Below are 71135 nucleotides of genomic sequence, written 5' to 3' on the forward strand. Positions count from 1 at the left end.
ATTATTCTACACTATCATGCTCCTATTTATAAAACTCAGTGGCTCTGTGAAAGGTAAGGATGACTACTGCGTTTGTGGTGCAATCAGAACATTGCGTGTGTTGAAGTTGTTTTAACGCAAACCAAAGATGCCTTTTAAAAAACAAGTTTACATCATATTCTTATGCATGCCGGTGCTGTGTGTGAGGTAATTTAAGGTGGTTCTGACAAGTGTCGTCGGCATCTTCATATCCGGTCACATGGGCAGAAAAGCCACTCCCACAAAGGAGGCCACAGCCACAGAGTAGGTTCGAACAATTTTTGAAACCCACCACTGATGGAGACACTCTCTTTTTTAAACTTTCATCCAGCGTGGAGGGCACCCATGCACAGATCTGCCTGTCTTTTTCAAGATAATCCAGGTCGCCCACTCAAGTCAACCATGCTGTTTTCAGCGCAAGGCACGAAGCCAACAGCTGAGCCTGCGCGCTGCTTCTGCATGGCGGAATTGGGAGGGTACCTTCACATGAGGATTGCACAGTTGGGAAGGATCTGCAGAGGACTGCACATACCTTTGCCAGCTGCCCTCAATCTCCCCCATGCTGGTTGCAGCAGCAGCAGCAACGGAGGCAAGATACAAGCGGTGAAACGAGACATTCTCAGCCATAGTTGAAGTTAGGAGAAATAGCTGGTCTCTTCCCTTTCGCAAACCTAAATGGCATTTCAAAATGAAAAGGGAATTCAGCCAATTGACCTTGAACTCAGGGCTTGAATTGAGCATATTGACGTTGGCTAGGCTGTAAAGCATCAGTTTTCAAGGTAATGTAAGGTCATCCATTGTGCAAAATACACACCCTTGGCTTAAAGCAAAGTCATCTTTCACCATCCACATAGAAGAATAGAATAGCAATAGCAATAGCAGTTAGACTTATATACCGCTTCATAGGGCTTTCAGCCCTCTCTAAGCGGTTTACATAGTCAGCATATTGCCCCCAACAACAATCCGGGTCCTCATTTTACCCACCTCGGAAGGATGGAAGGCTGAGTCAACCCTGAGCCAGTGAGATTTGAACAGCCGAACTGCAGAACTGCAGTCAGCTGAAGTAGCCTGCAGTGCTGCATTTAACCACTGCGCCACCTCGGCTCTTAATAGAATCAGGAATGGAAAAGAATCAGAAATAGAATAGAATAGAATATGGAATAGAATAGAATAGAATTCTTTATTGGCCAAGTGTGATTGGACACACAAGGAATTTTGTCTTCGGTGCATAGGCTCTCAGTGTACATAAGGAGGATAAAAATACATTCATCAAGAATAAAAAGGTTCAACACTTAGTGATAGTCAAGATTACTAGAAAGCTATGAAATAGTACTAGGAAACAAATAAGTATTTAATAAATTTATAGGCCGCCCAATCCCGAAGAACAATATAAATTGAAAGATGCAAGCAGCAGTGGGGAGAGATAGATACTAGGAAGGAAGAGAAGAATAATAGTAATAGAGTCTTAGTAAATAGTTTTGACAGTGTTGTGGGGAGTAGTTGTTTAGCAGAGGGATGGCATTCAGGAAAAAGCTGTCCTTGTGTCTAGTTCTTCTGGTGTGCAGTGCTCTATAATGTCATTTTGAGGGTAAAAGTTGAAACAATTTATGTCCAGGATGTGAAGGGTTAATATGTCTGCTCCCTTAAATGATGACCTGGCAATTCCATGCATGGCTCTTTGTTTTTTTTCTCATGGCAATTCTTCTTTGAAATATGATTTTTTTAATGAATCAATAAAAAGTGATTTATCTATGAAAATAAGCATTCATAAAATGAATATTTTATAAATAATTCATAAACTCGAATGAATTTATTTAGTCGTGACTATTCATAAAAGAGTGATTTATTTATGAATATTTTTATCAATGGAGAGCCATTTGTCTCCGGTTTGACCAGGGGGTTAGACTAGAAGACCTCCAAGGTCCCTTCCAACTCTACGCTGTTTGGTTGACCTCCAAGCAGGAAATCTCGGCTGCCCTTGTGAGAATCTGCCTGCTCGCCAACTCTTCGTTCTCCTTCGGGTGCAACGCCCACAGCGCCCACTGGACTTGCGGCGAGGGCGCATCCTCGGAGCAGCGCCCGTTAAACCTTAGGCGGCTTTATGATATGCGCGGACTTCAACTCCCAGAATTCCCTGCACGTCGTTATGCAGAGGACACCCCCCCCGCACACTCTTGAGGCATCTGCGCAGGCGTAGTACGTGAGGCTACGGGCCGCCCCGCGCGCCATTGCCCGCAAGTTGAGTTCATCTCTCTGCGCGGGCGTTGCGGTTACGTCACCATCGGCTGCGCCGGGGAAAAGATGGCGCTGGCCTGGCAGAGGTGCTTGGTGCTCTGGCGGCGGCGGCGACCGAGCTCGGCCGGATACGCGAGCTTGGGAGGTAGGCCCAAAAGAAAGACAGGGGCTGGTTTCCCTCCCGGCGTGGCGAAGAAGGAAGCCCAGTCGCCATATATCGTCCGTTTGTCTTTCAGGCGCTGCGCAGCCGCAGAGGAGAGGCACCCTGAAAGAGACCCTGGCTGAACGCAGAGCCCAGAAGGAGCTGATCTACGTAAGCCCCTTGCGCCCTATCGGAAGGGGGGGGAGGGTGCCCTGCGTGGCTGATACTTACGTCGCAAAGGGGCGGAGCTGGCTGTTCTCATCACTCACCCCCCCCCCCGCTGGATTTAAAAACCGTTTGAAAAAACCGTTAAATGCAGAAAAATGGACTGGATTGAGTTTTGCAGGATCAATGGGGATTCTCAGCCATCCAAGTCATGGTTGTCCCAAAGGAGGCAGCTGGACTTTCTTGTTTTTTTCTTTGAAGATGTTTCACTTCTCATCCAAGAAGCTTCATCAGCTCTGACTGGATGGTGGGGAATGGAAGGATTTATTATTCCTTGCAGACAGCTGGACAGTCCCTCAGGAATAGGGCGGCATACGAGTGTAATAAACATTGAACATTTGCATCCTTTTAGAGGGTCGTTGAAGCACTTGGAGGTTTTTATCTGTGTCCTCAGGGTCACCTGAGTGGCGCTTCTGGTTTCTCTAGTCTGCATTTTTTTCCCTCTGGGAATCCATTCCTTCTCCCACACCATTCCAAGGGTCTTAATCCCAAATTATATAGCTAAAAGTCTGTAGAGATTCTCCGTCCTCCAGGTTATGGTTGTCCCAAAGATGCTTTTTCAGGAGGCAACTGGGCTTTCTTGTTTTTTCTTTTGAAGACATTCCACTTCTCATCCAAGAAGCTTCTTCAGTTCTGACTGGATGGTGGGGAAGGAAAGGATTTATATTCCTTGCAGACAGCTGGTCTTTTGCATCCTTTTAGAGGGTCCTTGAAGCACTTGGAGGTTTATCTGTGTCCTTAAGGTCACCTGAGTGGTGCAAATGGTTCCTGTAGTTTGCATTTTTTCCCTCTGGGAATCCATTCCTTTTCCCCCACCATTCCAAGGGTCTTCATCCCAAATTGTATAGCTAAAAGGTCTGTAGAGATTCTCCATCCTCCAGGTCATGGTTGTCCCAAAGGTGCTTTTTCAGGAGGCAGCTGGACTTTCTTGTTTTTTTTTCTTTTGAAGACGTTTTGCTTCTCATCCAAGAAGCTTCCTTAGCTCTGACAGGATAGTGGGGAATGGAAGGATTTATTATTCCTGGCAGATAGGCTGGTCACGCATGCATCCTTTTACAGGGTGGTTGAAGCACTTGGAGGTTTATCTGTGTCCTCAGGGTCATCTGAGTAGCGCTCCTGGTTCCTGTAGTCTGCAATTATTATGGACTATTTCTTTTTTGGGTGTGGGGGGGGGAGAAATCCATTCTTCCTCCCACACCGTTCAAAGGATGCTCATCCCAAATTGCACAGCTAAATGTCTGTAGAGATTCTCAGTCATCCAGGTCAGGGCTGCCCCAAAGGTGCTTTTTTAGGAGGCCACTGGACTTTCTTGTTTTTTTTTTCTTTTGAAGACGTTTTGCTTCTCATCCAAGAAGCTTCTTTGGCTCTGACAGGATAGTGGGGAATAGAAGGATTTATATTCCTTGCAGGCAGCTGGTCATTTGCATTCTTTTGGGGGGTTGTTGAGGCCACCTGAAGGTTTATCTGTGTCCTCGGGGTCACCTGAGTGGTGCAAATTGGAATGGCTGAAAGGACTGTACAGTAGGCTGGAGATGGATGATATTCCCTCCTTCCCTCTCTGGTTGAGAAAGGGCAGTCCAGTTTTGACATAGATTGCCTCTTTGACCCCCCCCCCCTTTCAAACCTTAGCTCAGTGGCTAAGATGCTGAGCTTCTCAATCAAAAAGGTCAGTGGTTCGAATCCCTAGCGTAATGGAGTGAGCTCCAGTTACTTGTCCCAGCTTCTGCCCACCTAGCAGTTCAAAAGTACCATGTTTTCCCGAAAATAAGACATGCCCTGCTAATAAGCCCAATCGGGCTTTTCAGAGCATGCGCCATAATGTGCCCCCTCCTGAAAATAAGCCGCCCCCAACTATTTAAGCGCATGCGCAACCAGTCCCCGCCATTACCACTGTACCACCTACTGGTACAGCTTGCAGGTCAAAAAGGGCTCACCGCAAAAACAGCAGCAGGCGAAGCAAAGTGCTTCCACCACCCACCCACCCCCGCCCTTTCCTCCCGCATAAAAAGAGCCCGTCGCGAAAAGAGTGGCAGGCCAGCAATGCGATCACCCCCTCCCGCCTGTTCCTTCTCGCGCATGGAGTAGGTTTAAAAAAAAAAAACCTCTGGAAAAGAGAAAATAGTATTCAAAGTGCAGCTGAAAATCATGGTTAATACCTATGCAGATAGGTGAGGCAATTACTTGAATCGATGTCTTACTGAGATTTTTGTTCTGCAATGTCCGCTAGGGCAATACTCAGAGATCTGACAAGATGGAACCTGATCAGGACTGGACCAGTGTCTATCCAACTGCAGCTTCTTTTAAACCTTCTGCCGTGCCACTTCCCATTCGGATGGGCTACCCGGTCAAAGGAGGTGCACCTCTTGCGAAAGAAGGCAACTTGGAACTTTTGAAGGTGAGATTGAGGGATGACTACCTCAACATCCATATCCATATCCTGGGTCTTTTAGGAAGCATTCTGGGACCTTGGCAGAACAAGTCCTTAGAACCAAGTATTATAATTACATGAGAAATATACCCTGCTCTTAAGATCACTGCAGCGTGCTCTACATGGGGCAGCCCTTGAAGAGCATTCGGAGACTTCAGCTTGTCCAGAATGCAGCCGCGCGAGCGATCGTGGGTGCACCTCGGTTCACCCACGTAACACCTATCCTCCGCGAGCTGCACTGGCTGCCTATTAGTCTCCGGATACGCTTCAAGGCGCTAGTCGTCACTTATAAAGCCCTTCATGGTTTTGGACCTGGGTACTTGAGAGACCGCCTGCTGCCAATTACCTCCACTAGACCGATCAGATCCCACAGATTAGGCCTCCTCCGAATTCCATCTGCCGGCCAATGCCGACTGGCGACTACCCGGAGGAGAGCCTTCTCTGTGGCTGCTCCGACCCTCTGGAACGAGCTCCCCGTGGGGATTCGAACCCTCACCACCCTCCAAGCCTTCCGCAAAGCCCTTAAAACCTGGCTGTTCCGACAGGCCTGGGGCTATAGAGTTTTTGCCCCCCTTCTCGAATGGTATGGTTGTTGTGTGTTTTTAAATTTTGTATTGTTATGGCTCGTCTTTTTATTCCCCTGTCTGTACCCCTTTCCCTGATTGAATTGTGAGCCGCCCTGAGTCCCCTTCGGGGAAAAGGGCGGCATATAAATGTAATCAATCCAATCCAATCCAATCCAATCCAGATTTATTGTAAGTATTAGCACTGATTTAGGAACCAACCATTCTGGGCCCTAATCTGGAATACTGGGTAGTTCTGCTTGCGTGAGGAAAGCTGGAAACTTGTTCCTTTACATTGTTTGGAGGGTTTGTGACAGGAGCGTGTTCTACTTCAGGGCTGTAACTCGTGGGCCGGATGCATCATGCGCTGGCCACGCCCACACCCCGTTTAGCGAAAGGGGGCAAAAGTTCCAATACATCATGCGGTGCCACTGTGACAAGGCAGGTTTGACACCCTGTTCTACTTGAATTGCCATGGGAAAAAAAGCTTAATATCACATGAATTTAATCTGAAGACCCAGATTAAAGTAAATCTGAGTTACTTTGAGCCAGATTTACTCAATCAACTTCATCTCTGTTGTGATGATCAGAGTGGCAGCCAGCTACCTTACTCCTAAGAGTCCTAGTAGGAGAAATGGATCCAACACATAATAATCCTTAAAAAAAATAAAAGCTTCCACTGAGGGCATGACTGGCTGAAGACGTCTGTGAACTACAGGCATGACATTGAAGCGTTAATTGACAGCCAGAGGTTAGATCCGCACCCTGAGCAAAGGGAGTTGTCCTCAGATCGAGGGGAAATCTGGAGATTGCCCATTTGATTCTGCAAGGTGGCGCCTCAGGATGTTCGGGGGATCCAAAGGGATCCTGCTGCAAAATCTTTCAAGTCCCAAAGAAGCGTAACGTGTAGTTTCTGTGCTACAAAAGGAGATTGCTAGTCGCTAGGAAAGGAAGCTCCCGCACATTAAATGGGCTGAGAAAAATGGCTCTAGCTGAAACCAGAGTGTGAACTTGAGCCATTCAGTTTTATAAACAGAGTAGGAGGTGGGAAGGAAGAAGTTAATGGCGCAGTCAGAGTCTCATGGACAACTGTAGGTGTTGCGTTTGCAGCCTGAAGGAGGCACGGATTGAACCCCACTCTCCCTGTACACCTTTGATGGCGAGCTCATTGGCTGATTTTAATGAGACATACTTGTTTCAGATCCCCAATTTCTTGCATCTGACACCAGTTGCCATCAAGAAGCATTGTGCTGCTCTAAAAGGTCAGTCTTAAACATTTTTTTCCCAAAAAAATGAAGCTTAGCAGAGACACCAGGAAACAGGTAGCTGTTTCAGATCTGTCTTACGTTAAATAAAATGCCGTACTTCTAGGGCTATAATAGGTTTTATTATACAAAGGATGTGAAGAAAAAACAAATCCTTAATAAATCACTTCTATTTATATGAGTGACTTTTGGGATAGAAATATGAAGTGCTCTTTGTCAGAACAGAGATCATGCATAGCTCAGGATTGAGATATGTACCACGTGGTTATGATGGATGGATGGATGGATGGATGGATGGATGGATGGATGGATGGATGGATGGATAGATAGATAGATAGATAGATAGATAGATAGATAGATAGATAGATAGATAGATAGATGATAGATAGATAGACAGAAAGAAAGACAGACAGACAGACACACATATATACAAACATAGATACATATATAAATAGATGACAGGTAGACGGAAAGAGATAGATAGATGGAGATAGATAGATAGATAGATAGATAGATAGATAGATAGATAGATAGATAGATAGATGATAGACAAATGAACATAGATAGATAGATATGATTAGATGATAGATAGATAGATAGATAGATAGATAGATGATAGACAAATGAACATAGATAGATAGATATGATTAGATGATAGATAGATAGATAGATAGATAGATAGATAGATAGATAGATAGATAGATAGATAGATAGAGATAGATAGATAGATAGATAGATGACATATAGACAGACGGACAGAGATATAGATGATAGACAAATGGACATAGATAGATAGATATGATTAGATAATAGATAGATAGATAGATAGATAGATAGATAGATAGATAGATAGAGATAGATAGATAGATAGATAGATAGATAGATAGATAGATGACATATAGACAGACGGACAGAGATATAGATGATAGACAAATGGACATAGATAGACATAGACAGACAGACAAATATACCAATTGACAAAGAGCCTCTTTGAACAAGACCTAAAACAAGATGGATGGACACACACACGGACACACACACACACCCCAGAGCTGATATTCAGCCGGTTCTTATTGGTTTGCGTGAACCGGTCACAGCGGCTACCAGAGGCTCCGCCCACCCACCCCGACATATTGCACAACCTTCTGTGCATGCGCAGAAGGCAGTGCGCATGAGAAGAAAGTGGTATGCGCGAGCAAAGCGAGTGCACACACTTGTGCATTCACATTTGCGAACCGGTAGCAAAGGTAAATTAATCCCACCACTGATACACACACACACACACACACACACACACACGTTTTAGAGTAAAAGAAGACACCTTGGAAGTGTGTGTATATTTGTGTGTATATTTGACCTAGAGGATGTCCTTTGGACATTTGTTTTCAGTTTTTTTATAAACCCTTGAACAAGTTGTAATGTTGCCTTAGGGTTTATTGGGAATGACATTAGCCCTCGGTGAGTGCAGATTGTGGTTCTGTGTAATGATGACCATGGCTAAAACTATGTCTGTGCTTTCCCTTCCATCACGGGCACTTCAGACTTCTGCACAGAGTGGCCCTCTGCCTTGGATAGCGACGAGAAATCTTTGCAGCACTTCCCCCTTGAAATCGGCACAAGTGACTACGTTTCCGCAGGGCCGTCTCTTCGTAACCCAAAAGCCAGAGTGGTGACCCTGACAGTAAGTGAGTTTAGGTTTCCTAAAATGGGTTCAACTGTTTTGATTGCAAGACACATAAAACGTGATAGTGTTAATCATGATTAAGGTGCGTCTTATACTCTGAAAAATACGGTAACTGCAGCAGATAAATACATCTTCTTGCTGATTCAAATGAGGTACAGAATAAATATTTTGGGAGGACAGAAAATGTGCTGGAAAAAAGGACACACCTCTTGCTGCTACTCAGCCATTTGTCCCTGTTTCCCCCTCCGCCCCCTTACGTTGCTTATAAACAATTTTTTTAAAAATGTTTTTAAAAGCCTGTACACTGCCAAGCTACCAGAATCTCTCTCTTACTCCCTATAAGATGCTTGCAGTTGCAACGGAGTTGGGGGGCCACTGGTGTGCTGGTGCCACAGCCATGAGGCAAGGCAGGGGTTGGGGTGTGGATGACCTCGCTGTGGGGGCCCTGATGTAAGCCAGTGCAGGTCGCCTGGGGCAGCTCCATCCCCCTGCCTTGCCACATGGCCACGGCACCGGCATGTTGCTTGGCTTCCTGCCCCGCCGCGAGCATGCGCGGACCTCCCGTATATGGGAAAAAAGTAAGACACCCTCCAAAAATAAACCGTTTTCTTCCTCTATTCACTGCGTCCTTATCTTGTTTTTTTTTTCCTTCATTACTGGTAGACCTGAACTTAATGACTACAGTTGAGCCAAAAGTTTCTGTTGCTAAGTGAGATGGTTGTTAAGTGAATCATTGCCCCATTTTACATCATTTTTTGCCACAGTTATCAATCACTGCAGTTAAGTTAGCAACACAATTCTTAAATGATTCTGCCTTCCTCATTGTCTTTGCTGGCCAGAAGATTGCAAATGTGTTTTTGTCTTTGGGGGACCATCTAGCACTGTGATGGCGAACCAATGGCACGCGTAGCTCTTTTTAAGGCACATGAGGCGTTGCCCTGTCAGCTGCAGTGCGCATGCGCACACTGGCCAGCTGACTTCGGCCTTCATTTTCAGCCGTTTTTCGCCCTCCGGAGGCTTCAGTTTTTGGGAGGGCAAAAAACGGCCCTATGGGTAAACTGTAAGTCCGTTCCCAAACTTCCGGGTTGCTCATAGGGTCATTTTTCGTCCTCCGGAGGGCCTCCAGGGGGGGCGGGGGAGGCTGTTTTCGCCCTTCCCAGGTTCCTAGAAAGCCTCTGGAGACCGGGGAGGGCAAAAAACGGGTCTATTGCGTGCCAAAAGCGGGGTTGGGGTGGGGGACACGTGCCTAGAATTATGGTTGGGCACGCCCTGCACTCCCCCTGCTTTTGGCACACGATGGAAAAAAGGTTAGCCATCACAGATCTAGCCCCTCCCATTTGTAAATAGATACGTTGTGTGTTTCAGTGCAGTTAGCCCAGATTCGTTTGGACACGTTTGCCGTATGGACAATAGCCGATTACCTTACCGATCGATTAACTCGCTGCGACCGGATGGGTGGAAAATCGCACGAAATGCCCCAAAGAAAACGTGGATATCCCAAGTAGCTCACGATCTTCAACCACTCCATTTTTCGATAACCGATGCCCAACAAGCCGCCCTAAATCGGGATCAATGGCGTGCTGTAATCCGTGGCGTCCTGCCCCTGGCCTTCACAATGCAGCGGTCACTGCCTTATGGACGTTGACATTTACAAAGATTAAGTCCAAGTTAAGTCCAGTTGCAGTTACTCTTTTGACATTCAGAGTTGCTCATAGCTCGATTTCCCCCTCCCAGGTTAAACTGTCAAATCTCAACTTGGACGACCATGCAAAGAAGAAGTTCATCAAACTTGTAGGCGAGCGATACTGTGGGAAGACAGATTCCGTTACTATCACAACAGACAGGTAACGCAATGGCAGAACTTTCTGTTGGCCCAAACCAGCAATATTCAACATAACTGCCCAGCTAAACTCTTTTCCTGGGGTTTAAAAACTGCGCCATCAAATTCTAAGATTTCAAATTATTTTTTGTGGTTGGTAATCCAGTCGAGCCTGTTGTGGGTGCAAAATGTGACTTCAGTTCACCATTTTCAGATTCTATTTTATTTTAAGACTGGCAAACAGACTTAGCGTGTTATTCATATGCTATAACATGGGGTTGCTCATTTTGGCGCCTTCCAGTTGCTGGTTGGGAATGCTGGAATTTGGTATAGTTTTCTTCTTTTCGAGCCGTAGTGGTGCAGTGGTTAGAATGCAGTATTTGCGGGCTACTTCACTGCCCACTGATAGCAGTTCGATCCTGACCAGCACAAGGCTGACTCAGCCTTCCATCCTTCCGAGGTTGGTAAAATGAGGAGCCAGATTGTTGGGGGCAACAGGCTGACTCTAAACCGCTTAGAGAGGGCTGTAAAGCACTGTGATATAATAAGTGGTATTGCTACTGCTATATTTTTCTTGTTTTTCAGATGTCCTCTAAGAAAGCAAAACTATGATTACGCAATGTACCTTCTAACGGTTTTATTCCATGAATCGTGGGTAAGAATATTTGCTTATTGATTATGTATTGTTTGAGTATTCAACAGATCCCACATATTGACAAGGAAAAAGTCACAACAATCCCATTCTTATAAGTTTCCTTCCTGGCCAGATAGAACATAGTAAATGATATAGTAAAATGGGCTTTAATCTTTCTAAAATGCCCAGACCGGAAATCACAGGCATTATCTACATTCTGAGAGAGCGGAATGATTCATTAGCATGCGTGATAAGTACACAACCTTTTCTTTTAGAAAGTTACATCTTTCCAAAGCATGCAAATAATAGGCCCGTCAATTAAATAAGCAAAGTACCTAATAAATGTGAATGTAAGGTAGTCCTCGCCTTTAGGCCACAATTGAGACCAGAATTTCAAGGTGGTTGTTAAGTGAGCCATGCTCAATTTTACCACCTTTTTGATAAGGTTAAGCAAATTGCTCTAGTGTAGACCAAAATCACATGGTCGTTAAGCAAATCTGACTTCTCCCGTTAAGTCAGATTGTGTGTGTGTGTGTGTGTGTATAACAGTGGTAAATGTGAGAATGCAAGAACCAGTCATAAGTTAAAGATTGCTTGTATCCATTTGTACGTCTGCATCCTGTGTCTTTTCTGCATGAGAGCCAAGGGGAGGTGCTTGCAAGTGCTTCGACAGCCCCAATGTAGAATTGGGGCGATGCAGAGAATGGATATGTAACCCATTTATTCCTAGTCTCCACTTAATTTCCACTCTATCTACCTTTTCCTATCTTACTCAATCTTAACATGTGACATTTAACATTTTAATATCTCATCTTTCTTACTGTCTTCTCCTAATGGCAGCGTATGATTTATCAATTGTTTGTAACTTAATGATTAATTATTGTAACTATGATCTATGATCTATCCTCGCTGTTTATATCTACATTGAGAGCTTATGTACTAGAGACAAATTCCTTGTGGTTCCAATCACACTTGGCCAATCAATAATTTTTTTCTGCTCTGCTCTACTCTACTTTTTTTCTACTCTCTGTTTCTATTCTCTAGTCTTCTCTTCTCTTCTAATTCTCTATTTCTTCCATTCGTTTCTTTTCTACTCATTTCTATTCTGTTCATTTCTATTTTCTGTCCTGTCCCTGGCTAATGAAGGAGGGATTGGGAATTAGGAAGCAGGGTTTGTGAGCCCAATTGGTGGTGGTAGGAGTGGGATTTTCCTAAAATGGTCTCTTTTGGAACGCATCACATTCTCTGCCTGAACTTTGCACGAAAAGAGATCTCGGTTCCTGCATGTTTGGGCTAATCTTGTCCTTACAGTGGATTCTCTGGATTTGCAAATACCTCGAAAGCAGTGTGAGAACCCCCCTGCTGTAAAATGCCAGAATTGCTTCAACGGTGCTGCTGGCTCCCATGGATTGGATTACTGTGTAGTCCATGCTAATTAAAAGCTGTAGCAATTTCAAAGCTTTAGATAATGAACTTTCCCTCATTACCAATGCACAGCAATCTACTTACCTTTCTGCAGCATTCAAACACTGATTCTACACTGAAGCTCAACAGTTGCGATTACTAATTCCAGAGTAGCACATGTGCGCTTGGCTCTAGTATTACCCACTGATGGAAGACTTGGGTATATGATATGCGAGTGCTTAGTGTGTATTGAGTACACCCAAGTCTCTTGCCCTTTTATTACCTTTCAGCTTCCACATAAATACTTAATGGCCTCATCAGTTGTAATTGTCTTTGATTTCATGATAAATTAATGACCATCTGCAACACGTTGCTTTCTCTCTTTCGTTGGTGATCCGTCCAAAAGAAACCACATTTTTAAATAAACTTTTGGGCAACCCCCCTGAATTTTTATCCCCTGAATTTTAAGAGTTGTTCATCCCTAAGAATGTTATTATTTGTCCTACCTGGATAGTAGCGTAGGAGAGAAACAGGAAAGATGGTATTTAAGTCATTGATTGGGCATAAAACTCATTAGGTGGAGTAAAACGCCGGATTAAAAACAAACAAACCCTGCAATGTAAAACTTCGTGGGAAGAGGTGAGATCAATGACAGATGAGAATAACCCCTGATATTAGATCATCTTTGGTTGCTATGGTCACAGTCAGATTAACAGAGTTGGAAGGGACCTTGTAGGTTATCTCGTGGCACGACAAAACCACGGTCCACTAAAGCGCGCCCGATTAAAGCGCGTCGCTGACGTCATCAGCAGCGCGACAACAGCGACCGCGGAGAAAAAAGGGCGCTTTAAAAAGCGCTTTGAAAGCAAGACGATTCAAGTTAAGGTAAGGGTTAGGGTTAGGGTTAGAGTTAGGGTTAGGTTAAGGGTTAGGGTTAGGTTTAGGGTTAGGTTAAGGGTTAGGGTTAGGTTTAGCGTTAGGTTAAGGGTTAGGTTTAGGGTTAGGTTTAGGGTTAGGTTAAGAGTTAGGTTTAGGGTTAGGTTTCGGGGGGTTAGGGTTAGGGGTTAATTTTAGCTTTAGCGCTCAGCGTGCTTTTTTCGTCGCGCTGTGATGACGTCAGGTACGTGGTTTCGTCGAGCGCGTTTTAGTCGAACGCGGTTTTGTGGTGGAACCGGTTATCTAGTCCAACTTCCTGCCCAAGCAGGAGATCCTACCATTTCTGACAAATGGCAGTCCAGTCTCTCCTTGAAAGCTTCCAGTGGTGAAGCTCCCACAACTTCCGAAGGCAACTTCTGTTCCATGGGTGGATTGCTCTTATTGGCAGAAAATGTCTCCTTATTTCCAGGTTGAATCTCTCCTTGTTCAGTTTCCATCCTTATTCCTTGTCTGGCCTTCAGTTGCTTTGGAAATCAGGTTGATCCCTCCTCTCTGTGGCAGCCCCTCAGATATTGGAAGACTGCTCTCATGTCTCCCCTGGTCCTTTTCTTCACTAGACTAGCCATGCCCAGTTCCCGCAACCGTTCATCGTATATTTTAGCCTCTAATCCTCTGTCACTTGGGCGGGGGGGGGGGGGGGGGCAGGATAGATCTTTCCATTTTTTTTCTTGTTTCTCATCTTAAGCAGTTGAATGATGCTTGTCTGTTCTTGGGGTTCGCTGGAGAAGAGCAGCAGTATTGACATGTGCATAAGGACCCATTCTTGGCATCTTACGTACTTGTGTGTGATGTCAGAACCCAAGCATGAAAGGGGAGAACTTGCATTGTGATGTTATTAGTGCTTATTTCGCCGTTTTGACTTCATAGTTAGGAACGGACCCCTACATTTTCTCAGTAGCTTTGCCAGTTGGCAAGCTTAACAGCTCTTATGGAAAAGAACTAGCAAATAAATTGTGAATTATTTGTTTATTGCATTTATAGACACAATGTGACTCTGGGCAGTATGTAGCCGAAACAATAACAAAAAGAAAAATACTATTTGTTAAAATAATTGGATTTTTGCCTGTCATGGACCTGCAAGCATAAAAATAAATCAAATTTAAAAGCATCCAAATTCAGGGCAAAACAATCAAGTCACTCGAGTGCCTCACAAAATTCTAAATCCAGATGTTGTGTTATGATGTGGAATTGGCCTGCCTTCTTTCAAGAAGCAGGAGACTTCCTAAAATGCCTCCCTCCCATTTCTAAATGGGACATGGATTTTTGAATGTTGTACTTTGCAAAAATAAGGCCAGTGAGCTCGAAGGGATGGCTGGTACTTTCAGGGCCTAGATGACATCTAGAAGTGTTATTTTTGAATCCTGGAACTGGTTTGATCATAATCCAAATTAGGGAAAGATCATGTAGTGATCCAGCGTCAGGCCAGATCACTTAGAAGACAAGCAAAACAAATTCCGGAGCAGCTAACAGTGCTTCCATTTTAGTGGAAGGCGGCTTCGGTTACATGGTCCCCTTCAGAGATTCTACCGTTATTCCCTGAAAATGAGCCCTAACCAGAAAATAAACCCTAGCATGATTTTTTCCAGAATGCTCATAATATAAGCCTGTTCTGACCCCCTCCTCCGTCCAGTAATGACTGCCGAGACAAGCTTGACTGGAATGTCCTTTAATAGCAAGACACCAAAACCTCGGTGGCTGAAAGCCAAGCAAAACAAACAGATAAGGACCTTGGCAGCAACTCAGACAAACTCAGGCAGCAATAAACACAGATAAGGCTTGGCAGCAATCCAGCCTGCCAAGCTCCCAGTACTGTCCTCCGACATTCAATCCTGCATTGAATTCTATTCTGCAAAGAGGGCCGTGTGCACAAGTAGCTTTTTATAGTCTGGAGAGGAGCCTAATGACCACCAGCTGAGTACAATCACCTGTAATTGTGTAATTGTTCCTGACGCCTAATAGCCCTTCGATGGCGTGCATCCAGGAACAACTCTACTGGCCTCCGGCTCACTCTCCCTTGTCTCCTCCCCACTGGTCCAAGGCTCAGGTGCCTCCTGGTGGCCAACCAGCCTCTCTGCGCCCTGCTCGGAGTCGGAACCCTGTCCAGGGTCCTCCACTTCCTCCAGAGCCGACTCAGAGGGCCCCTCGCTGTCGGAGTCTGGTGACAGCTCCAACGGCTCCTGCTGGGCCACAACATAAGCCCTACCCCCAAAATAAGGCCCAGTTAAGATCATCAGACAGATGCAGTCAGTACTGTATTCCCCCTAAAATAACACCTAACTGGGAAATAAGCCCATAGGCATCTTTTGGAGCAAACATTTATATAAGATCCGGTCTTATTTTCGGGGAAATATGGTCCATACCAGTTCCAAGCACTACCTCATTTAGGTAGAAGAAAAGGAGAATTAAACCTGGATGCTTATGATTCCTTTTCTCCCAATGACTACATGGAAGACTTCCATTTAGATCAAGCATGTCAAAAGTCCGGCCCGGGGGCCAAATTTTCAAATTTTGAACGGCCCGCAGCCTCCTCTCGTCACCGGCTCAGCCTGTCACTCATCCCCCACTGGCCGGCATTTTTTTCCTTCACCGCACATTAATGTTAATGGTTCAAAGATTGTCAGGTTGAATGGTGGGCCCCACACATTTTCACCTCACCAATTCTGGCCCTCCTTGCAAAAAGTTTGGAAACACACCCCCGCCCCCGATTTAGGTGTTAAGAGAGTTTGAAGAAAATATATCCAAAATCTTAACAAGAACTCGCAACTCGAAACGACTGAAGGGTCAAAGTTATCAGAGCTTTATTGGATAGCCAAGAAAGTTATGCCTCCCCCCCCTTTTTTTTTGGTGGCATCTTAAATCCTTTTCACTTGAATTTCGTTTACATGTAACCTGAAAAGTTTTAAGAACTGTTGTCCACTGTAGCCTGCTCAGGTTATTTAAAAAAGGAGAGTTATATGGCACTAACCCTAAATGATTAAAAGATTGTAAGGAAGTTGATGTTTTCCCCATTCAGGCAGTTCAAACCAATTTCAGTCTAGCCTTAGATTCTTAAGTTACTTCTTCCTACCATGTCGTTAGCCCCATCGGGTGGATGGGTCTTTGCTGACAAATACAGATTTTTTTAGCAGCTTAATTCTTACCTGTTCTACCCTAAACCACCATCCTGTATGAAAATAATAATTCACCTTTGTGATTTTTGTGAGAGTCAAAAATCATGAAGATGAAAACATAACATTTACTGCCCCCAAGTGGCAGAGGTCAGTTTTTGCATGCATAGAAGTCTTGTAGGAGTCCGTTTGTGCTGCAGATTATCTGGCAGTTTGGAAGTCCTTAATTTTATAAAAGATTAATGTCAAAGGAATAGAATAGAATAACATAGTTGGAAGGGACCTTGGAGGTCTTCTAGTCCAGTGATCCCCAACCCCCGGTCCGCGGACCGGTGCCGGGCCGTGGAGTACCTGGCACCGGGCCGCGCAGCGGCCGGGGGCCATGATCGCTGCAGCGGCCGGGGGCCATGATCGCTGCAGCGGCCGGGGGCCATGATCGCTGCAGCGGCCGGGGGCCATGATCGCTGCAGCGGCCGGGGGCCATGATCGCTGCAGCGGCCGGGGGCCATGATCGCTGCAGCGGCCGGGGGCCATGATCGCTGCAGCGGCCGGGGGCCATGATCGCTGCAGCGGCCGGGGGCCATGATCGCTGCAGCGGCCGGGGGCCATGATCGCTGCAGCGGCCGGGGGCCATGATCGCTGCAGCGACCGGGGGCCATGATCGCTGCAGTGGCCGGGGGCCATGATCACTGCAGCGGCCGGGGGCCATAGTTTCTTTCTGTATGCAAATTAGGGCTAACTGGCACAAGGGGTGTTACTGGACCGCTGGTGGCACTCTGACGTCACCAGCGGCCCACCGCCCCCCTGTGTCCAGCGCCACCCTTCTCATTCCTTTTCAGCGCTTCAGCGCTGGCCGATTCCTGAAAAAACCCCTGCGCGCGCTCAGCGGGCCACGGTAAAATTATCAAAGGCTGACTGGTCCGCGGCGATAAAAAGGTTGGGGACCACTGTTCTAGTCCAACTCCTGCCTAAGCAGGAAACCCTACATTACTTCAGACAAATACTTATCCAACATCCTCTTAAAATCTTTCAGTGTTGGGGCATTCACAACTTCTGGAGGCAGCTTCTGTTCCATTGATTAATTGTTCTAACTGTCAGGAAATTTCTCCTCAGTTCTAAGTTGCTTCTCTCCTTGATTAGTTTCCACCCATTGCTTCTTGTTCTGCCCTCAGGTGCTTTGGGGAATAGTTTGACTCTCTCTTCTTTGTGGCAACCCCTGAGATATTGGAAGACTGCTATCATGTCTCCCCTAGTCCTCCTTTTCATCAAACTAGACCTACCCAGTTCCTGCAACTGTTTTTCACATGGTTTAGCCTCCAGTCCCCTAATCATCTTTGTTGCTCTTCTCTGCACTCTTTCTAGAATCTCCAAATCTTTTCTACATCGTGGCAACCAAAACTGAATGCAGTATTTCAAGTGTGGCCTTACCAAGGCCTTATAGTGGCATTAACACTTCACGTGACCTTGATTCTATCCTTCTGTTTATGGAGCTTAGAACTGTGTTGGCTTTTTCCCGCAGCTGTTGCACACGGCTGGCTCATATTTAAATGGTTGTCCATAGCACTCCAAGATCCCTCTCACAGTTACTACTATTGAGCAAGTGGGAACTACTACACAATTACTACTATTGAGCAAGTGGGAACACATATGCCACATTTTCTCAATGAAAGGCGGAAGATTGGTTTGGATGTGTGTTAAATAACTTTCTTCTGTAAAGGAGAATAGTGGCGAAGGAGTAATAGGATTTGAGTCGAAGTTGCACCTTTGTGACTACTCATAAATTTCTTTATTTGAAAGCTGAACTGCAGCTTTTCATTAGCATCGGTTAAAGGCCGTGCTGGAAGTTAGATTCTATTGGGCCCAATTGTTCCTTGACCATTCAAGTTCTAGTACATTCCTATAGTAAGGAATTCTATCTTTCTACTTTCCTCTTGGTTCATATTTTAACAAATAACATATATCTGGGATACATCATAGAACTTGCTCATCACCAATAACTCTAGAGGTCAGCGGGCAAGAATCAGAACTAAAAACATTAGTCCTGTCTATGGAGATTCTCCGTCATTCAGGTCATGGTTATCCTGAAGATGCTTTTTCAAGGGGCAACTGGGCTTTCTTTGTTTGAAATAATAGAACACTTGCTTTGTTTTTCCTTGAAGGTGTTTCCCTTCTCATCCAAGAAGCTTCTTCAGTTCTGAACAGAAGCACCTTTGGGACATTGTTAGTCATGCTGGAATTAAATATCATTGGAGACTCTATATGAGTTCCAGATGAGTGAAATAAATGGAAATGCACTGCCCTCATGAAAACCAGTTTATAATCTGCTGGAAGGGAGGTTCTCAAGCCTTTTGATTTGATTGATTGATTGATTTTATTATATTTATATGCCGCCCTTTCCCCCCGAAGGGGACTCAGGGCGGCTCACAATTCAAATCAGGGAAGGGGGGTACAGACAAAAAAAAAAAGACGAAACATAACAATACATAATTTAAAAACACACAACAGTCATACCATTCGAGACGGGAGCAACAGCTCTTTAGCCCCAGGCCTGTCGGAACAGCCAGGTTTTAAGGGCTTTGCGGAAAGCCTGGAGGGTGGTGAGGGTTCGAATCTCCACGGGGAGTTCGTTCCAGAGGGTCAGAGCAGCCACAGAGAAGGCTCTCCTCCGGGTAGTCACCAGTCGGCACTTTTGCTAGAAAACACTACTATTGTTCCTTAAAAAGTAGTGTATGGCATTTTACTCATATGTTAAGCAGCGAAGTGACCCCACTCAAATCCTACAAGCCATTGAATATAGATAGTATAGGGTAGGGTGGGGTAGAGTAGAATAGAATAGAATAGAACAGAATTCTTTATTGGCCAAATGTGATTGGACACACAAGGAATTTGTCTTTGGTGCATATGCTCTCAGTGTACATAGATATACATATACTTTGGATGTCCTTTTCTTCAGCACTTCCCAAGGGAAGAGAGCATTCCTGACTTCCTAATGGTGGGCTATTTAGTCAATAATTTTTAAAAACCCTGCTGCCAAAGTTTAAAACACCACGCAGGTTGGGGACACAGGACTCTCCATTCATGGGCGAAATTGCGAAAGACAATCAACTTCCCAGAGCAGGTTTACTCACCTTTATTGAACTTCTGCTTAACTTTGGAGGAGTCCCAAGGTCTTTAGAAGGTGCTACCCTCAACCTTAAGGGATGCGGTGGCACGTGACCCGTCAAAACCGCGGAGGACAAAATCGCGCTCGACGAAAGCGCGCATGTGACGTCATCACAGCGCGACAAAAAAAATTGAAATAAAATTAAAATTAAAGCAAGCCGATTCACATAAAGGTAAGGGTTAGGTTTAGGGTTAGGTTAAGGGTTAGGGTTAGGGTTAGAGCGTTAGGGTTACGTTTAGCGTTAGGTTAAGGGTTAGCGTTAGGTTTAGCGTTACGTTAACGGTTAGGTTTAGGGTTAGATTTAGGGTTAGGTTAAGGGTTAGGTTTAGGGTTAGGTTTGGGGGGGTTAGGGTAAGGTTTTAGCTTTATTTTTACATTTTTCGATCACAGCGCAATGTTTTCGTCGCGCTGTGATGACGTCAAATGCGCGCTTTCGTCGAGCGCGATTTTGTCCTCCGCGATTTTGTGGTGGAACCGCGGTGGCATAGTGGCTAAGACGCTGAGCTTGTCGATCAGCAAGGTCGGCAGTTCAGCTATTCAAATCCCTAGCGCCACGTAACAGAGTGAGCTCCCGTTCCTTGTCCCAGCTTCTGCCAACCTAGCAGTTCGAAAGCACGTAAAAATGCAAGTAGAAAAAAATAGGAACCACCTTTGGTGGGAAGGTAACAGTGTTCTGTGTGCCTTGGGCATTTATTCATGCCAGCTACATGATCACGGAGACATTTTTGGATAGCGCTGGCTCTTCGGCTTTGAAACGGAGATGAGCACTTCCCCCTAGAGTCGGGAACAATTAGCACAAACTTTACCTTTACCCTAAACCTCTGGAATTTGCATGACTGCATTTCTGATCATTCAGGGTTTTCCTCCCTGATTTTGTTTTCATTTTTCTCCCCCACCCCCAGAAAACGGAACCGTGGGAAAAAGAAATTACCGAAGCAGACATGCTGGAGTATGTCTGGGAGAACAGCGTCTCCGAAAAGAATGCTTTAAAGACATTGCTTCAAATCAGAGCAGCTGAAAAAGCCGAAGAAAAGAGCAGAGAGGAACTTCTCGCCTCCGAGGTGATGCAGCGTTACAAGAAGTCCGTGGTTCTCTTGAAAAATGAAGGGGAGACAGAGAAGAATCTTTTGGAGTATAAAAACTCGGTTAAAAGACTGTTAAACATCCAGGCCTTGTAATGTAAGCAGTTATTTGGTGGGATGCTGTAAGTGTGCTGATGGACATCATCCTAATAAATTTCTTTTTTCATAATATCCAGTTGCAAAATGAAAACAATCGTCTTTCACCTCCTCTTCCCCTGCTCCCCAATATATTTCACCCAGAAATACCAACCAACTACAACATCATTGGAATTCAAAAGTTATGAATATTACTCATTGAATACTTTTTTGCCACGCCCATCCTGCCATGAGACTACTCTGGGTAGCTTGTAGGATTCCATTCAATCCTGAAAAATTGTCTAAATTCGCTTTGCAAAACTACCAGAATTTGTGCAAAATAATAAAAAAAAAAGGCAAGAAAAGTGAAAAAACATTGTGGTAACCAGTTCCTGTTTTAATCCTACACCAACCTTCTTAAACCACCTATTGCCTGTCCTGCTCTTTTATTATTTTCCTTTGTTGGCTCACCTTGAAAGAACAAAATTCATCTCAGGCCTTCCAAACTCAATTGGAAATGATTGTAGCTGAGAATCAGTGTGGAAAGGAAGATGAGTTCTAAGGAGAAAAAAAACTAAAAACCGAGAAGCTAACGGTAAATATTTTGCAGATATAGATGAAATCCGAATAGCATTGTCTCTGGAAACCAGAAATAAAGCGCGTCCCAAAATATTCCATTCATCCACTAGTTTCTTTTGCAATTCTACAGATTAGACTGCAGCAATTGCAAAAGATTACATACATGGTCCAAAATGAATTTAGGTGGCTGAAAACTTCATGGGACGTACTGCATTTCCCAGTCGGGAAGTGATTCTAGGCTGTGAACTGCATATGTAACCACAATTTTCCTGCTGATTTTCTGCCGTCGAGGCTTTGTGTTTTGTCAAATTACCCCAATCATCTTCATTTAACAACCCCATAATCCCTTACGGTGGTGGAGTCTGAGCAACTGAATGGCGCTAGCAGAGTGTTTTAATGGCCGGATGCTCTTCCTGTCGCCAATGCGGAGTTTTGTTCAGCAGATATATTCTCATCGTGCCCAGAGAGAGAAATATCTGCCTCTACCTAGGATCGAACTCACAGCCTCCTGATTTGTTGGACTTTCCTCGTACAGTTTAGCCTCCAGATCCCTTATCATCTTTATTACTTCTCTCTACAGCCTTCCCTTTCCTTTCCCCTCCCCTTCCCTTTTTCTTTTCCCTTCCCTTTCCCTTCTTCCCTTTCCTTTCCCCTCCCCTCCCCTTTTCCTTCCCTTTTTCTTTTCCCTTCCCTTCCCCCCTTCCCTTTCCCTTCTTCCCTTTCCTTTTCCCTTCCCCTCCCTTTCCTTTCCCCTCCCCTCCCCTTCTCCTTCCCTTCTATTCAGTGGTGGATTTCCATTTTTTTTACTACCAGTTTGCTCTTGTGCGCTTGCACAACCCTTCTGCGCGTGCGCAGAAGCATCCGGACAGGTGGGTGGAGCTTCCCACCGCCGCTACTACTGTTTGGGCCAATCCGGGAGCAACCCACCTCTGCTTCCATTCCATTCCTGATGAATTTGGAATCCGACCATTAAAAACTACTTTTAATGGCAGTGTATTTTATGAATTGGTAGGGTGCTGATCTTCCTTCCTGCCTTGGTTTGTAACGACCTCTCTTCTTCCATCCTGTTGCCCAAAAGATACCACAGCAGCAACAGCAGCACATGAAAACCAACAAAGAACAAAGTAAAATCAGGGGCAACCAGGCCCCCCACCCTGCCATCTCCTCTGTGGGCTGCTGGCCTTCATCGGGAGAACTATTGTTCCTTCCGCTGTAGACTTTGGTTTCATTCAAGGATTTGCTGGAATTGGGAAGGACCTCACTGGGTGATAGCGACACCGTCCGGATGGGCGCAGGATCAGAGACGGGAGATGCCTTGACATTATCCGAAGCGGTCGAAGAGGTGGTCCTCCCTGGAAGAATCTCAGTTGCTTTCGCTAAAGGGCCCATCGCTGAAGCCGATGCCATCGATGTCGTGGGGGAGTTCTTGAAGGCAACATCTACTGTTGAGCTCCTGCTACTCCTGTCCATGCCTGGCTTTGGGGCTGTGGTGGGGGAGGAGGCCTCCAGGAAAAGGAACCTTGGGGAAGATAGTTCATCCTGGTCTGTTTCGAGGTCAGCAACCCGTCCTCCGCCATGCCTCTCCCATTTACTAAAAGAAGACCTGGTGTTTATATCCTTGAACGAGAACCTCTCAAAAACAAGGAGGTCAGGATCAATGCCTGGGAAAACAGAAGCCGAGAAAGGAAAAATAATAATTTCTCTCCTCTCATCCAATGGTGTCTGATTTATAGTCTTATCTCCACCAACTCCGTGTTGTGCACCAGTTATGCCCCTTCTAGAACAAAGGGGGCCCTCCACTCGGTCACTCGTGCCCTGGTCATCTCCCGAACGGACTATTTCAACATTCTGTACATGGACATAACCTTGAAAAATATCCAAAAGTTTCAATTGGTGCAGAATGCGGCCGCGTGAGCTACCGTGTTTCCCTGAAAATAAGACTGGGTTTTATATTAATTTGTAGCAGTTGTAGCAGTTAGACTTATATACCGCTTCATAGGGCTTTCAGCCCTCTCTAAGCGGTTTACAGAGTCAGCATATCGCCCCCACAGTCTGGGTCCTCATTTCACCCACCTCGGAAGGATGGAAGGCTGAGTTAACCTTGAGCCGGTGAGATTAGAACCGCTGAACTGCAGATAACAGTCAGCTGAAGTGGCCTGCAGTACTGCACCCTAACCACTGTGCCACCTCGGCTTATTTGTGCTCCAAAAGAGGCATTACGGCTTATTTTAGGGGAAATACGGTATTAAATGTGTTTGTCTGGCTGATGATCTTAAATGGGACTTATTTTTGGGGTAGGATTTATATTATGAGCATCCTGAAAAAATCATGGGAGGGCTTATTTTCCAATTGGGTGCCCAAAAATGGGCACAGATAACATTTCTGCTTTATGAACTGCATTGGGTGCCAATTTGCTTCTGGGTCCAGTCCACAGGGTTGGCTATTACGTATAAAGCCCTAGAGGGCATCAGGGTCAGGCTACCTATGGAACCAGCTTCTCCCCATCACATCTGTTCTGACCGAGGCTTCCCAAGAGCATGAAGCAGACTCCTTGTCCCAACACTTTTATTAATTGACTGAATTCTGCTCATTCTCATCCAGCAAAGTTTTTCGAGGGAGGATTTACAGTCACAGACCTTATCTGGCTTGGAGAGCTGCCAGGCTGATGTCTGCAAAACTTGGCAAGGAGTCTCGGAGAGTCACAAACCAATTAAGCGAACTAATCGTCTCCTGCAAACTCCACTCCCCTTTCGCTCCTCTTTTATTTCCTCTGGGAGGGGCCATTTATCGTCCACCTGTGGCCTTACTCCCAAGTCGACCCCTGTTCTTTAGCTGTTCCCTTTGTCAGGCAACTCATGCACACACTGGGAACAGGCTCCAGCTGTTCGTCTGCCTCACTAATGTCTGATTTTGAAGGCAGCTGATAACTGGCATACATAGGAGCCGAGGTGGCGCAGTGGTTAAATGCAGCACTGCAGGCTACTTCAGCTGACTGCAGTTCTGCAGTTCGGCTGTTCAAATCTCACTGGCTCAAGGTTGACTCAGCCTTCCATCTTTCCGAGGTGGGTAAAATGAGGACCTGGATTGTTGGGGGCAATATGCTGACTCTGTAAACCGCTTAGAGAGGGCTGAAAGCCCTATGAAGCGGTATATAAGTCTAACTGCTATTGCTATTGCTACTGTGACCCAGTCTCTGCCTCTGATGCAGAGCCCTTATCAGAGCCTTCCCCAGACTCCAGGACTGGCCCAGGTTCCTCCCCAACCTTCTCACTGTCCGAATCTGCTGCCAGCTCTGTTGGCCGCTGGCAGATCACAACAACATCAAACCATCCCATTTCTTCAGGCAGGGAAGGCATGCTACATATCCTGTGGGTTTTCTTTCTTTGTCTCTATTAAAAATATTTTTGTGTTTTATATTTTCTTTGAATAAACTAAAGACTAAACAGGAAAAAGTTTGGTAAAAACAAAAAAAAATCATATGTGGATACTTTCTAAAAAAAAGTAAGAGCTATAGTTTAAAAAAAATATGATTTTTATGACATCATATAGCCCAGCAACCACAGCATCGTAAAATGGTATAATTATTATTATTAACTACATGGTATAGCAATAGCAATAGCAATAGCAGTTAGACTTATATACCGCTTCATAGGGCTTTCAGCCCTCTCTAAGCGGTTTACAGAGTCAGCACATCGCCCCCACAGTCTGGGTCCTCATTTTACCCACCTCGGAAGGATGGAAGGCTGAGTCAACCCTGAGCTGGTGAGATTTGAACAGCCGAACTGCAGTCAGCTGAAGTAGCCTGCAGTGCTGCATTTAACCAGTGCGTCACTTCGGCTCTTCAAGGTGGATAGAAGACAGCTAGATGTTTGTTGCTTCCTTCCAGCTTCTTTGCTATAAAGTTTTACCATACATTTTTTTAAAAAAAAATCTGGATTTTAGTTATGCACGTGTGCAAATCACTATTTCCCCGAGTGTGCACGAATGCATACTTTGAGGGAAATGGGCAATTCAGAAATGTAATAAACAAATAAACAAGCAAGCAATCCTCACCTGGTGTAATATTGTAGAGGATCACACTGCTTGTAGGTCTTACTATGCAGCTTTCCAACACTGGGCAATACATGTGAATGCAGTTTGTATCATCGATATTGGTTTTGTAGTTGAAAACAGCCAAGTTACAGGAAACTAGAAAGTAGAGAGATGGGAAAATTTTAAGCCGAGTCCTGATGCTGTCTATGCTGGATGAGCTTTATCAGACTGTGGAACATATTAATTAAAAAAAAAATCCCTAAAATTAGGGTGCTAAAAATTATAATTCTCCAGGCATATATCTTTCCACCACCCAATCTTGATTTTAAAAAATCATCCGCCCCAAAAAAGAGGATTAAACAGATTATCTTTCTAATCAGTTGGTGTTTTGATCCTTTTTTGTTGCCTAAAACCAGGTTATATGTTGTCAGGATTATGTGTCACAATACTTCACCATATGAAAACGGGGATTGTCTTGGGCCAAATCAGTATTCCAATAATGGATGAATTCAGTCCTTCAGCTCTTGTTTCAGCCAGTGCCTTTATCCTACCAGCCCACAGCACGCATGAGAGACAGAATTGTGCAAGAGAATTCTCCTTTGTTTGAAAGTTCAGCTCTGGAGGCCATTGATCAGTGCCTGAAGAAATGCAGGGAAGGGGCTGAAAAGACCTTTAAAATATTTTTCTAGCCATCGGAGTGGTGGGCCGATTGTAAGCCACCTAGAATCAGCTGTAGGTGAGGTGTGCAACATTATAGAGGCAGTTTGGCCCAGTGGTTAAGGCACCAGGCTAGGAAGGAAAAGGAGAGGGACAGGCTGTTAGTTTAAGTCCACCTTAGCCATGCCAGGTGAATGCCCTTAGGCCAGTCGCTCTCTCTGAGCCCCACTCACCTCAGGAGGCTGTTACTATTGTAGGGGGGGGGAAGGAGGAGGAAGAAGTAGATGTATAGTTGCTGTCTTGAGTTATTAGGAAAAATAATAAAGCTGAGATAGAAAGATAGAAAGAAAGAAAGAAAGAAAGAAAGAAAGAAAGAAAGAAAGAAGAAAGAAAGAAAAAAGAAAGAAAGAAAAGAAAAAGGAAAGAAAGGGATGGAGAGGGAGGGAGGAAAGGAAGGAAGGAAAAGAGATAGAAGGGAGGAAGGAGGGGGAGGAAGGAAGGGAATGAAAGAAGGAGGGTGGGAGGAGGGAAGAAGGAAGGAAGGAAGAATATCAGAAGGAGAAGTATGGGAAGGGAAAGAAGAGGCAGGGAGGGAGGGAAGGAAGGAACAGGAAGGAAGGAAGGAAGGAAGGAAGGAAGGCAGGCAGGAAGGAAGGAAGGAAGGAAGGAAGGAAAAGAAATAAGGCAAGGGAGGGAGGAAGGAAGCGAAAGAAAGAAGGCGGGGAGGGAGGAAGGAAGGAAGGGAAAGAAAGAGAAAGAAGGAAGGAGGGAAGAAGGAAGGAAGGAAGCATATCAGAAGGAGAAGTATGGGAAGGAAAAGAAGAGGCAGGGAGAGAGGGCAGGAAGAAAGGAAGGAAGGAAGGAAGGAAGGAAAAGAAAGAAGGCAGGGGAGGGAGGAAGGAAGGGAAAGAAAGAGAGAAAGAAAGAAGTTGGGAGGAGGGAAGAAGGAAGGAAGGAAGAAGTCCTTCGGGAAGGAAGGAATCCCGGAGTCCTTTGGGATTGGGTGGCCTATAAATTTATTAAATACTTAATACTTAAAGAATATCAGAAGGAGAAGTATGAGACGGGAAAGAAGAGGCAGGGAGAGAGGGAAGGAAGAAACAGGAAGGAAGGAAGGAAGGAAAGAAAAAAGAAAGAAGGCAGGGGAGGGAGGGAGGGAAAGAGAGAAAGAAAGAAGTCGGGAGGAGGGAAGAAGGAAGGAAGGAGGAATATCAGAAGGAGAAGTATGGGAAGGGAAAGAAGAAGCAGGGAGGGAAGGAAGGAAAAGAAAGAAGGAGATAGGAGGGAGGGAGGTAGAAAAGAAAGGAAAGAAACAAAGAAAGAAGGGAGGGAGGGAGGAGGGAAGAAGGAAGGAAGGAAAAAGAAAGAGAAAAAGAAAAAGAAGGAAGGAAAGAAAAAGAAAAGGAATGTTTTGCCTTGCTTTTGAATACCATAGGTAAAAACAAAATCTTAAATGTTGATGCACCAAGTGGCTAATACTTTGTATTCCATGCAGAATCCCTTTGAGTCTTTCCCGAAGAAGAGAAATAAATCCTTACCATCCTTGAGGATACAGCAGGCTCGGCTGCATTGCTTGGCAGTGGATGCAGCATAAACGTTGAGGACGTGAGCTCCTCGCTTCTGGGAATGCTCCAGATCAACCGAAAGCCCCGGGAATCGTCGGATCCAGCAGTTTTTGTAAAACGTGATGGGGGAGCAAAGGCCTTCTGACCTGCACACCCAGCCCCAAAACAGCAGGACTTCGGTCAGAGCCCCTAGCAGGAACATCTCAAAAGCATCTCCTTAGGAAAGGTCTTGTTCTCCAAGGCAGAAGAAATTGCTGAATGAGAGAAGCTCAGTGCTGCCTGGCAGGACAACCTGTTTGCACCGGATGGCTGTAACTTTCCACGGAATTAGGAAGCCATTTGCAAAGATACAGAATAAATCACTCCCCATCTTCGCCCAGCTGCTTGGACTTCATGAGGTAGATCTTGAGTTCGCATAATGACACCTGGTTGAATAATAAAGAATTTCCAGCTATTATTATTGGGCCAGAAACAGTATAGCAGCTGTTCTGAGCTAGACTTCCTGAGAGCATGAAGCAAACTCCTTGTCCTGACAAAAATAGCAGTTAGACTTATATACCGCTTCATAGGGCTCTCAGCCCTCTCTAAGCGGTTTACAGAGTCAGCATATCGCCCCCACAGTCTGGGTCCTCATTTCACCCACCTCGGAAGGATGGAAGGCTGAGTTGACCTTGAGCCGGTGAGATTAGAACCGCTGAACTGCAGATAACAGTCAGCTGAAGTGGCCTGCAGTACTGCACCCTAACCACTGCACCACCCTTTTATTAATTTACTATGAATTCTGCTCATTCCCATCCAGCAAAGTCTTTCGATGGAGGATTTACAGTCACAGACCTTATCTGGCCTTGGAGAGCTGCCAGGCCGAGATCTGCAAAACCTGGCAAGGAGTCTCGGAGGGTCACAAACCAATTAAGCGAACTAATTGTCTCCTGCAAACTCCACTCCCCTTTCGCTCCTCTTTTATTTCCTCTGGGAAGGGCCATTCATTGTCCACCTGTGGCCTTACTCCAAAGTCGACCTCTGTTCTTTAGCAGATGACCCAATCTTATGACATTTGATCCAATCTTATGACATTCGACCCTTTTTTTGTGTGCAATTGGAACCCTAAAGGTGCTTTTTTTTTTCAAAAGGCAACAGGACTTCCTTGTTTTTCTTTATCATCCAACAATCTTCTTCAGCTCTGACTGAGTGGTGGGGAAGGGAAGGATTTATATAGCAATAGCAGTTAGACTTATATACCGCTTCATAGGGCTTTCAGCCCTCTCTAAGCAGTTTACAGAGTCAGCATATTGCCTCCACAGTCTGGGTCCTCATTTCACCCACCTCGGAAGGATGGAAGGCTGAATCAACCCTGAGCCAGTGAGATTTGAACAGCCGAACTGCAGAACTGCAGTCAGCTGAAGTAGCCTGCAGTGCTGCGCCACCTCGGCTCTTATATCCAACCTGACAGCTGATCATTTGCGTTATTTTGGTTGTTGAGGCCACTTGGGAGGTTTGTCTGTGTCCTCAGGGTCACCTGTGTCCATTTACAGCAGAAAGCCTCCTGCAGGAAGCACAGATCCACAACACGGTCCTTTCAGCACTTCCAAGAAGGCTCCACACCCCATTTGCACCACTCAGGTGGCCCTGAGGACAGAGATAAACCTCCAAGTGGCCTCAACGATCCTCTAAAAGGATGCAAATGACCAGCTGTCTGCAAGGCGTATCAATCCTTCCATTCCCCACCATCCAGCCAGAGCTGAAGACGCTTCTTGGATGAGAAGCGAAACATCTTCAAAGAAAAACAAGAAAGGCCACTTGCCTCTTGAAAAAGCACCTTTGGGACAACCATGACTTGGATAACTGACAATCTCCATAGACAGTACCATTGTAACTTTTAACGGTCACTAAACAGAATGGCTGTAAGTGGAATATTACCTGTAATAGGTTGCTACTTAGGATCTCATGCAGCAATAGAGCAATTTAAATGGTAAACAAATAAATAAAAATAAATGAATGACAGATTTATCTATTACTAGCCGATAACCCGGCGTTGCCCTGGTATTTATTTATAGGGGGGAAATGTCTGGACCAAGCGTAATATCTAATATTGGATTTTCCCCCTTACCAAAGGGAGCCCCCTTGTGGAGTACAGTGAAGCCTTTGCCATGGCAACACCACTGCGCTGTACAGTAGAAGCCATTTTATGCCAGCACAGTAGAAGCCATTTTAAGCCAGCACAGTAGAAGCCATTTAAGCCAGCACAGTAGAAGCCATTTTAAGCCAGCACAGTAGAAACCATTTTAAGGCACAACAGGCTGTATCTTAACAGAACACACACCCTGAAGGGGTGTTAGGGGTGTCTTACCACCCACAGTATTTGTTTCCAGAAAGTCATCTGTGTACCAAGTTTGGTTGAAATTGCTCCAGGCGTTCCAGAGTTCTGCTGGAACACACACACACACACACACGTTTATATAAATAGATATGCCTTCCTAGATCTCCCTGCTATGAATCAAATTTACCTCTTTTAAGATTTGCAAACAATTTCACCTTGTCCAACAATAAAACGATGACTCATATTCTGTTTCTCTCTAGATTAGTAATTCTCAACCTGCGTGAAACAGAATCCAAAGTTAGGTGGTCATTGTTATCAAAGCTCCATCGCAGACACATCATTGAGAGCAAGAATAAAACGTCATTATTGTCCCGAAATTACAACTTGGTGCAAATCTAACTACAAAATGGGTTGGCAGAAGGCAACACAATCCAAGAAATTTAAACACACGCAGAAAGAATACAGGTCTAGCAAAAAAAACTCAACAGAAGCAACCAATGCATTTGTTTCTTACCTGATTTTTTTATTTGCAGAAATGTTCCTTATTTATTCTCCAATGAGGAAAAGGATCATAATAAATTTTGCTGGGGGGAAAAAGACAAATGACATTGTGGCTTTTGAAACACCCAAGAACGATTCGCAAAGGTGTGCGTACCTTTTTTTTCACAGCCGGAAGCCAGTTGGAAGCTTGAGTTCACGTTGATTAAGGATTGAGAACAAGCCCTTACTTTAGAGCGAGCCGACAGACTGCTTGCCTGCTAGTGAGATGAATGGAGAATGACAATTTCTCTCTTTGCATAGAGAGAGAGAAAATGGCAGGTTCCTCTCTATTGACATTGGATACCTGGTGATTAACCCCTTTTCTGCCAAGGGCCTTAGCTAGAACTAAGCGGAAATATTCATTGCCAAACAAGTGAAAATACAAATGTAATTTATTGATGTCATTGTTTATTACAGAATTAATAATAAATAATGAAAATGAAGAGAGAACCAGTTTTTATTATTATTTATTATTTATTATTTATTATTTATTATTTATTATTTATTATTTATTATTTGTTATTTGTTATTTGTTATTTGTTATTTGTTATTTGTTATTTGTTATTTATTATTTATTATTTATTATTTTGAATTATTAATTATTATTTATTTATTTATTTATTTATTGTTTATCATTTATCTATTATCATTTATCATTTACCATGTATTATGTATTATGTACTATTTATTATTATGTGTTATGTATTATGTATTATTATGTATTTATTATGTATTATGTATTATGTATTATGTATTATTATGTATTATGTATTATGTATTATGTATTATGTATTATGTATTATGATGTATTATGTATTATGTATTATGTATTATGTGTAATGTGTAATGTATTATGTATTATGTATTATGTATTATGTATTATGTATTATGTATTATGTATTATGTATTATGTATTATGTATTATGTATTATGTATTATGTATTATGTATTATGTATTATGTATTATGTATTATGTATTATGTATTATGTATTTATTACTTATTACTTATTACTTATTTTTATCATTTATCATGTATCATATTGTTTCTTTGTTTGTTTATTATTTGTTTCTTTATTTTATTTTATTTATTTAGTTTGTCAAGCAAGTACGAGATAACAGGTCTAAGTATAAACATGGACATGGATACAGGAAATGGGTTTGAATAAATGGGGACAGTAGGACAGGGATGGAAGGCACACTGGTGCGCTTATTCACTCCCCCTTTACGGACCTCCTAGGAATGGAGCGAGGTCCACGGTAGATGGTTTAAGGTTGAAGCTGTGAGGATTTGAGGATGTAACAACGGAGTCGGGTAGAGAATTCCAGGCGTTGACCACTCTGTTGCTGAAGTCGTATTTTCTGCAATCAAATTTAGAGTGGTTAACCTTGAATTTGTATCGATTGTTTGCCCGTGTATTATTGAGGTTGAAGCTGAAGAAGTCGTTGACAGGTAGGACGTTGTAGCAGACAATTTCGTGTACTATGCTTAGGTCCGACTTTAAGCAGTGTAGTTCTAGATTGTCCAAGCCCAACATTTCAAGCCTGGTGGCATAAGGAATTCTATTGTGAGCAGAGGAGTGGAGGACTCTTCTCTTTCAGAGTATACTTATACTACGTCCTAAGAGAATTTTTTCTCCAAAATTCCTTAAACTTTTCATGCTTCTCAGCAAAACAGTAGATTAATTTTTGTAATCCTTGATTTGTAACCACCCATGTAACGACCGGTCTAAGTTATAAAGTTACTTATGATTGATTTTTGCATCTACCACTCTTTTAGCATCCCCATGGTCACGTGATCGAAATTGAGATGCTTGGCAACTGGCATGTACTTAGACAGTTGCAGTATCCTGGGGTTATATGATCCCCTTTTGCCACCTACCGACAAATAAAGTCAATGGGGAAGCGAGAGTCACTTTACAACTGTTTTACTAAGTTAATGACTGCAGTGATTCACTGACAACTGTGGCAGGGAAGGTCATAAAATGGGACAAAACTCACTTACCGCCTGTCTCACTTAGCAATAGAAATTTTTGCTCAAGTGTGATCGTAAGTCAAGGATACTCTGTATGCCTTTTTCCACCTCATCTGTAAATGATTGTTCACTAAGACTCCCAGATTCCTCTCAGAGTTAGATCGCTGAACATGGTAGATGTTGGGTTCTTCATCTATATATATAAAAACAGATGTGTGCGTGTTCTAGCATAACTCTGGAACGCCTCGAGCCACTTCAACCAAACGGTGCACAGATGACTTACTCTCTGGAAACAAATACTGTGGAGGTAAGACACCCCTAAAACTCCTCGGGCTATGTGTTCTGTTAAGATACAGCCTGTTGTGCCTTAAAATGGCTTCTACTGTACTGCCATAAAATGGCTTCTACTGTGCAGCGCAGTGGAGTTGCCATGGTAACAGCTTCACAGTATTCCCCAAGGGGGCTCCCTTTGGTAAGGGGGAAAATCCAACATTAGAAATTATATTTGGTCGGGACATTTCCCCCCTATAAATAAATACCCAGGCAATGCCAGGTTATTGGCTAATCCCCTATAAATGAAGTTCCAGAAGACTCTAGGTAGACTCTGTAGCAGTGATGGGTTTCAAAATTTTTTAGAACCTCTTCTCTAGGTGTGGCCTGCTTTGTGGGAGTGGCTTGCCAGCCATGTGACCGGGAGGAAATGGCTTGCCAGCCATGTGACCGGGAGGAAATGGCTTACCAGCCATGTGACTGTATGGGAGTGGCTTGGCAGTCATATGACTGGATGGGCAGGCCCAACTTGTAAAATGTGGTGAAACTCACTTAACAACACTCTTGCTTAGCAACCAAAATGTTGTCTCAGAAACTCTAGCATTTGAAGCACGCAAGTCTTAAAGTTGTCAAGTTACAAGACCCTTGTACCCCTCACCCTTTAGGGAAAAAAACCCAGGGGTGTTCAAACCTGACAGCTTTAAGACTTGTGGACTTCAACTCCCAGAATTCCTCCTCTCGCTCTTCATCTTGATGATGTTCGGACGGGCAGGGGGAGGGAGCTGGAACCGGTTCTAAACGGCACTGGAGATTTGTGGAACCTCTTCTATAGAAGAGGTTAGAACTGGCAGGAACCCACCCCTGCTCTGAACTAGCGGTCACCAAACTTGTCAACTTTAAGACTTGTGGACTTCAACTCCCAGAACTCCTCAGCCAGCTATGTCATGCTGGCTGGGGAATTCTGGGAGTTGAAGTCCATAAGTCTTAAAAGTTGACAAGCTCAGAGAACCTCACTCTTTACAATGAAATGATGATCGGGCCCAATCAAGAGTATAGTTAGTCAAATATAGGATTGAGAATGGCACCTGCCTTGGGAACGCCAGAGTCCAATGCAGAGAAGGCCACTCTAGGCAAATCAAACACCACACACTGAACATTATGGCCTTCTCAGGAGACCAGGCCTGCAAAAGAAGCCGTTTCTTCAGAGAAAATAAGCAATTTAACTCTGAAATTGAGGCTGTCACAGGGCCCCTTCCCTTGAGAGAGGCAGGCAGAAATTGCACCTGCTTGAGGTTGGGTTGCATAGCAGAGCCACAATTGGAGAACACAAGTCCTTTCTCTGCTGTGGTGACGGTGAAGATCTGTGATCCGTGGAAGACCCTTCCTTGAAAAGAACCTGGGTTCTTTTCCAATCCCTAGTAACACTAGAGAAGGGGCACCTGCACATCTTTTGAATAGAAATGTCGAGAGCAACGTCAGGGCAAAGATAAGAAATAGGTGGTGTGATGGCTGGGTGGAATATTTCAAGTATTTTAATTTCAGTCTTGCCATGGATTTGAATATGCACATCATTTTTATTAGACACATTTCTATAACAAAAACGAAGCAAAACGAAATCCTTATCTGATTAACAAAAGGTATAGGTTCTCCTTGCACATATGCGCTAGTCGTTCCCGACTCTAGGGGGCGGTGCTCATCTACATTTCAAAGCCGAAGAGCCAGCACTGTCCAAAGACGTCTCCATGGTCATGTGGTTGGAATGACTAAACGCCAAAGGCGCACGGAATGCTGTCCCCTTCCCACCAAAGGTGGTTCCTATTTTTCTACTTGCATTTTTACATGCTTTCGAACTGCCAGGTTGGTAGAAACTGGGACAAGTAACGGGAACTCACTCCATTACGTGGCGCTAGGGATTCAAACCGCCGAACTGTCAACCTTTCTGATCGACAGTGTGTTAGCCACCTGAGCCACCTTCCGATTAACAAAATCCAAAGTTAAAGGGTTTTTTTTTCCCTACCCCAAGAACTAAGTCCAAAAGCGGTTTCAAGCAGAACCAAAGTTAATACTTTTTTTATAACCCACAGTCAATTTAGCCCATCTTTACTAACTCCATCCATTTTTGCAGCCATTCTTCCATTGTGGGAATCAAAATATCCTTCCATTTTTGTTTGTAGAACATTCTTCCTCTGTCAGCATATATAATACCAAAGTTCTACTGTTTTTCCAAGTTCTTTATCCATTATGCCTAAGAGAAAAGTCCCCAAATTTATCTTTATATTTCCCTTAAGCAAACCAGTGAAATGCTACCGGTTCAAACCAGTTCGCCCGAACCTGTAGTAAAAATGCTACTGGTTCACCTGAACCAGTAGTAAAATAAATGAAACCAGTTAGGGTGAAGCCATTTTCCCACTGATCAGCTGTGACACACGATTTATATTAATATAAATCGCACAGCACAGCAGATTCCCCCCCCCCCCGTTTGCTTACCTTAACTTTCTGATGCTCTGCGCATGCGTGGGATGTCCACACATCAGCAGCCATGAGTGTGACCTCACTCGCCGGCTTCTGCACCTCAAAAATAATAAGACCTCCCCAAAAATAAGTCCAAGTGCTTATTTTTGGGGGGGGGGCGTTGTCAAAAAAATAAGATCCTATCTTATTTTTGCGGAAACACAGTAAGATTTGGCGAGTTTTTATTCCATTTGGTGGCACTTGTCTTTCTGTTGTTTATACCAGATTAAAGAAACAAACAAAATTTTCTGGCAGACATTCAAGCAGCTAAAAACTGTAGAAAGATGAGCTCCTACTGCGACAGGAAGGTTGTTGCAAAAAAAGATTATTGGGTGAGTGAATTGTCAGAAAAGCCCCTTTGTCTGCCTGTATTTTATTTTTAAAAGAAAAATGGTTTACGTTGAGGTTTGGCAATATTGAGAAGCCTGGGTTCATGACTTCCTTGAGTCTCCATCTTGACTTTGGACTGACTCAGAACTGTTAGGAGAAGGGTTAATTGGGGGAAAACTAGGCCGTGATTGCTTGCCTCTGGGGATAATGAAATGAAACCCAATTTCCATTTTCAGGGAAGCTCCCGGCAAGACCAAAATACAGGGAGGCGGCAACGAGCGGATCTCAGACTACAGACACAATTACATAAACAAAATCTGTGTCTCTCTCTAAAGCCGCCAAGCAAACCACCAATTATCCATCCTCTTGGAAAGAGAGAAGGAAAATCCGTGGGTTGAAAGTGGATCTTTTTTTAAATTATTTTTTTTTGCATTGCCGAAGTCTAATTCTTTGGGCATGGAAGGTTTCCTCCTGGCCAGCAACGAAGAGATTAAATTAACCTGTTGTGGCCCACTAGCGGCCAATGGAGAGTTGGACAGTGAGGAGGTTGGGGAGGAACATGGGCCAGTCCTAGAGTCTCTGGAAGGCTTGGATGAGGGCTCTGCATCAGAGGCAAAGATGGGGCCAAGGCCATCTGGCAGTTCTCAGCTGCCTTTGGAGCTAGACAGCAGTGAGGCAGAGGAACATATGGAGCCTGTTCCCAGTGTGCGCATGCGCAGAGCTGCCAGGAGAAAAGGACAGCTAAGAAATCACGGTCGACTTGGGAGTAAAGCCACAGGTCGATGGTAAATAGCCTCTCCCATAGGAAATAAAAGAGGAGCAAAAGGGGAGGGGGCTTTTGCCGGAAACAATGTGTTCGTTCATTCGTTTCAGGAGTGTGAAGATCTGTCCGTGAATCTCAGAGACTCTGTGCCAAGTCTTTCCTTGCACAGCACCTCATTTGGAAAATATTCACATGGCAGCTTTCCAAGCTAGATAACCTCTGTGATTGTAACTTTTTTTCCCTGCCCAGATCGTCACATTGCACAAACTGATATCAGTCCCCAGAATAATTTCAACAACTGCTTCTCTTTTCCAGTGTCTTTGCTTTTCTTAGAAGATGAAAGCAATGAAGTTGTTCAGACCTCTGCTCAGGTCCTGACATGTTTATTCGTTTGTAAGTCCCAAGATCCATCCTAGGACCAAGTAAGCTTCAGAAGTTGCTTTTTGAAAGACAAGAGTCTTTAAATTGAACAGAGTTGGAAGGGACCTTGCAGATCATCGAGTCCAACCCCACACCCAAGCAGGAGACCCTACACAATTTCCGACAGATGGCAGTCCAGTCTCTTCTTTAAAGCCTCCAATGATGAAGCTCCCACAACTTCTGAAGGCAACTTCTGTTCCATGGGTTGATTGCTCTCACTGTCAGAAAGTTCCTCCTCATTTCCAGGTTGAATCTCTCCTTGTTCAGTTTCAATCCATTATTCTTTGCCTGGCCTTCAGGTGCCTTGGAAAATAGCTTGACCCCCCCCTCCCTCTCTGTGGCAGCCCCTCAAATATTGGAATTCTGCTATCATGTCTCCCCTAGTCCTTCATTCTCTTAAACTAGACATACCCAGTTCCTGCAACTGTTCTTTGTATGCTTTAGCCTCCAGTCCTCTAATAATCTTTGTTGCTCTTCTCTGCACTTTTTCTAGAGTTGCTCAAAGAACTCGAATCTCAGCGTTCAAGGTCTTGATTTTGCTTGCGTTACCATATTGGCACATATGCAGTGGGCTGTCACTAATCTCCAGAGCTGCTATTAGCAACTTGCCTTTTGTAAAGTAAAAATGCAAAGATGTCCTTGAATCAGCCTTTAAGATTATTGTACATCCTTGTAGCTGTCTTCTGGGAAAATCAGTTAAAAAATGTCTTCAAAGAAAGAAAAAAACATCTTTGGGACAACCTTGACCTGGATGACTGAGATTCTCTATAGACTTTTAGGGATCACAACTTTATTTTGGGACGTCGATGCAAATACACAACCATAAATTTAGAAACCCATCTCATATACATTTTTGTATTGTCTTTTTGATTCTAAACATAGCAAGATGGGAATCTGAGCAAGATCTTGATTCCTCCTCTTGAATGATCATCCATAAAATTCATTTAAATACCGAAGCCACATTTCTGCCAGGATTTGATTTAATGGAAATCTAAAAGTCTGTAGAGATTTTCAGTCATCCAGGGTGATCCAAGAGTGATTTTTTCAGGAGGCAGCTGGACTTTCTTGATTTTTTTCTCTGAAGACATTTCACTTCTCATCCAAGAAGCTTCTTCAGCTCTGACTGGATGGTGGGGAATGGGAGGATTTACATTCCTTGCAGACAGCTGGTCCTTTGCATCCTTTTAAAGAGTCACTGAGGCCACTTGGAGGTGTATCTCTGTCCTCAGGGTCACCTGAGTGGTGCAAATGGTTTCTGCAGTCTACTATTGTTTTCCCTCTGGAAATCCATTCCTACTCCTACCCCATTCCAAGGATGTCAAAAAACAAGTAAGTCCAGTTGCCTCTTGAAAAAGCCTCTTTAGGATGATTTAATAGAAAGTTTAATCTTGCATCGAGATGTTACCCCGATCTATTATTATATACTTTATTCATTAAACATGGAACTCAGCCAACTGAACATTCAAAAATGCATCACAAATACCATTGACTGGTGCTAATGGTTGATACGGTTTGCTGCCAGTGTCCTAGGTATCAACCAAGGAACTTCTTAAAATATAAGATGTTCTGAGTAGTGCAGTTTTTTGCAGTTCCGCTGGTGTTATTGCAGGAAGCTGCAATTTGTGGATCTTGTAAAATTCTTGGACATGGTGCCAAGTGCCCCGATGACAATGGGTATCACTGTTACATGCTTCATCCATAGCCGTGTAGTTTCGATGGCCAGGTCACGATATTTCATGATTTTTTCTAGTTCTTTTTCTTCGACTCCGGCATCTCCAGGAACAGCGATATCAATAAACTGTACACTTCAGCCCTCTCCAACCGTGATATCTGGCGTGTTGTGCTCCAAATGATGATCCGTTTGTATTCGAAAGTCCCACAAGATCTTCACCTTCTCATTTTCAATAACCTTTTCCACTTTATTTCCCATGACTTTCTGGATACGGGTAAATCATATTTTTTACATAATGACCAGTGGATTAATTTAGCAACTCGGTCACGTCTAGCTTTGTAATCAGTTTGTGCAATTTTGCTGCATTCACATATTAAATGTGAAACAGTTTCGACTTTGTTATTGCAAAGTCGGCAGTTTGGGTTGTCAGTGGATTTTTGTATCTTTGCTTTCATGGATTAGTTTGTAGTGCTTGTTCTTAAGCAGCCAGTATTAAACCTTCCATTTCTTTCTTGATAGTTCCCATCTTAAGCCATGTCCATGTCAAGTTGTCATCACATTTTCCTTCAATGTTTTTCAAGTGCTGTCCGTGCAAAGCTTTGATTTTCCATCTATTTAATCTGTCATAATCTGTGTTTCCTTATATCCTGCCTTTGTTTCTGTTGTTTTTATGCTGTTCTCCATTTTCACAGCCTGCAGCAATTTTTCTGTACTTTGGTTCACATAATCATTCAAACTTTGTTTTTCCTCTTCTACAGTTTGATGGATTTGCAATAGCCCCCTGCCCCCTATTTTTCTTGGCAGGTACAACCTGTCGGTGTCTCATCCTCATCCTCATCCTCATCCTTATTATTATCACAACAACAGAATTGTATCACAGCGGCCAGTTGTTTCACTGGATTTGGCATTGATTACTAGTCGGGCCCCACCCAGGGGCCTAGGACGTCGTAATGTATTTTCGTAATATGCGAGCAGATCCAAGCAGTGCGGCTTTTTGCATTTGACTGATGGTGATTTTGTCAATTTTTAACTGTTTTAAATGTAATTCCAGTGTGATGTCTGGTGTATTATGCGCCAGTATTTTGTCCGTTTGTATGGGAAAATCCCACAAGATCTTGACCATCTGATTTTCCGTGACTTTTTCAAGCTTATGTTCCCACCGGTTTGTTGCTGTTTTAATATTATAATTTTTGCACAAATTATTATTATTGTTGTTGTTGTTGTTATTATTATTATTATTGTTGTTGTTGTTATTATTATTATTACTATTATTATTATTATTATTATTATTATTATTATTATTATTATTATGTGGTTAATCTTTGTGAGACTCACAACCTTTGGGGCTGGTTGGTAGCTCAACAGCTTGAGTCCCAACCAAGGACCTAGGAACTGTTAAGGTAATGTCGGAGGATATAAGCTGCTCCAAGTAGGGTGGTTATTTGTAGAATCAGAATGTTCAAGTCTGATAAATTTAAAATTTTCCAATAGCGAGGACAACAGACGATTTCTTTTTCCAGAGTTGCTCAACTTCCCGCTACTTTGTGATTTCTACTTGCTGTTTATCTTCAATACCTATATCTCCAGGTATTGCAATCTCAATGAACCATACTTTTTTCTTTTCAACTATTGTTATGTCAGGTGTGTTGTGGGCCAAGTGCCTGTTGTTGTTATTAATAATATTATTATAATGTGGTTAATCTTTGGTGAGATTCACAGCCTTTGAGGCTGGTTGGTAGCTCAACAGCTTGAGTCCTTGTTGTTTGTTGCAGTAGTAGTTGTTACTGTTACTGTTACTGTTACTGTTACTGTTACTACTACTACTACTACTACTACTACTACTACTACTACTACTACTACTACTACTACTACTACGGCTTTTTCCTTCGCAAAAGAACTTCGCATCGGCCCAAGGGGGAGAGAGTGAGGGAGCGGCAGCGCATCCCTCTCCCCACAGCCTAACTGCAGGCGCTCCCAGCCGATCGCCTTTTAGGGCTTTCCCTGCGGGACGGAGCTGCGGGGCGAGGCTCCACCCGGGTCCGCCCCCGCGATCACCCCGCCCCGCGCCGGCGCCCTGCTCACGCCTTCCCTCAGCCCGGCTCCGCCGAGGGATGTCCGGCAAGAAAGGCGAGGGCGCCGCTGGGGAGGAAGGGGCTCAAGCGGATCAGGAGGAAGAGGTGGTGGAGGTCCGCCTGGGCGATCGCCGCTTCCCTCCGGTGCGCAAGCGGCGCCTGATCGAGCAAAGCGATTACTTCCGCGCTCTCTACAGCTCGGGCATGCGGGAGGCGGCGGCGGCTGCCGCGGGGGGCGCCCGCTTGGCGGTGCAGCAACTGCACGGCGGGCTCAGCGAAGCCGGCCTGGCTCGGGTGCTGCAGTTCATCGAGACGGCGCGGCTGGCCCCGGAGGAGCCGCCCGAGGCCGGAGCGCTGGCTGAGCTGGTGGAGGCCGCCTCTTTCCTGCAGGTGACGCCGCTGCTGCGCCTGCTGCGCTCCCGGGTGCAGCTGCCCAACTGCCTGGAGTTGCATCACCTGGCGCAGGTCTACGGGCTGCCCGAGCTGCGCGACGTCTGCCTGGATTTCATGGCCGGCCGTCTGCATCAGCTGCTGGCCCGGCCCGAAGCCCTGCTGCCCGACGGCCTGGCGCGCCACCTCCGCCAGCGCCGCCACCGGGGCCGGCCGGCTCTGCTTCTCCTGGGCAGTTTCCCCGACCGGCCGCCGCTGCTGCGCTACGAGGAGGAGAAGCGGCGCTGGGAGCCCCTGCCGCCCGCCGAGCCGCCCGCCGACCTGCTGCAGGTGCGCTCCTTCGGCTGGGCTGCCTTGGACAACTACCTGTTCGTGGCCGGCGGCTACCGGTCCAGCAGCCAGGAGATCGCAGCCGCGCACCGCTACAACCCCTGGCTGAACGAGTGGCGCCAGCTGGCCTCCATGAACCAGAAGAGGTGAGGCAGGTCTGGTTGGATGAAAAGAAGGACTAGGGGAGACATGATAGCAGTGTTCCCATATCCCAGGGATTGCCACAAAAAAGAGGGAGTCAAGCTATTCTCCAAATCACCTGAGGGCAGGACAAGAAGCAATGGGTGGAAACTAATCAAGGAGAGAAGCAACTTAGAACTAAGGAGGAATTTCCTGACAGTTAGAACAATTAACCAGTGCAACAACTTGCCTCCAGAAGTTGTGAATGCCCCAACACTGGAAGTCTTTAAGAAGATGTTGGATAGCCATTTGTCTGAAGTGGTGTAGGGTTTCCTGCCTAGGCAGGGGGTTGGACTAGATTCTAGTATAGTCACTAGAAGACCTCCAAGGTCCCTTCCAAACTCTGTTATTCTGAGCTTGGTGGGCATCCACTCTTAACAACTGGTGGAGAATATCAATGAGCAGGTATGAGGCTATATAGAGAGTATATAGAGAATAAAATTCCTGTTCAAGTGTGTTTCTGGGGTTCTGTGTAGAAACACATGGTATAGGATAGGTTCTCCTGCTTGAGCAGGGGGCTGGGTTAGAAGACCTCCAAGGTCCCTTCCATATTCTATTCTATTCCATTCTATTCTATAGTATCCTATTCCATTCCATTCCATTCCATTTCATATTTTCTATTCTATTCCATTCCATTCCATCTACTCTGTAGTATTCTATTGCATTCCATATTTTCTTTCTAATTCTATTATGTTCTGTTCCATTCCTATTCCATTCCTATTCCATTCCTATTCTATTCCATTCCATTCCATATTTCCTATTCTATTCTATTGTGTTCTGTTCTGTTCTGTCCCGTTCTGTTCCATTCCCATCCTATTGTCTCAAAATCAAAATCTGTCCTTTGGAAGGAGAGGTACTGAAGCTCAAACACTTTGGCCGCCTAAGGAGAAGGGAGTGGAAATTGTTATACAAGTTCTCTGGACAGCTCGCGGAAAAATAGATTTGAGAAATAAATACTTAAGCAAGCACGGAAATTAATGAAAGGACATAAGCACTGCAGAATCAGGCAGCAGCAGAAAAGAATTGACCAAAGTGAAGGGTGTGTGTGTGTGTGTGTGTGTGTGTGTGTGTCCGTCCGTCCCAATACTTTCTGAATGTCCCCAGAATGTTTTCATAAAACTTGCACAGAAGGCGGCTGAATAAAATTAAAAGATTTGTATTGCTCGCTCCATCTGGCTATTGAAAGAAAAGACCGGGCGGGAAATATTTCTGCCTTAACCTTCCATTTCTCCAAATGTCTTTTTTCCTAGGTGTAATTTTAAGCTCTTGGCCGTGAGTGGGAAATTATATGCCGTCGGGGGCCAATCCCTCTCCAGCGTTGAGTGTTACAACCCGGAGCAAGACAGCTGGACCTTTGTGGCCCCTTTACCAGCTCCCCTTGTGGAGTTCTCGGCCTGTGAATGCAAGGAGAAGATATATGTCATGGGAGGCTACACACCAAGAGGTAAGAAACAGCAGGGACTGCAGATATCCATACAGTTGCCAAAACCTGTACAGATAATCCTACATATATATATATTTGGGCATACCAGGGGTTGTGACTTTAAATATATACCTTTCACCCTGGCCTGGCTGATAAGGAGTCGAGCTCTGTAGCTCAATGGTTAACACATCTGCCTAAGAGACAATAGAGCACAGGTTCGATTCCCAGCAAGGGTATGGCTAGCTGATGAGAGCTAAATAGCTTGAAATAGATCTATACTAGTCTCCCTTTATTTATTTATCAGCACAAATATAACTATATATATATTTTCTAGGATTAGGATTAGAACTAGGAATGGAATGGAGTAGAAAATAGAATAGAAAATAGAGTAGAATAGAATAGAATAATAGAACAGAACAGAGTTGGAAGGGACCTTGGAGGTCTTATAGTCCAGCCCCCTATTTCAGAATAGAATAGAAAATACAATAGAATAGAATAGAAAATACGATAGAATAGAATAATAGAACAGAACAGAGTTGGAAGGAACCTTAGAGGTCTTATAGTCCAGCCCCCTATTTCAGAATAGAATAGAAAATAGAATAGAATAAAATAGAGTAGAAAATAGAATAGAATAGAATAGAATAATAGAACAGAACAGAATTGGAAGGGACCTTAGAGGTCTTATAGTCCAGCCCCCTATTTCAGACAAATGGTTGTCCAATCTCTTCTTAAAAACTTCCAGTGTTGGGGCATTCACAACTTCTGGAGGCAAGTCGTTCCACTGATTAATTGTTCTAACTGTCAGGAAATTTCTCCTTAGTTCTAGGTTGCTTCTCTCCTTGATTAATTTCCACCCATTGCGTCTTGTTCTACCCTCAGGTGCTTTGCAGAATAGCTTCACTCCCTCTTCTTTGTGGCACCCCTTGAGATATTGGAAGACTGCTATCATGTCTCCCCTAGTCCTTCTTTTCATTAAACTAGACATACCCAGTTCCTGCAACCGTTCTTCATATGTTTTAGTCTTCAGTCCCCTAATCCTCTTTGTTGTTCTTCTCTGCACTCTTTCTATAGTCTCCACATCTTTTTTACATCATGGTGACCAAAACTGGATGCAGTATTCCAAGTGTGGCCTTACCAAGGCCTTATAAAGTCGTATTGACACTTCACCTGATCTCGATTCTATCTCTCTGTTTATGCAGCCTAGAAGTGTGTTGGGTTTTTTGGCAGCTGCTGCACACGGCTGGCTCATATTTAAGTGATTGTCCACTAGGACTCCAAGATCCCTCTCCCAGTTACTATTGTTGAGCAAGGTGCTACATATAGTGTACCTGTGCATTTTGTTTTTCTTGCCTAAATATCGAACCTTACTTTTTTCACCATTGAATTTCATTTTGTAGATAGCGTCCAATGTTCAAGTTTGTCAAGATCCTTCTGTATCTTAAGCCTGTCTTCTGGAGTGTTGGCTATTCCTGCCAGCTTGGTGTCATCTGCAAATTTGATGAGTTCCCCATTTATCCCCTCATCCAAATCGTTGGATGAAGATGTTGAAGAGTACTGGGCCTAAAACAGAGCCTTGGGGTACTCCACTGCATACTTCGCTAATTAGTTCGCTTAATTGGTTCGTGACTCTCCGAGGCTCCTTGCCAATAGCAATAGCAATAGCAGTAGACTTATATACCGCTTCATAGGCCTTTCAGGCCTCTCTAAGTGGTTTACAGAGAGTCAGCATATTGCCCCCAACAATCTGGGTCCTCATTTTACCCACCTCGGAAGGATGGAAGGCTGAGTCAACCCTGAGCCGGTGAGATTTGAACCGCTGACCAGCTGATCTAGCAGTAGCCTGCAGTGCTGCATTTAACCACTGCGCCACCTTGGCTCTGCCAAGTTTTGCAGATATCGGCCTGGCAGCTCTCCAAGCCAGATAAGGTCTGTGACTTTAAATCCTCCCTTGAAAGACTTTGCTGGATGTGAATGAGCAGAATTCACAGTCAATTAATAAGAGGGTTTTTTTGCCTGGACAAAGAGTTTGTTTCATGCTCTTGGGAAGCCTCGGTCAGAACACTTAGGAACATCAATTTTGGCTTCGTTTCTGGTTGTAAGTTGGAGATGATCTTGCATTAAGTTTATTTTTCTCTATTGCAGACCGGAATCTGAATATCTGGGAATATTGTCCCGTCTCTGACAAATGGGCTAACTTTGAAACCTGTGGGTTGCACATCCGCAAGCAGCAAATGCTGTCGGTGGAAGAGACCATCTACATAGTCGGCGGCTGCAGCCATGACTTGGATTGCAATAAAAGATCCAGTCAGAATGAGGATATGCTAACTGTGCAGTCTTACAACGTGGTTACCAAACAGTGGCTCTACCTCAAAGAAAACACCTCAAAATCGGGTCTTAACTTGACTTGCACTTTGCACAACGATGGGATTTACATCCTGAGCAGAGACATCATTTTGTCCACGCGTTTGGAGCACCGGGTTCTTCTAAAATATAATATATTTTCAGACCGGTGGGAGTCGCTGAGAAATTTCCCCACCCCTGGACAGAACATGTTGATCTGTTCCTTGTATTTTCCAGATCTGATCTGAATTCCAATTCGTTCACATTACAGAGATTTCTTCCATCTGTTCACCAGTTATTATTTTTTGCACAGTGGCTCCCAACTTCGGCCACTTTAAGATGCATAAACTTCAACTCCCAGAATTCCCCAGCCCAGTCCACATGTCTTAAAAGTATCCAAGGCTGGGAAACTCTAATTGGACTGAATGTTTAAGATACGATGCTCAAAATGTTACTATTGCAATTGATAACGTGGGAGGAGACAAAGGATAAATGGGCACAGATCAGAGATTGTATTCAGCAGGTTCTTACCAGTTCTGGAGAACCGGTAGGGGAAGTTAGGAGAATTGTTAAATACAACTCTGACTGGCCCCACCCCACCCCCATCTATTCTCTGCCTCCCGACTCCCAGCTGATCAGGAGGAAATGGGGTCTTGCAGTATCCTTCCCCTGGAGTGGGGATTTTGCAGTATCCTTCCCCTGGAGTGGGGAGAGAATGGGGATTTTGCAGTATCCTTCCCCTGGAGTGGGGAGGGAATGGGGTTTTGCATTATTCTTCCCCTGGAGCGGGGATTTTGCAGTATCCTTCTTCTGGAGTGGGGAGGGAATGGGGTTTTGCAGTATCCTTCCCCTGGAGTGGGGATTTTGCAGTATCCTTCCCCTGGAGTGGGGAGGGAATGGGGATTTTGCAGTATCCTTCCCCTGGAATGGGGAGGGAATGGGGGCTTTACAGTGTCCTTCCCCTGGAATGGGGAGGGAATGGGGATTTTGCAGTATCCTTCCTCTGGAGTGAGGATTTTGCAGTATCCTTCCCCTGGAGTGGGGGTGGGGTGGGGATTTTGCAGTATCCTTCCCCTGGAGTGGGGAGGGAATGGGGATTTTGCAGTATCCTTCCCCTGCCATGCCCACCAAGCCACACCCACAGAACCAGTAGTAAAAAATTTAAATCCCCCCACTGGTACAGATGTGCACCAATCTGGCTTCACTACAAGCGGTGCGATACCGAAACAAGAACTTTATCCACGTTGAAGTTAGCAAGCCTTTGGGTGCATAGAAACCTATTTAACATCAGGGAAAATATTGTGAATAAATGTACTGTTTCCTATTGATGACATCATTTTCCATCATACTTGAAATATTCTTCCACCGGCTTTTTCCAAAACATTATGGCCGGAGAGGTTAAATAAGCATCACCAGGAATATGATTTTGGCTGGCGATGGGATTAAAGCCGCGGTGCTTTCTATGTCCATATCTCGACTTTATGGACATCCCGAGAAGCCAACAGAGGTTGAATTGGAATAATTACTTCGAAAGTAGAAGGGGGGAATACCCTCTCGTGAGAATATTGTGATCGGGAAGAGCGAATTCTTTGAGCGAAAGAAAAACGCCTGTTTTCTGGACTGAAAATTGTGACTAAACTGTGGTGTCCTATAAACCTACCTGAAGCTTCCCTTTGGAGATGGTGCAGTGAGGTGGACCTCAAAAATGAATTAGAATCATACGGCTGGAAGGGAGCTGGGAAGTCTTCTAGTTCAGTGCTTTTCAAAAAGGGATTGCTTCCCTGTTATTCTGTATTCTGTTCTACTTTCTAAATCCATTTTTTTTAATTAAAGAGTTTTACTAAATTTTACAATTGTATACCCTTCCTCTTCCCTCCCTCCACCGCAATCCCACATCCCCTCCCACCCTCTCCCCCCAACCTCCCAGAGCAAAATACAGGGTATAAACATTTAACAACCATACACTAAAATAAACTAACTAACTTTAGCATCGTACCTTCACTTATACTTTAACTCCCCTTTTGTAAAGCTAACTTCAGATAAATTGTAACATTCCTTGTTCATTCATTCATAAGCTCACTGAAATTTCTTAGTCCCATCTTTATTTTGAATATAATCAGTCCATCTTCTCCATTCCAACTTATATTTCTCATGGTCCTTCAAGTATGCTGATTATTTTAGCCATCTCTGCTAAGTTTGTTACTTTTAACGTCCATTCTTGAATGGTAGGCAATTCTTCCTTCTTCCAGTACTGCGCCACCAGCAATCTTGCTGCCGTTGTTAAGTTCAGAATCAAATTAGTCTCTATAGCTGTACAATCTGTAATTATACCTAACAAGAATAACTGAGGAGTAAACTTTATCCTCTTTTTTAAGAATATTTTTTTAAAAAATCAAATTGCATTTTAGGGTAGAAGCTATCTGAACAATTTTTTATTTTTATTTTTTGGTCTGCAAATAAGCTTTCCCATACCTCTTTAATCCATCGTTTTAAGAAATAAAATACTCCTGGTGAAACCACACGGTGCATTTGGCGTATTTTCATATAGGAGGTGCAACAAGCATATACACCTATCTCTGAAGATTCTCCATCATCCAGGTCAAGGTTGCTTTTTTCAAGAGGCAACTGGACTTTCTGGTTTTCCTTTGAAGGTGTTTTGCTTCTAATCCAGAGAAGCTTCTTCAGCTCTAATTGGATGATCAGAATCCTTCCATTCCCCCCACCATCCAGTCAGAGCTGAAGAAGCTTCTTGGATGAGAAGTGAAACAACTTCGGAAAAAACCAGAAAGCCCAGCTGCCTCTTGAAAAACAAAAAACACCTTTGGGACAAGCATCTTCATCTAAAATGCTATGTTTAAGACCACAACTGTTGGGACAAGCAGTTCTCAACCATTCGAAGTCACAGCAGCATTGGGGGGAAAAAAACGGTCCTATGATTGGTCCATGATGTAGCATCCCCATAGTCACATGATCAAAATTTGGGCACCCCCAACGAGCAAAGTCGAGTGGGGAAACCAGATTTGCCTAAGGAACATGTGGATGGACTTAACCACCGTTGCAAAAACGTTACCAAATTGGGTGTGTAACTCTCTTAGCAATCGCCTTGCTTAGCAATGCAAAATTCTGGTCGCAATTGTCATCGTAATTCGAGGACTCTATGTCATTAGACAAACTCGGGAGAAATCTATTCCTTTTTCAGAACAATGTGCATTAAAGGTCTTGTTAAAAGCCGAACTCCGCCACCAAAAAAATGTTTAAAGTTTTTTTATTTTTTATTACAAATTTTGACATATTTTATAAACAAAGCGTTGTCCGGCCCTTTTTTTAAGAACATCCTCTCATATACACAATCCATTTTACATCATAGTTCTGTTTCCAATTTCAGATGTATTATTTCCATATTTTTCATCTTATATTTATTTTCCTCTTAATACATAAACAATACCACTAATTGCTCCTTCAAAGTTGAACCAAATTATCATTTCATATTTCATCTGTTGGTCTATTTTACTATAAGCAACACATATGCCCAAATTCAATTTTAACATAGCGTTTAATTTAATTATCCACAATTAACAATGTTACTATAATTTCTTATATCTTAATTAATTACATAACATTAACAATCTTAATACTATTCCCTTTAATCTAATATATCTCTTTTTCCTCTTCCTCTAACTATTTTCTCTTGGGCTCTCAAAGATTCCACTTCTCATTAATTTTTTTTCTTTTCTCCCATTCTTCTTCTTCTTCTTCTTCTTCTTCTTCTTCTTCTTTCTTCTTCTTCTTCTTCTTCTTCTTCTTCTTCTTCTTCTTCTTCTTCTTCTTCTTCTTCTTCTTCTTCTTCTTCTTCTCCTCCTCCTCCTCCTCCTCCTCCTCCTCCTCCTCCTCCTCCTTTTTCCTCCTCCCCTCCTCCCCTTCTTCTTCTTCTTCTTCTTCTTCTTCTTCTTCTTCTTCTTCTTCTTCTTCTTCTTCTTCTTCTTCTTCTTCTTCTTCTTCTTCCTCCTCCTCCTCCTCCTCCTCCTCCTCCTCCTCCTCCTCCCCCCCTCTTCTTTTTCCTCCTCTCCTCCTCCTCCTCATCCTCCCCCTCCTCCTCCTCCCCCTCCTCCTCCTCCTCCTCCTTTTATGATTATATTGTTTCTTCAAAATCCTTTTTCTCACTTTTAATTTTATTATTCTGGTAGTTTTCCCCAGGGTTTTTCCTAGTCTCTTCCCTTCCTTGCTATTTGGTTGTTTCTTTTTGGGGGGACATTCCCCCTTGTCTACTTTAAAAAAAAAAAATTCAAAGGCAAAAAGTTGCCTTAAAGTTTTGTGTATCTCAAAGAGCCAGAGGACATGACTGTTTGATGCTTTCGAATCATGCTGTTGGAGAAGGCTTTTGGGAGCCACTTGGACTGCAAGCAGATCCCACCAGTCAATCCTAAAAGAAGTAAAAACCCTGATTGTTCCTTGAAAGGACAGATCCTGAAGCTGCAGCTCAAATACTTTGGCCACCGCATGAAAAGAGTGGACGAATTGGAGAAGACCCTGGTGTTGGGACAGATGGAAGGCCAAAGGAGAAGGAGATGGTTAGATAGCTTCATTGATGCAGTGCAGTGGTGGGATTCAATTTTTTTTACTGCCAGTTCTGTGGGCGTGATTTGGTGGGCATGGCTTGGTGAGCATGGTAGGGGAAGGATACTGCAAAATCTCCATTCCCACCCACTCCTGGGGAAGGTTACTTCAAAATCCCCACTTCCTCCCGATCAGCTGGGACTTGGGAGGCAGAGAATAAATGGGGGCGGGGCCAGCCAGAGGTGGTATTTGCCAGTTCTCCGAACTACTCAAAATTTCCGCTACTGGTTCTCCAGAACTGGTCAGAACCTGCTGAATACCACCTCTGACGCAATGGACATGGGTGTGGACAGCTTTAGGGAGGATGGGAGGATGGCATGGTCTATGGCAGGGGTGGGGAAGTATCATGAACCCTGAGTCTACAGAGGAGGACGAGTCAGAGCTGGGGCTGACAGAGGTCGAGGGTGCAACCACGTCTCTAGAGGAATGTGGGGAGGAGCGGGATGAGGCAGTCCCACGTCCCTTGGGCCTTGGGCAGCTTGCCAGCAGGGAAGAACAAGGTCAGCATGGCTGAGAGAAGGGAGAAGAGAGGGCAGGCAGTGGAGATGAGGAGCGATGGAGCTCAGGTGATGAGCAAGGACCACTCCCTCCTGATCTCCGAGCACGGAGAGTGGAGAGGAGGCAGGAGCAGCGCAGGCCGACCCAACAACTCAAGAGGAGCACGCCCCGCCCCTCTTCACAAGGCACACCTGGGAAGTGACCCTTAAGGAGACACCGTGGTGAGGGGTGCTTCTCGGGAGCAAACGCTGAATTCTTGGAGCCTTGTGTGCTGTTGCCGACGTCTGCTAACTTTGATTATTGAACTTCTTGTCTTGTTGCTGCCTTGCTAACTTTGCTGGGCTACTCACAGCCAGACACTTGTAGGAAACGTGGGGAATTTGGGGAAAAATTGGAGCAATAAAGTGGGGTTAGAACTCTTCTAGTGGCTGTGTTTCTTCCATGCCTCGTCCCGGGTCGTCTCAGGAACTATGGCTATTTTATGACTTGTAGAATGATGCTGGCCCAGGAATTCTGGGAGTTGAAGTTCACAAGTCATAAAGGGTCTAGAGCAGTGTTTCTTAACCTTGGCGACTTTAAGTCCCGTGGACTGCAACTCCCAGAATTCCCCAGCCAGCTGGCTGGGGAATTCTGGGAGTTGCAGTCCACAGGACTTAAAGTCGCCAAGGTTGAGAAACACTGGTCTAGGGGGTCACAAAGAGTCAGATATGACTAAGCGGCTGAACAACTGTATGGTGTGGAAAGACAGCAGATAATGCTCCGGGATCCAGGAAACCAAAAGATTTACCATATTATTCGAACTATAAGATGCACTGGTATATAAGACGCACCAAGATTTTGAAGAGGTAAGAAAAAAACGTTTTTTGCCTTCCCTCAGCCCCCAGCAGCCCTCTGCAGGCTTCAGCAGGACTGAGGGAAGGCAAAAAAGCCTCCATTTTTGTGGGAAAAGGCCTGTTTTTTGCCCATTTTTCGCATAAATGGGGACATTTCTTCCTTGCCCCAGCCCTGCTGAAGCCTGCAGAGGGCTGCTGGGGGCTGGAACAAGGCAAAAAAGCCTCTGTTTTTTGCAAAAAAGGCCCATTAAAAAAAAGGATGTGGTGGGTGGGGCTTCGGGAGACTAAAATGGCTGTATTCAGTGTATAAGATGCACCAACATTTCTGCGCTCTTTTGGGGGGGGGGAAAGGTGCGTCTTATACTCCGAAAAATACAATATTTGCATTCAAGGGTGAGGGAGCTGAAGGAACCCACCAATGGGATCCTGGAGATCACTGCATTCTCCAGTACTTCCAAAATCAACCAAAGTGAAGGTGATACCAAGACACCAAGGGTGCTGGCTGGAGAATTCTGGGAGTTGAAATCTTCAAGGTTGAGGAACATTGCTCTGGAGCAGGGGTGTCAAACTCAAGGCCTGGGTCCCGGATCCAGCCTGTGGGGTGCTAAGATCTGGCCCGCAGGGCTACCATGGAAACAGTGAAGGACTGGCCCGCTGCCTTTGCCAGTGAAAATGGAGCTCGGGAGGGTTGCATGAGGCCCTCCCGAGCTCCATTTTCGCTGGCAGAGGGTTGCAAGAGGACATCGCAGCCGAAAATGGAGTTCAAGAGCCCGTTTTCTCTGTCAAGAGTGCTCAGGCCACCACAGGTGCCCCCAACACGAGTGACGTCAAGCCACGCTCACCCCGCTCCCCAGTGGTCAAAACACAACCCTGATGCGGCCCTCAATGAAATCGAGTTTGACACCTCTGATCTAGAGAGTTTTTCTGGTGATCTTAATTCAACCCATTGTTGCAGGAAATATACCGTATTTTTCGGACTATAAGACGCACCTTTTTCCCTCAAAAAAGAGGCTGAAAATCTGGGTGCATCTTATACACTGAATACAGCATTTTTTTGTCTCCTGAAACCCTGCCCCTTTCACTAAAATGACCATGCATAGTTTGTAGGAGGCTTTCAGAAAACTCCTGGGAACTGGGGAGGGCAGAAATGAGCAAAAAATGGGCCGTTTTTGCTCGTTTTTGTCCCCCCCCAACCCAGGAACACTTTAAAAGCCTCCTAATGGCTATTCATGCCCTTTTTTTTTTTTTGCAAAAAAAGGGGCCAGTTTTTGCAAAAAACGGGCTGTTTTGGGGAGGTTTGTAGAGGGCAAAATCTTTTTTAAAAAATTGTCTCTTCAAAACCTTGGTGCTTCTTATACTCCGGTGCATCTTATACTCTGAAAAATATGGTAGTTGGGACAGAAAGCTCTTTCTTTTCTGTAAAGCCAAGAGTGTGAAGAATTCGTGATCTCCCTCACAAATGGCTCAAACCATTTATGGTTTCTTCTCCTGGAGCAGAACAATGGAAAAACTGAAGGGTTTAGTTGCTCTGTTTATTTTGTTTTAAGCTAGTGATTGCTACTGATTGCTGCCTTTGGTATTCTCTTCTCAACATATGTAAGTGGCTAGTTTATCTTTCCCAGAAGGGGGAATGACAGAAGGTTAATAAATGTTTGCTTGGTTTAAGTCGAGACTTGAACTTTGCCACCGCAGCGTGGACTTAAGGATCAGTTATATTTGACGAGTTCCCAAGGAGAATGTGCCATAATGAATTATTCTCAGTATTCTTTGCAAGGCATATATGTTGTATAAAACACACACACACACACACACCACCGGGCCCTGGGGATTTTTTTTAAAGCTGTCCAAAATGTGTCAATTCAGAGCAGATTTGCAAAAGGGAAACTCACACATGAGACACTAGTTTGGGTTAAAGATAAAAAGTAAAGGTAAAGGTTCCCCTCGCACATATGTGCTAGTCGTTCCCAACTCTAGGGGGCGGTGCTCATCTCTGTTTCAAAGCCGAAGAGCCAGCGCTGTCTGAAGACGTTTCCGTGGTCATGTGGCCGGCATGACTCAATGCCGAAGGCGCACGGAACGCTGTTACCTTCCCACCAAAGATGGTTCCTATTTTTCAACTTGCATATTTTTTATGTCCTTTCGAACTGCTAGGTTGGCAGAAGCTGGGACGAGTCACGGGAGCTCACTCTGTTACGCGGCCCTAGGGATTCGAACTACTGAACTGCTGACCTTCTGATCGACAAGCTCAGTGTCTTAGCCACTGAGCCACCTCGTCCCTCTAGTCTGGGTTTAGAAGGGTTTAAGATGTCCGTAGTTCCAGAAATATCCAAAAGATGGCGCCCAATCCCCACCATAGCACAGTGATGAAGCTGAGAAGAAACCAGAAAGGGAAAATCTTAAATATTGCTTGTTATTAAATCTCAGTTAAAGTTGGGTGCTGGGTGCTGTTGGTCAGAGCCGAGTTTTGAATCTAGGTGTCTTTCCTTGGGCCTGAACCCAACCGGTTATAACAGTGAGGGCTGACCCCCTCGCATGCCCCGCCCCCCCAATGCATGCATGTGTGACCCTTCCGCGCCCCCCCACCTGTAAAATGGGGCAAAGCCCAGTTAACAAGTGTCTTGCTTCGCTATGGAATTTAGGGGCTCCAGGGCAGTCGTAAGTTGAGGACTTCCTGGACTGTGCACATTTTTGTGCCAACAAGAGTCCCCTTGTTGGATAGAAAAGCTTATGAAACGGGGTTCATTTCAAATGATGCTATGGAGATTCTCCAGGTCAAACCGGTAGTAAAAATATTAGCAACCCCCCCACTAGACTTGACCGGTGGACTGGAGCAGATGAATCTCTGATTTGGGTGGGGGGTGTTACTGATTAGATAGATTTGTTGTTATAGAAAGGGCTGGTTTAAACTATTACACAAGTTGACATTTGATGTTAAGGCCTTATTCTACTGATTTGATTTGATTTGATTATATTTCTATGCCGCCCTATTCCCAGAGGGACTCAGGGCGGCTCACAAACCAAGTAAGGGGGGGGGGGATACAAACAGAAAGAAAGACAATGGACAAACAACAGCAACAACAATTTAAAAACAATCAACAGCCACACAATTCGAGCGGGGACGGGAACTCATCAGCCCCAGGCCTGTCGGAACAGCCAGGTTTTAAGGGCTTTGCGGAAAGCCTGAAGGGTGGTGAGGGTCCGAATCTCCACGGGGAGCTCGTTCCAAAGGGCCGGAGCAGCCACAGAGAAGGCCCTCCTCCAGGTGGTAGCCAATCGGCATTGGCCAGTGGATGGAATTTGGAGGAGGCCTAGTCTGTGGGATCTAATCGGTCTGTTGGAGGTAATTGGCACCAAAGGGAGTCAGAAGTCAATGCGTTTTCTTTCTTTTTCCCCCTTTTCTTTCCCTCACTTTTCTTATTTCCCTTCCCTCTTATTCCTATTATTTACTTCTGCATTTTCTTTGTGTGCTACATAATGAACTAATGAAAATTCTTTAAAAAGAAAAAGCACCTTTGGTGTTGTGGCCCATCAGCGGCCAATGGAGCTGGCAGCAGATTCAGACAGTGAGGAGGTTGGGGAGGAAGATGGGCCAGTCCTGGAGTCTGGGGAAGGCTCTGATGAAGGCTCTGTGTCGGAGGCAGAGAGGGGACCAGAGCCATATGCCAGTGATCAGCTGCCTTCAGAGTCAGACATCAATGAGGCAGAGAAACAGCTGGAGCCTGTTCCCAGTGTGCTCATGCGCAGAGTTGCCAGACGAAGGCAACTGCTAAAGAACGGGGGTCGACTTGGGAGTAAGGCCACAGGTGGACGATGAATGGCCCCTCCCAGAGGGAATAAAAGAGGAGCGAAGGGGGAGTGGAGTTTGCAGAAGACAATTAGTTCACTTAAATTGGTTTGTGACTCTCCGAGACTCCTTGCCAGGTTTTGCAGATATCGGCCTGGCAGCTCTCCAAGCCAGAGGAGGTCTGTGACCGTAAATCCTCCCTTGAAAGACTTTGCTGGATGGGAATGAGCAGAATTCACAGTCAATGAATACAAGGGTTTTTTGTCGGGACAAGGAGTTTGCTTCATGCTCTTGGGAAGCCTCAGTCAGAACATTTGGGACATTCCAAATGGTGGCGAAACACACTCTAATTTTTGGAAATAATCTTCCCAGCAGCAACTGGAAGGCAGAGTTATTAAAGGAAGAGGAGCCTCTGTCAGGAGGGAGAAAATCCTATCGCTATTGAGACATTATGGATGAGACCAAACAAGCCCTGGGCTTGAACATTTTCCAGACAGTTCTCCATCCCTGGGCAGTGACTAAGGGAACCCCACCCTGTTGAGATTTCCCCCCACTGGATGAAGTCATCTTCACATCTGTGGAAAGCCGCTACCGACTCTAGGAGGTGAGCAAGTGTGAAAGATCCTGCTTGCCTCTTCTGCACCTCCATAACTGTCTGGTTTGGCTCTGCAACCCAACAAGACAGATACGGACTTCAGAGGATAATCAGAACTGCAGAAAAAAACAATTGCTACCAATCTGCCTTCCATTGAGGACCCTGTCTAATGCACGAGTCAAAAAGAGGGCTGTGAAAATATTTATAGACCCTTCAAATCCTGGACATAAATTATTTCAACTCCTACCTTCAAAGGACACTATAGGGCACTGCACACTAGAAAAACTAGACTCAAGGACAGTTTTTTCCCCCGAACGCCATCACTCTGCTAAACAAATAATTCCCTCACCCCTGTCAAACCATTCACTAAGGCTGTCTTACTATTACTATTAGTCTTCTCATCGTTCCTATCACCCATCTCCTCCCACTTATGACTGCAGGACTGTAACTTTGTTGCTTGTATCCTTACGATTTATATTGATTGTTCTCTAGTATGATTTAATTGCTTATTTGTATCCTATGACTATCAATAAATGTACCTTATGATTCTTGTTGAATGTATCTTTTCTTTTATGTATACTGAGAGTATATGCACCAAAGATAAATTCCTTGTGTGTCCAATCACACTTGGCCAATAAAGAATTCTATTCTATTCTATTCTATTCTATTCTATTCTATTCTATTCTATTCTATTCTATTCCATTCCATTCCATTCCATTCTCTATTCTATTCTATTCTATTCTATTCTATTCTATTCTATTCTATTCTATTCTATTCTATTCTATTCTATTCTATTCTATTCTATCTATTCTATTCCATTCCATTCCATTCCATTCCATTCCATTCTATTCCATTCTATTCTATTCCATTCCATTCTATATTCTGTTCTATTCTATTCTATTCTCACTTGAATCAGCCAGACACAGACAAGGGGACAAATTAGGAGCTGTCCCAGGATATGGCAGAGATACGAGGGAGAGGTTTCTATTCCTTTGTTCCCAACTGTAGGCCATCACCGAGTCTTTCTTGTGTTGGAAGAAATATCCATCTGGGTTTGATTTGATTTGATTTGATTTTATTAACATTTGTAGGCCGCCCTTTTCCCTGAGGGGACTCAGGGCGGCTCACATAAAATCAGGGAGGGGAAGTACAAACAATGACATAGACACATATAATAAAAGTAATAAGCAACATACATTCATCATTCGGGAGGGGTAACTATCCTTGTCCCCAGGCCTGACGGGCTAGCCAGTTCTTGAGGGCTGTGCGGAAGGCCAGGACGGTGGTGAGGGTACGAATCTCCACGGGGAGTTCGTTCCAAAGGGTCGGGGCTACTACTGAGAAGGCCCTCCTCCTTGTAGTTGCCAGCCGGCACTGGCTGGCCGATAGAATACGGAGGAGGCCCAATCTGTGTGATCTAATTGGTCGCAGGGAGGTGATTGGCAGGAGGCGGTCTCTCAAGTATCCAGATCCACTACCATGCAGGGCTTTATGAGTGACTAATAGCACCTTGAAGCGCACCCGGAGATCGACAGGTAGCCAGCGCAGCTCGCGGAGGATAGGTGTTATGTGGGTGAACCGCGGTGCACCCACAATCACTCGCGCGGCCGCGTTCTGTACCAGCTGAAGTCGCCGGATGCTCTTCAAGGGCAGCCCCATGTAGAGCACATTGCAGTATTCCAGCCTAGAGGTCACAAGGGCCCGAGTGACTGTTGTGAGTGCCTCCCGATCCAGGTAGGGTCGCAACTGGCGCACCAGGCGGACCTGGGCGAATGCCCCCCTAGTCACAGCCGTCAGGTGATGGTCAAACGATAGCTGTGGATCCAGGAGGACTCCCAAGTTGCGAACCCTCTCTGAGGGGCATAAAATTTGACCCCCCAGCCTGAGTGATGGAATATTGGTCGAATCTTTGGGAGGGAAACACAACAGCCACTCGGTCTTTTCTGGGTTGAGCACAAGCTTGTTAACCCTCATCCAGTCCATAACGGCCTCAAGACCTCGGTTCATCACGTCTGCCGCTTCATTGAGTTGGCACGGGGCGGACAGATAGAGCTGGGTATCGTCCGCATATTGATGGTATCTGATCCCGTGCCTACGGATGATCTCTCCAAGTTCAGTTCCAAGTGGAGAGAAAGACACTGGAAACATGGAGGCTGGTTGGAAAGATGGTTCTATTGATGGACTAGAAGACCTCCAGTCCCTTTAATTCTGATTGACTAAAAATACAGTTATATATACAGTGGACAAGGCAATGGACGAGAAGGTAGCACATGAAGGAATGGGTGCAAACTATTCAAGGAGAGAAGTAACCTGGAACTAAGGAGAAATTTCCTGTTAGAACAATTAATCAGTGGAAAGACTTGACTTCAGAATATGTGGGTGCTTTTGTTACTGGAGGTTTTAAAGAAGAGATTGGACAGCTATTTGTCTGAAATGCTACAAGTCTCCAGCTTGAGTAGGGGATTGGACTATACCAGGGGTGGGCAACCTTAAACACTCAAAGAGCCACAAAGGTCCTAACCGGAAGCCCCCCGTTCAATTCTGGAGCCGACTGAGAGTCGAGTTGCCCCACCATAGAGTCTCCTCCTAGCACGTCGTCCTTTTTCCTCTGCCAACCGGAAGCCCAGTTTCTCTACCATAGAGTCTCCTCCTAGCATGGCATCCTTTTTCCTCTGCCAACCAGAAGTCCAGTTCCTCCACCATAGAGTCTCCTCCTAGCACGGTGTCCTTTTTCCTCTACCTCTACCAAGAGCCAAGGTGGCGCAGTGGTTAAAAGCAGCACTGCAGGCTACTGCTAGATCAGCAGGTCAGCGGTTCAAATCTCACCGGCTCAGGGTTGACTCAGCCTTCCATCCTTCCGAGGTGGGTAAAATGAGGACCCAGATTGTTGGGGGCAATATGCTGACTCTCTTTAAACCGCTTAGAGAGGCCTGAAAGGCATATGAAGCGGTATATAAGTCTACTGCTATTGCTATTGCTATATTGCTATTACCTGTCCTAACTGAAAGCCCTATCAATTGTGGAGTTGACCGGCGACAGGGAGCCGCAGCAGAGGGATGAAAGAGCCACATGCGGCTCCAGAGCCACTTGTTGCCGATCCTTGGACTATACAGATACATGTTGTTGTCTGACTTGCAAGACTCTTGACCATTCCCAGAAGAAGTGGAAGGCTAGAGATCAAGTCAAGGAGTTCGAGAAGACAATCTCTTTATGCCCCAAAGCCCCAATTTCCACACTATAGAGAACTCACACAATACGATTTTCCAGCCTAGAGAACAGTCCCTTTCAATTTAAAAAAAATAATAATTACAGAGAAGAGTTTATCAAAAAAACGAACAAACCCCATCACTTATGGCCTACTCAGTTAGTTTTACGTGTATCTTCGTATCGTGCCAGCCAATTAATTCATGTTTAGGTTAGCTCATCTGTCTTGCTAGCCATTGATCATAATTTAATTTAATTTAAAATAAGCCGGTTCACCTGACTTTAGAAGATGGGAAAATAGATAATTAAACAGTAATAGTTTAAGCAGATCAAGTGTCAAAATATTCCTCCAGTTGAAACACCTGGTGCTCGCGAGTTTGTTCAAACACGGAAAGAACTAAATTCTTCAGACTGAGGCAGAATTGGTGGAGAAGGTGTGCCCTTCAATCTTTGTAGTGCATTTATGTACTCACAATCTTTTGCAGTTGTAAGAACATACCACTTCTAATCTCTGGCTATTTTTCACTGCAGTTCCAAAGAAATTGACCAACTGCTTTTCACAAACATTTAGCATAGGAGATTAAGGAAAATATGGCACAGGGAAACCAACCCATTGTGTTTTTTGCCCCTTAAGAAGAGGTTGGACAATCATTTGTCTGAAATGGTGTAGGTTTTCTTCTTGACCAGGGAGTTGGACTAGAAGGCCTCTACGGTTCCTTCCATCTCTGTTATGCTGTTATTCTTTTAAAGATATCCAGTCTATATGAAGGAACATTTTTGTGGAATTGATCAGAGCTTTCATTTACAGGCATCGGACTTAAAGACGACCAAACAATTTTTCTGTCTTAAGCATAGACCCTGCAGTGCCTTATTCTGTCACTCTACGGCTAATTTAGTACAGGTAGTCCTCAACTTATGACCGCAATTGAACCTAAAATTTCTGTTGCTAAATGAGACATTTGTTAAGTGAATTTTGTTCCATTTTACGACGTTTCTTGCCACAGCTGTTAAGTGAATGTTGTAATACGGTGGATTTTTTAAAATATTGTAAGCTGTCCGTAAATACCTACGTATATATAAATTGACTCAGCTATATAAATTTGTTAAATAATGATAGATAGAGATAGAAAATAGATAGTTGATAGATAGATGGTAGGTAGGCAGGCAGGCAGGCAGGCAGGCAGGCAGACAGACAGACAGATAGATGGATAAATGATAGACAGACAGACAGACAACAGATAGACACATACATACATACATACATACAGGGCGGGGCATAACCTTTTCCTAGGGGGTCACAGCAAGATCAACAGCAGTTTACAACTTCCGCGACACCTCATTTTAAAGCCCATAAAAAACTGAATTGAATGAGCTATTAAATGTTAAATTTGCTTTAAGAATGGCTGGAAAATTCGATTCGGAAGAACAAAGGATCATTGACAGAATAAAATGCATTGCCTTTCGACTTGCATCGGGATTTTCGTCATTTTCACAGCCAAGAAACTGCATTGGGTTTTGAAGGATAAAGGGGAATCCTGGGATGGCAGTTATTTCCGTGAGAAAATTTTATTGGAGAATGTCATTCCATTTCTCAGTGATCCAGACAATGTCTTGGTGGTTGGTGAGGCTGTCTTTCTTCATGACAAAGCTCCTTGCATGCGTGCAAATGTGACTCAGCAATTGTTAAAGGAAAACAATGTCGAATTTTGGGGCAATGACGTCTGGCCGGGAAATTCGCCAGATCTCAATCCGGCAGAGAACATTGGGGCCATAATTAAGGATGAAGTGGAAGCTCTGATGATTCAGGAGCAAGGTCAAAATCGATATTCGGTTGAAACTTTGAGAATGAATTTGGAAACTGTGTTGAAAAATCTGGAAAATCGAACGGAACTGTTTGAAGATTTGTTGTGTTCCTATCTACCTCGTTTGAATGCTGTTCGAAGGGCTAATGGTGGTCATACTGACTATTAAATCGTGTCAATAAACTCAGTTTTTGATGGGCTTTCGAATGGTGTATGAATTATTTGTGTTGTTATTACAAGTGTTGCTGTGACCCCCTAGGAAAAGGTTATGCCCCACCCTGTACATAGATGACAGATAGACGGACAGAGATAGATAGATAGATAGATAGATAGATAGATAGATAGATAGATAGATAGATAGATAGATAGATAGATAGATGATAGATGGTAGATAGATAGATAGACAGACGATAGATAGATAATAGATAATTGATAGATAGATGGTAGATAGATAGATAGATAGATAGATAGATAATAGATAGATGATAGATACAGTATAGATGATAGATAATAGATGGTTGATAGATAGATCAATTGATAGATAATAGATAGATAGATTGATAGATCAATAGATCGACAGATAGATAGATAGATAGATAATAGATAGATGATAGATAGATCAATTGATAGATAATAGATAGATAGATTGATTGATAGATCAATAGATCGACAGATAATAGATGATAGTTGATAGTTGATATATTGATAGATAGATAATAGATAGATGATATATAGTATAGATGGTAGGTAGATAATAGATAGATAGATAAGAGATAATTGATAGATAATAGATAGATTGATAGATCAATAGATCGACAGATAATAGATGATAGTTAATAGTTGATATATTGATAGATAGATAATAGATAGATGATATACAGTATAGATGGTAGGTAGATAATAGATAGATAATAGATAATTGATAGATAATAGATAGATTGATAGATCAATAGATTGACAGATAATACATGATAGTTGATATATTGATAGATAGACTATATATATATAATAGATAATAGATAGATCAATAGATAGATCAATAGATCGATAGATAATAGATAGATGATAGTTGATAGATGATAGTTGATAGATAGATGATAGATGATAGATGATAGATGATAGATGATAGATGATTGATAGATGATAGATGATAGATGATAGATGATAGATGATAGATGATAGATGATAGTTGATAGAGATAGTTGATAGATGATAGATGATAGATGATAGATAGATAGATAGATAGATAGATAGATAGATAGATAGATAGATAGATAGATAATAGATAGATGATATACAGTATAGATGGTAGGTAGATAATAGATAGATAGATAATAGATAATTGATAGATAATAGATAGATTGATAGATCAATAGATCGACAGATAATAGATGATAGTTGATAGTTGATATATTGATAGATAGATAATAGATAGATGATATACAGTATAGATGGTAGGTAGATAATAGATAGATAGATAATAGATAATAGATAGATAATAGATAGATTGATAGATCAATAGATCGACAGATAATAGATGATAGTTGATAGTTGATATATTGATAGATAGATAATAGATAGATGATATACAGTATAGATGGTAGGTAGATAATAGATAGATAGATAATAGATAATAGATAATAGATAGATAATAGATAGATTGATAGATCAATAGATCGACAGATAATAGATGATAGTTGATATATTGATAGATAGATAGACTATATATATATATATAATAGATAATAGATAGATCAATAGATATATCAATAGATCGATAGATAATAGATAGATGATAGTTGATAGATAGATGATAGATAGATGATAGATAGATGATAGATGATAGATGATAGATGATAGATGATAGATGATAGATGATAGATGATAGATGATAGATGATAGATGATAGATGATAGATGATAGATGATAGATGATAGATGATAGTTGATAGATGATAGATGATAGATGATAGATGATAGATGATAGATAGATAGATAGATAGATATTGATAGATTGATAGATTGATAGATAGATAATAGATAGAGATAGATATGCCACCATAGAGCCACACAGCTCTCCTCCTACAATCTCCCCAAACACAACAGCCTTCGTTATACATTGCACAATTTTTCCAGCAAGGCTGTACGTGCTGTTCTTTCAGTTTGGGGAAGATCTCCTGAGTGAGGTGAAGCGTTCTTGAGTTGGCCCATTTGGGGATGTGATCAAGCTAAGGCGTCTGATGACTCCAGTAACATCCCTGGGCGATGGGTTCCCCAAAGGGGAATCTACCAAGGAAGATTCAAGGTGTTTGAATGTGAAAGCGGGGCGATCGTGGTGGTAGCCCAGTCTGGCAATCTGTAACTCCTTTGTGGTGGAGAGAAATTCCAGGAGACACAACAAGCTTTCACCGCCCTTCAGCATCTTCTGGTCGGAGATCTTCGGTGGCAGTGAAATATTTTGACTGTGGGGAAAAGTGAAGCATTGATGCTGAGGCTGTTGATACGTATATTGTGACCTTCCTCCAGAGTCAGCCACCCTGGAGACCTGGCAAGGCACATGTTGTTAGTGCATCTTCGTTTCTGGCACTAAAATTACAGGGAAGGTTTGAGACCTTCACTTTCTCCATCTCTTGAACCTTTCAGCCTTCCAGAAACTTCTGTTTCAAAGGCGGGTTGATTTGCTCCAGATAGATGGGCGCAGGAGGAGGGAAATCAACCACTCATTCAGGGTTAAAAAGCGCCCTTCAAAACCAGGCTTAATTCTTCTCCATGACATAAGGTAAAGGTTCCCCTCGCACATATGTGCTACTTGTTTCCAACTCTAGGGGGCAGTTTCAAAGCCAAGCGCTGTCCAAAGACGTCTCCGTGGTCATGTGGCCAGCATGACTAAACGCCGAAGGTGCACGGAACGCTGTTACCTTCCCACCAAAGGTGGTCCCTATTTTTCTACTTGCATTTTTACATGCTTTTGAACTGCTAGGTTGGCAGAAGCTGGGATAAGTAACGGGAGCTAACCCTGTTACGTGGCACTAGGGATTCGAACCGCCGAACTGCCGACTTTTCTGATCGACAAGCTCAGCATCTTAGCCGCTGAGCCACCACGTCCCTTACCTCTGACATAGTCTGATCAGACAAGATCAAACCAGTCAGCTGGGCCTCCAATTTACTCTATATGTTCACTGAGTGCATAATGAACTCTTCCATTTGCAACTCTTTCCTTTATGTTAGAGGCACCTGCCGGAAGATTCAGCGATGTATAATTATATTGTCAGGACTTTAAATTGGAGGAAGAATTTGAGACAATGTTGACTTTTAAAAGTAAACTATCCTTGGTATTAAAAGTGCCTTAGAAAGAATAAGAAGCTTGTTTTAGCTACTATGGGAAGAGCAGGAACAACAGGACTTAAGAGTTAAGAGCTCCAGACGGATGAGATATGAAATTGGGTGAACAATTTTAGGGAAATCACTGCCTGCACTTGTGGCTTTCATGGACCATGGCCAAACTGGGAGGAAAGACAGCCTAGTCACATGAGGAGTGTGACACAAGAACCACAAATGCATGTGAAATCATGGTTTCTTCTTGACTCTTTATTTCAGACATTCAGTACTCAAGCTTTCAGTACTCAAGATTCCCAGACAGATAAAAAGGAAAGATATAACTCACCATAAAGTTGCCAAATTTGAAAAACAGTAAGCTATACTCAATCTTCATTGATATATTGCAACTCATTTTGGAGAAGAAACTCCTGAGGTTGGTGTGGGAGTTGTTGGTACATTTCCCATAGCTCTGTCTAACTAGCTTGCCCTGACTGATGAAGCTGCTGGGATCAGCAGCGAAATGTCTCAAACGAGCAAGCAAAAGAGAAGGTTGGAGAATAGAGAAACGGGGGTTACTCCTAGACAAACTCGCAAAGTTGCAAAAGGAGGAACGGAGAAACGGGTGTTAGTCCTAGACAAACCAGAACCAATTCAACCTTCAGACAACTTTACCTCGATGATTGAAAATCTTCATCGACATACCGAGTTATGCCGTAATGTGCAGCCTTTAAAATGGATTACCGGTTTTGTGTCTCTTTGGGGTTTATGCTTATTTCCCCCCCGAAGAGCAGCGATGAAATATTGTTTGTTGGGATTCCCCTGTGTTCTTCCTTGAAAAGTCATTGCTAAGTTTGCTCTGCCTTCCATATCCTTTCCCTCCTATTAACAGTCATCAAAATCACGGGATTATTTTCTCAGCAGAAATCTCTCTCCCTGTTGTGATTTGCATTTTGCGTTATTTAGAGTCCCACGAAAAGCCGAACTTTCCCATTTCCTCTCTTTTCAAAGAAATGCAATTTTGAAAAGACTCCTTGGAGCCTTGAGGAATCTTTCATGTCTATGCAGTTTGTGTTTTCTTAAAATCAAGAGTCGCAGACACCAAGCGGCTCAAAAAGAAGAGACATGATTGCGTTCCCACGATAAAATGTGAATTGATTCCCGCAGAGTATTTTACTTCTCATAAAACTGTCCACAGGATTCAGTGTGCTTGCTCACTCTCTCTGCCCGTTTCCTAGAGAGAGAGAAAATCTCATAACAACGAATGGAGATGGGAAGAAAAAAAGAAAGAGCTCTCAGTTTGGATGAGTTTGATGATAGGACAAGAATTTGAAATAGCAAGATTTTCATCACAGGGAATATTAGCATCCAGAATTGGGGTATGTTGTTGTTAGTTGTGAAGTTGTGTCCGACCCATCGCGACCTCATGGACAATGTTCATCCAGGCCTTCTACCATCTAGGCCTCTACCATCCTCTGGAATCCATTTAAGCTCACGCTGACTGCTTCAGTGACTCCATCCAGCCACCTCATTCTCTGTCGTCCCCTTCTTCTTCTTTTGCCCTCAATCTTTCCCAGCATGAGGCTCTTCTCCAGGGAGTCCTTCCTTCTCATTAGGTGGCCAAAGTCTTTGAGTTTCCTCTTCAGGATCTGGCCTTCTAAAGAGCAGTCAGGGTTGATCTCCTCTAGACTGACCGGTTTGATTGCCTTGCCGCCAAGGGACGCTCAGGAATCTTCTCCACCACCATAGTTCAAAGGCACTCAGCCTTTCTTATGGTCCAACTTTCACAGCCATAAATTGCAACTGGGAAGCCTTGACATATACACACTTTTGTTGGCAGGGTGATTTCTCTGCTTTTTAGTATGCTATCTAAATTTGCCATAGCTTTCCTCCCCAGTGGTATGCCACTTTAGAGTAGAATAGACCTTGGAAGGGACCTTGGAGGTCTTCTAGTCCAACCCTCTGCTCAAGCAGGAGACCCTGTACCACTGCAGACAATGACTGTCCAGCCTCTTCTTAAAAACCTCCAGTGATGAAGCATCCACAACTTCTGAAGGCAAGTTGTTCCACTGATTAATTGTTCCATGCTAACTTGTTAATTGTTTAATTGTTCCATGCTTATTTGCAAACATCAATGTCTAATTACTAATCAAACAGATGGTCTCCTGTTCCTCTTGAAGGAAAATCAAAGGCCTCTTGCCAACCTCTGAATCTTGATTAGCCCGCTGCTAAGCTCTGATTGGGAGATTTTTAATTTACTGAGCAATGAAACAAGTTTCTAGGTTCTATCATATCTCAAGACCTAAAACGGACACCTAACATCAAAAGCGTCATCAAAAAAAGCAGAACAAAGAATGTTCTTTCTGCACCAACTCAGAAAGCTCAAACTGTTCAAAGAGCTGCTGATTCTGTTCCACAGAGGAATGATTGAGTCTGTCATCTGCACCTCCATAACTGTCTGGTTTGGCTCTGCAACCCAACAAGACAGACACGGACTTCAGAGGATAATTAGAACTGCAAGGAAAAAAAAAAAAACAATGGCTACCAACCTGCCTTCCATCGAGGACCTGTATATTGCACGAGTCAAAAAGAGGGCTGGGAAAATATTTACTGACCCCTCACATCCTGGACATAAATTATTTCAACTTCTACCCTCAAAACGACAGTATAGGCCACTGCACACCAGAACAACTAGACACGAGAGCAGTTTTTCCCCGAATTCCATCACTCTGCTTAACAACTAATTCCCACAACCCTGTCAAATAATTTACTAAGACTGTATTACTATTCTTCTTCTCTTCCTTCCTAGTATCTATCTCTCCCCACTTATGACCATAACCATGCTGCTTGTATCTTTCAATTTATATTGTTTTTAATTTGTTTGCTGGTATGATTTGATTATTGGTAACCTTGACTGTCACTAAGTGTTGCATCTTTTTATTCTTGAGGAATGTATTTTATTTCGTGACCCGTCAAAACCGCGCTCGACTAAGCCGCGCCCGATTAAACCGCATCGCTGACGTCATCAACAGGGCGACAACAGCCAGCGCGGAGAAAGAAGGGCGCTTTAAATAGCGCTTTGAAAGCAAGCCGATTCAACTTAAGGTAAGGGTTAGGTTTAGGGTTAGGTTTAGGGTTAGGTTTAGGGTTAGGGTTAGGGTTAGGGTTAGGGTTAGGGTTAGGTTAAGGGTTAGGGTTAGGGTTAGATTTAGGGTTAGGTTAAGGGTTAGGATTAGGTTTAGGGTTAGGTTTAGGGTTAGGTTTAGGGTTAGGTTTAGGGTTAGGTTAGGGTTAGGGTTAGGTTAAGGGTTAGGGTTAGGGTTAGGTTAAGGGTTAGGGTTAGATTTAGGGTTAGGTTAAGGGTTAGGATTAGGTTTAGGGTTAGGTTTAGGGTTAGGTTTAGGGTTAGGTTTAGGGTTAGGTTTAGGGTTAGGTTTAGGGTTAGGTTAAGGGTTAGGTTTAGGGTTAGGTTTAGGATTAGGTTTAGGGGGGTTAGGTTTAGGTTTAGGGGTTAATTTTAGGTTTAGGGTTTACAGCGTACTTCTGTCTCCGCGCTGTTGTCGCCCTGTTGATGACGTCAGCGATGTGGTTTAGTCGGGCGCGGTTTTGTGGTGGAACCATTTTATTTTCCTAATGTACACTGAGAGCATCTGCACCAAAGACAAACTCCTTGTGTGTCCAATCACATTTGGCCAATAAAGAGTTCTATTCTATTCTAAAAAAAAAAAAAAAGTTATGCGGGACTCAATTAGAACTTAATTCAAATCCCTTGAGATTGCTTTGCTGATTGTGATACCATCCGCTAGACTGGGGCAAGTAGAGAATTCCATAGTCGGAGCCACAGGAAGCCTCCACTTACAACAGGGGGCGCCAAACTCCCATCATCATGGCGGCATCATGGGATGTATCGCAACTCCCCCCCTTGCTAAACTGGATGTGGGTGTGGCCAATGTGTGACTCATCCGGCCCGTGGGCCACAAGTTTGACACCCCTGACTTACAACCAATTTATTTAGTGACCGTGAAAAAAAAGTGACTTATGGCTGTTTTTCACATTTAAGACCATTGCAACAACCCCTTGGTCAGGTGATCAAAATTTGGACCCTTGGAAACGGGTTCATATTTATGATGGTTGCAGTGTCCTAGGGTCATGTGATCCCCTTTTGTGACTAGCAAAGTTAATGTGGAAGGCGGATTCACTTAACAACCAGGTTACTAACTTAACAGCCTCAGTGATTCACGCAGCAACTGTGGCACAAAAGATAGAAAAATGGGGCAAAATTCACCTAACAACTATCTTACTTAGCAACAGAAATTCTGGGCTTAATTGTGGCTGTAAGTCTTATAACTCACTCAGTTTTGGTTGTAAGTTGAGGGCAACCATAATTGTGGTTGTAAGTCTGGGCTCAATTGTGGCTGTAAGTCTTATAACTCACTCAATTTTGGTTGTAAGTTGAGGGCAACCACAATTGTGATTGTAAGTCTGGGCTCAATTGTGGTTGTAAGTCTTACAACCATTCAATTGTGTTTGTAAGTTGAGGACTACCTATATCTACAATGTACTTACATTGCAATGTAATGTGTCACATTGCACTGACCACCAGGAGGCAGTACACAATTAGTTTCATCCTCCTTGGAAGTTGTCAGATGTTTTGAGCCCCATCTTATTCCAGGAGATTGTGCAAAAAAATACAAAACTCTATCATTTGCATCAGTTGCAAAGTATCTACGCAGCCCTCCCCAGCTCAATTTTCACTGGCAGATTTTAAGAACTCAAGCCTGAGGTAAATACAACGGAACTTTTATTGCAGAACACAATAGCAAAGGACAGAACACAAACAAGAACGGAGCCCGCCTGACAGCTATTTATACTTGACAGCTGTCAGGCGGGTAGCCAATCGGCGGAATGTATTTGTCCCGTCGGCCGGCAGGTGCACCAGAGCCAATTAGAAACCTCGGGCTCTTGCTGCGGCTGCCGGCTGCGTCGGGAGGACGCAACAGCAGAGTGCTTGGGCCACCACAGGGCATCCCCGACACGAGTGACATCACGCTAGCCAAGCCCCTTAGGCACTCACTCCTTGAGGTCAAACACAACTCTGATGCGAGCCTCCATGAAATCAAGTTTGACACCCCTGCATTAGAGGATTTTTGAGATCACAACCACATCAGTAGCGGGTTCCTACCGGTTTAGACCGATTCGGCCAAACCGGTAGTAGCTTGGAGGCCTGGGTCACTGGAACTGGCAGCGACCCAGGTCTCCACACCCCCGAACTGGTTCTCCCGGACGGCACCATAGGGCACCGACATGTTGTTTTTGCTTTTGCGCATGCGCAGAGCAATTTTAGTTGTACTGCACATGCGTGTGCAGCGCGCCCCTGAGCAAACCACCAGTAGTCTCTGCCGGAGCCCACCCCTGGACCAGACGAATCCCCTGAATCTACAGGAGCCCTGAATAGATTATATTATGAGAAATAACATTCTCATTTGACCGGAGCAGCAGATAATCCAAATCAAATAAGGGCTGAAGACCTTCAGTTCGACAACAATTGCTCGTTTAATTCAGAATTAGGCCGATACAGAGACTAATTGATCTGCTTCACTGAGTAGTAGGCCTCGCTCAGCTACTGTTGGCCCTTCTAGAAAAGAACTGTGATTAGGCTCACATTACACTACATCGTGCCACGATCCTGGCCAAAATTCAGAAGTGGAAAAAAACTGAAAGAGGCCAAGAAAGGATTAACATGCTCAGTTGGCATAAAGTCCTAAACTGTTGGAGGAAAAAAAAAATAACCACAGGAGCCCTGGGTGGAAGCGAAGTAAATGAATTGGTCCATGATCAGAAGCCCTCAACATTGCAACATTTTTGTTGTTGCTTCGTTTTCCCTTGTGTCTTTATTTTTTGGTCACTGTGTTTTTATGTATTACACGCCTACACACTTGATTAGGGCAGAAGGACAGGGGGACGTAGGCAGAATTGCAGGAAAGTGAGTGGGGAGAATCCCGAGCAAATTATCCTTGCAAGTTAGAGGAGAAGGAGAAGAAGGACAAAGAGAATGAGAAGGAAAAGGAGGAGGAGAAAAGAAGATGCAGATGAAGAGGAGGAAGAGGAGAAGAAGAGGGAGGAGGAGGAGGAGGAGGAGGAGGAAGAGGAGAAGAAGAAGAAGAAGAAGAAGAAGAAGAAGAAGAAAGAAGAAGAAGAAGAAGAAGAAGAAGAAGAAGAGGAGGAGGGAAGGAGGAAAAAGAAGAGGGAGGAGGAGGTGGAGAAGAAGAAGGAGAAGGAGAAGGAGAAGGAGAAGAAGGAGGAGGAGGAGGAGGAGGAGAAGAAGAAGAAGAAGAAGAAGAAGAAGAAGAGGGGAAGGAGGGGAGGAGGAAAAAGAAGAGGGAGGAGGAGGAGGAGAAGAAGGAGAAGGAGGAGGAGAAGGAGAAGAAAAAGAAGAGGGAGGAGGAGGAGGAGGAGAAGAGGAGGAGGAGGAGAAGTGGAGGAGGAGGAGGAGGAGGAGAAGAAGAAGGAGAAGGAGGAGGAGAAGGAGAAGAAAAAGAAGAGGGAGGAGGAGGAGGAGAAGAGGAGGAGGAGGAGGAGAAGAGGAGGAGGAGGAGGAGGAGAAGAAGAAGGAGAAGGAGGAGGAGAAGGAGAAGAAAAAGAAGAAGGAGGAGGAGGAGGAGAAGAGGAGGAGGAGGAGAGGAGGAGGAGGAGGAGAAGAAGAAGAAGAAGAAGAAGAAGAAGGGAAGGAGGGGAGGGAGGAAAAAGAAGGGGAGGAGGGGAGGAGGAAAAAGAAGAGGGAGGAGGAGGAGGAGGAGAAGAAGGAGAAGGAGGAGGAGAAGGAGAAGAAAAAGAAGAGGGAGGAGGAGGAGGAGGAGAAGAAGAAGGAGAAGGAGGAGGAGAAGGAGAAGAAAAAGAAGAGGGAGGAGGAGGAGGAGAAGAGGAGGAGGAAGAGGAGGAGGAGGAGGAGAAGAGGAGGAGGAGGAGAAGGAGAAGGAGGAGGAGAAGGAGAAGAAAAAGAAGAGGGAGGAGGAGAGGAGAAGAGGAGGAGGAGGAGGAGGAGGGAGGAGGAGAGGAGGAGGAGGAGGAGGAGGAGAAAAGAAAGAAGAAGATGATTACTGAATGTAAGAATTTAAGAAAAGTTGAGTGGGCATGAGTCTACACTACAGCTGTGTCTGCAGTGATTATATTCTGAAAACAACATTTGCAATAAGCGTAACAGCATTTGAAGCAGTACTTGAATAAACAGACAAGTTCTGGAGCCCAGAAAGAATGAAGATTTATTAGATGAAAAGGAAAATTAAAAAATAGGGCACTACAATAGAAACCGATGGATGAAAACCACTCTGTATAAGGAACAGAATCAAAC

The 71135-nt window shown here is 44.0% G+C and overlaps 3 protein-coding genes across 3 annotated transcripts; 2 read left to right on the top strand and 1 right to left on the bottom strand.

Annotated features, from left to right (window-relative positions):
- Positions 1–2266: 2266 nt before the first annotated feature.
- MRPS35 (mitochondrial ribosomal protein S35) lies at positions 2267–20876 on the top strand. Its single transcript, XM_087722254.1, has 8 exons — positions 2267–2398; positions 2490–2566; positions 4848–5015; positions 6813–6873; positions 8418–8557; positions 10295–10404; positions 10965–11034; positions 20526–20876. The coding sequence occupies exons 1-8, from the start codon at positions 2320–2322 to the stop codon at positions 20799–20801; spliced, it is 981 nt and encodes a 326-aa protein (XP_087578380.1). The 5' UTR covers positions 2267–2319; the 3' UTR covers positions 20802–20876.
- Positions 20877–21247: 371 nt separating this feature from the next.
- Positions 21248–27815, bottom strand: MANSC4 (MANSC domain containing 4). Its single transcript, XM_087723056.1, has 4 exons — positions 27587–27815; positions 25413–25547; positions 22513–23020; positions 21248–21338 (listed from the first exon to the last, which is right to left on the bottom strand). The coding sequence occupies exons 1-4, from the start codon at positions 27813–27815 to the stop codon at positions 21248–21250; spliced, it is 963 nt and encodes a 320-aa protein (XP_087579182.1).
- Positions 27816–40519: 12704 nt separating this feature from the next.
- Positions 40520–45929, top strand: KLHL42 (kelch like family member 42). Its single transcript, XM_087723057.1, has 3 exons — positions 40520–41346; positions 42631–42824; positions 44946–45929. The coding sequence occupies exons 1-3, from the start codon at positions 40520–40522 to the stop codon at positions 45389–45391; spliced, it is 1467 nt and encodes a 488-aa protein (XP_087579183.1). The 3' UTR covers positions 45392–45929.
- Positions 45930–71135: the final 25206 nt, after the last annotated feature.

Source organism: Thamnophis sirtalis, unplaced genomic scaffold (assembly GCF_051295495.1).
Source record: "Thamnophis sirtalis isolate CommonGarterSnake01/CBP01778 unplaced genomic scaffold, rThaSir2_p1.2 scaffold_9, whole genome shotgun sequence".
Lineage (NCBI taxonomy): Eukaryota > Metazoa > Chordata > Lepidosauria > Squamata > Natricidae > Thamnophis > Thamnophis sirtalis.

Bases quoted from the DNA above. Each gene is read 5' to 3' on its own strand.
- KLHL42 (XM_087723057.1), top strand. From the start codon at position 40,520: ATGTCCGGCAAGAAAGGCGAGGGCGCCGCTGGGGAGGAAGGGGCTCAA. The intron at 41,347-42,630 runs GTGAGGCAGGTC...CTTTTTTCCTAG, and splicing joins GCCTCCATGAACCAGAAGAG to GTGTAATTTTAAGCTCTTGG. The intron at 42,825-44,945 runs GTAAGAAACAGC...TCTCTATTGCAG, and splicing joins GGGAGGCTACACACCAAGAG to ACCGGAATCTGAATATCTGG.
- MANSC4 (XM_087723056.1), bottom strand. From the start codon at position 27,815: ATGTTCCTGCTAGGGGCTCTGACCGAAGTCCTGCTGTTTTGGGGCTGG. The intron at 25,548-27,586 runs GTAAGGATTTAT...TCTACTTTCTAG, and splicing joins CTGCTGTATCCTCAAGGATG to TTTCCTGTAACTTGGCTGTT. The intron at 23,021-25,412 runs GTGAGGATTGCT...CTGTTTTCCCAG, and splicing joins CCTCTACAATATTACACCAG to GCATTGATCCTGACCTCCTT.
- MRPS35 (XM_087722254.1), top strand. From the start codon at position 2,320: ATGGCGCTGGCCTGGCAGAGGTGCTTGGTGCTCTGGCGGCGGCGGCGA. The intron at 5,016-6,812 runs GTGAGATTGAGG...TACTTGTTTCAG, and splicing joins GCAACTTGGAACTTTTGAAG to ATCCCCAATTTCTTGCATCT. The intron at 10,405-10,964 runs GTAACGCAATGG...CTTGTTTTTCAG, and splicing joins GTTACTATCACAACAGACAG to ATGTCCTCTAAGAAAGCAAA.